Here is a 72,089-nt window from a genome sequence, read left to right as displayed (position 1 = left end):
TGCTCCTTTGAATATTTGTTTACAATTTTTAAAGACTTTTTATTTTATATTGGAGTATAGACAGTTAACAATGTTGTGATAGTTTCCAGTGGACAGCAAAGGGACTGAGTCATACATATACATGTATCCATTCTCCCCCAAACTCCCCTCCTTCCAGGCTCCCACATAACATTGAACAGCATTCCCTGTGCTCTACAGTAGGTCCTTGTTGGTTATCCATTTTAAATACAAAAGTGTGATCGTAAAAATTTTTGTGTAGACATTTGTTTTCAGTTCTCTTGGGTGTATACTTAGGAGTAGAATTGCAGGGTCATATGGTAACTGTATATAATATAATCTTTGAGGAATTGTCAGATTGTTCCTTAAAGCACCTGTACTATTTTACATTTTCAGCAGTGTGTCCCACCCTCCACATCTTCATCAACACATATTATTATCTGTCTTTTGGAGTTAAGCCATTTTACTGGGTGTGAAGTGATCATTCATGTGATTTTGATTGCATTTCCCTGATGACGAATGATGTTGAGCATCCATTCATGGGCTTGTTGTTGTTGTCTAGTCACTGTCTTTTCCAACTATTTAGTGACCCCATGGACTGTAGCCCACTAGGCTCCTCTGTCCATGGGGCCATGTGCTTACTGGTCATTATATATTTTCTTTGGAGAAAGATCTATTCCTATGTATGCCCATTTAAAAATTTGGTTACTTGCCTTTTAATTATTGAGCTGTAAGTATTCTCTCAACAATATAGATATCAGGTATGTAATTTATAAGAAAATGTCTCCCATTCTATGAGTTGTTTTTTGTTTTTTACTTTCTAATAGTGTCACTTGCAGCATAAAGGCTTTTCATTTTGGTGAAGTCCAGTTTATTCACTATGTTTCAAGTTCACTAGGCTTTTCTTCCAAAATGTCTAATCTGCTATTAATTTCTTCCGGTGTATTTTTTTGTTTCAGAGCATGTGTTATTCATCTCTAGAAGTTCAATTTGGGTCTTTTAAAGATAATTTCATGTCCCTTATTGGCATACTTGATTTCACTCTATCTTCTTCAATATGTAGAATAATTTTATAATAGCTGTTTTAATCTCCTTATCAGATAACTTTATCACCTGTATTATTTCTGAGTGTATTTTATTGACTGATTTTTCTCTTCATTATTGGTTACATATCCTGCTTCTGTGCATGTCTAATAACTTTACTGTGACCAGATTGTGAATTTTATCATCTTGGGTTCTGATTTTTATAGCAGTAATAATAATAATTACTTGAAGTGATTTTGAGCTTCATCCTGGGACATAGTTGAATTACTTGGAAATAAGTTTATCCTTTTGAGGCTTACTTTCAAGCATTATTAAGATGAGATCAGAACAGTTTTTAGTCTAGGGTGAATTTTGTTGACCACTGGGAAAATACCTAGCTGAGAAATCTACCTGATACCCTGAATATTTGAGGTTTTGTCACCTCTGGCAGGTGAGAAGATAGACTATTTCCATCCCTTTGAGAGCTCTGAAGTTCTCTACCCACTACTTTTTGGTGGTTATTTTTCCATCCAGAATAGAGCAGGAGACTCCAAATGGAACTCTCTGCAAATCTCCAGAGTGCTCTCTCTATCTCTGCAGTCCTCCCCTCTTCGTGCAGCTCCCCTTTCTCTGGTCCTGTGTTCTAGGAATTCTGGCTGCTTTGGCCTCCCTGAATGCTGTACTCTGTTCCCTCAGATCTGGGAGAGTGCTGGCCTCTGTTTGGCTTCCCTCTCCCTGCTCTGATGCCTGGAAAGCCTCTCTGGAAAGTAAGCTTGGAGAAATTGTAGTTCTCACCTCATTTTTCCCTTCTCTCAGGCATCAGCATCCTGAATGTTGTACTACACATGAAAACCATCATGTACAAACTTTTAGTTACTTAAAGGGGGGAGATAAACCCAAACCTCTTCATTACTCATGGGCAGAACCACTTTCTAAGCCAGTCTTGTTTTTAAAATACTTGTTTATTTATTTGACTGTGTTGGGTCTTCATTGTGGCACTAAGTTGTGGACCTTTCCTTGCGGTGCACGGACCCTCTAGTTGTGGTGCAGGCTCAGTAGTTGCAGCAAACACGCGTGCCCTGAATTGCAAAGTGAATTATTAACCACTGGATGACCAGGGAAGTCTCCCCAAGTCAGTCTTAATTTTTGAATACTGAGTTCAGAGGATCAGTTATCTTTCTCTTACCACATGTGTGTGTCCTGGTATGAAGAGGTTCAGGAAAACTTCCAAGGAGTTCACAGCAGTGTAAAGATGTAACAACTGATGCAGTTCTGACAGTTACCACTATTTATGATGCTGAGGAGGTTGTCAAGAGGGTCTGGGATCTGCACCAGCCCCATTTTCTCTCTTATACCTACACCAGAAGCATATCAGCAGGGAACATTTACCACGCTCATGTGCTGCTCTTCCCTACCCTCACATGAGCTGGGTTCCCTTAAGCACATTAACTGCCTGGCCCTGGACCATGTAAGTTTGAGAACCATGTTCCTGGACATCTTCCAGATGCCCTCACATACAAATGCTCTGTGGTACAGGTATTGTTTTCATCATATGATAGTGCTTTGTATATTAATAGTTACTCAAATATTACCTGAGTACGGGGCTGGCGAAAGATTCCATTAGTATTTCAGTATATGGACTACACAGGTAACCACATCCTTCCACATTCTCTGCTTCCAGGGCCTACCACTAGGGTTAGTTTTCAGTGCCTCCTTGTTCCTTTCCAACACGTTTCTCTATACTTAAACCATACACACACACATGGGGTTTCCCTGGTGGCTCAGATGGTAAAGAATCTGCCTGCAATGTGGGAGACCTGAGTTTGATCCCAGGGTTGGGAAGATCCCCTGAAGGAGGGCATGGCAACCCACTCCAGTGTTCTTGCCTGGAGAATCCCCATGGACAGAGGTGCCTGGAGAGTTACAGTCCATGGGGTTACAAAGAGTCAGACACAGCTGAGTGACTAAGCAGAGCATAGCATAGCACATGCACACACACAGAGCAGGTCCCACTATGAGCATCTCCCATTTGCTTCCCCTCTCCACAACTATTAATAGCATGTCCTGAAGCAGTTCCATCTGATCAGTACACTGGTCCCCTCATTCTGTTCCATGGCCAGTGTGTGCTATATGGTATAACATGAACGCCTCACCATTTGTTTACAATCCAAAGACCATTGATTATTAGTGGACATAAAGAGGTTTTACACAATTGTTTGCTACCACCTTCCTTCTACATACAACTCTGCAAATGTGGGTGTGTTGATTATACATTTTAAAGTGGAGCTGCTGGGACAAAACTCAGTCAGTCACCAATCACTCAATGAGCACCTACTATGTGCCATGCAATGGGGTGACTAGACAAAAAAATGTCCTTCCCTCAAGGACAGGACAAGGATTTTATAAGGATTTTTCACTTTGATAGATGCTGCCACAATGCTGTCCATCTGTGGTTCAGGAGAAGTCAAGCTTTTTTACTATCTCCTCACATCATTCTTGACAGGTGTCCATGAGGCCGCTCCAACCCCATTTTGCCCACGCCCACCCCCTGCAGATTTGAATACACCAGCACCCTGATTGGTTGTGGGGCTTCGGAGGCAAGGAATCCTAGACCACTATGGGCAGCTCAAGTGGAAAATGCAGGCTCAAGCTCTCACGGGTTACAGGGACAGAGCCCACAGATTAGTCCCGGGCTCACTCAGTCAGGCAATGAAGTTGATGGACAGGATCTCGCAGTGGGGGCCTCGGGCCTGAGCACTGGAGGACCAGTGGAACCCAGTCTCCAGGAGTGTTCACTGCCCAGTAAACAGGCTGGAGACGCTTCCCTAGTCAGTGGCTGCTTTAGTGAGGTCACTCTAGGAGTCAGCTGGCACCCGTGGTCGCATCTCTGAGTTTTAGGTAATCAATCTTCTGAGTTGCAGTGTCCTAAGCACTTCTAAGGTGCCATCTCACTTCTTCCTCACTAGGCCCCTTGAAGAAAACCCTGTCACCCCTGTGGGAACTTCAGTCGAGCTCTTACTCTCAGAGACCCTCTCCCTTTCCCCCCAGCCCTGAGGGAAGTACCCTGGACTCCTGGTCTCGGTCTGGATTTTCTCTGGATCCTGGAGAGATTTTCAGTTTGGCTCTCACAGGGACTTTATGAAGACCCCTGTTTGTGGGCAGGAAAGAGGTGTCCTGCAGAATGCATGGAGTAGGCAGGGTCCTGAAGGGATCTTCTGAGGCAGCAGGGGTCCTGGGTGAGAGGCCACAAATGGGATGAGAGTGTAACTGAGGCCCTGTGAGTAGGGCTGTGGGAGGGGCTAAAGAGGCCCCTGGGTGGGACGGGAGGCCTGGTGGAAGGTGAAGGGAGAGGTGGGGATTTGGGGAGAGAGAGGACTTGTGGCAGCTGTCACCAGGAGAGGGACTTTGGAAAATGACAGATGATTAGAGGGATGTAAGGGAGTTGTCATAGGCACAGTGAGGGGAAGACCTCTCCTATCTCCAGAATTCAGGATCCCATAGCGGGTGTTGAGAGATGACAGAGAGGACAAGGTCCCCAGGGCTTGTTCTGTGGATCTGGGATTCACTCTAAACCTCCCGTTGGGCAGGATACCAAGTCACCACGACCAGAGGTGACCAGAGCGTGTTAGGTCCATTCTCAGGACCCAGACATGGGAAATCAATTTCAGAACCCCTCATCTCTAAGACAATCCCCACCCCTGGATTGAACTTGCATTCCTCAGGATGACATGCTAGTGAATGCAGATTGCAGGGACTTCAAGACTGGATGCCTCACTCTCTTGGGGTTGACTGAACAGTAATGCACTGCCACTCCCCACACAGAAGCCCAGAGGTGAAGGATTTGGGGCTCTGTGTCCCAGGGTGCAGCCTGTGGGCTGTGGGGGAGAAGTGTGAAGCCTCAGAGCTAATGGGGTGCTGTTAGCTAGAGTGAAAGTGAAAGTGAAGTCGCTTAGTCGTGTCCGACTCTTTGCGACCCCATGGACTGTAGCCCACCAGGCTTCTCCGACCATGGGATTTTCCAGGCAAGAATATTGGAGTGGGTTGCCATTTCCTTCTCCAGGAGATCTTCCCGACCCAGGGTTTGAACCCGGGTCTCCCACACTGTAGGCAGACGCTTTACCATCTGAGCCACCAGGGAAGTTACACAAAATACATGCCTACCAGGCAAATCATATGTAGATGTCATTTTAGCTAGAGTAGTGTCCACTTAAAGAAAAGCATACAACAGAAGAGTTGTGAGTTTGAATTCAATTCAGGGTTTTCTGGGGGCTATAGCTTGGGACACAGTTACTCTGTTAGCTCTGAGGAAACTGCTCTGAGGAGGTAGCAGAGAAGTCAATATGATTTTTGGCTAGGAAATACATTCAGTCAAGTGTGCATATTAGTAAAAGATTACCGTGAAACACAGAGATCAGATATCACAAGTAAATCATTTTCATGCTTTTCTGTGTGTGGGAAGATGCAAGAATCTGGGGTCACTGAACCTTTACCTGAGGTAGGCATGTAACTAAATAAAGGCCAGCTTCTCCAAAGCACAGAGTGCCTCAACCTGTTTTTCATCCTGAATTCCTTCAGGATGCACTGTCATTCAGCAACCACAGAGGTTACAATTTAACCCTGTAGAACTAGCTGTGAGCAACGCTGTTTGTCTTAGGGATCCTAATTTTTTTGAGTCTACAGTTGGAATTTCTGAGCTGGCTGGGGTCTGTGTCCTCAGGTGTGATCTATTAGAGCTGTTTCGAGTGGGAGTCCAGGATGAGCAGTCTCTGAAGTGATTCCAGATATCTGTCCCAGGGCATGAAGTCTCTGAACTATTTAGGGGTTCTTTGTCAAGAGGGTTGGGCCTCTGAGCTATTCATGTATCTGCATATGACAGTAGTCTTAAGAGGAAGGCTGGATGGACCCCACTCTCATGGGTCTTAGAAGTAGGATCCATTGTCAATGTATGGCAAAACCATTACAATATTGTAAAGTAATTAGCCTCCAATTAAAATAAATAAATTTATATTAAAAAATAAAAACAAAACAAAACAAACAATAACAAAAAAGAAGTATACCTGTGATTTCACATTTGCTATGATTTCTACCATGCCTCCCTACAGAGATAAAAGCTTGGGGTGCCATCCTCAGAAACGGTAAGTCATGTGCAGTTCACAGGAGCCCATGGTAACAATCCTGTTAAGAACAATACTTGCTGACATGAGTACCACCCATGATAGGGGTCCTGTGACAAAAACTGTGTACACACACTCACTCAGTCAATCTGCCCAACCCACAACAAGGAGGGCAGCGTTTGCAGAAGGGAGCCCAAGGCCCAGTGCAGATGGAAGGTCTCAGCTCATGAGGAGAGGAGGAACCAGATGTAAGCTTGGGCTCCTTGGAGGAGGCAGGGAAGACTCAGCATGACCCCGGCCAGGTGGAGGGTAGGGGGGCGTTTGCACAGGGCCACAAGGACCCTGTGACTGACTCAATGTCAGGATATGTCTCTGTGTCTCCCCATCACACACCCAACTTCTTACCTGATGTATAGAATGTAATCTTAATATTCCCTGGAGAGGTAGTGCTGAAAGCCACAGAGGTGACCTCCAAGTAGGTGGGGAGAAACCTCACATTCGCCAATTTGCACAAGGCTCCACCACAGATTCAGAGATCCCTGCCTCTCTTCCCCCATTAAAGCAGTCATTGACACTGAGATCAGCAGGAGGGAAGGCTGGGCTGGACAAGTTGTGAGGGACCCTATATATAGATGAGCCTCGCCATGACTGGTACATGTCCTTATCTTGGTAGGCAGAGGCCCTGGATGTGTATCAAGGGAGCATGATTAAGGCCCAGGCCATGGGCAACTGAGTCATTCTCTAGAGAAAGTCCCTGGGGAGGGGCTTCTTTTCTCCTATAGGGAAAATGTACTGTACAATCATCCAGTAGCAGGGCTGGGAGCCCATAGGTGGGTGCTAACTAAGTGAGGACAGTTTGCTGCCAGAAGTAGTCTCTCCATCCCTGTCTAATGCTCTATCTTTGTCTTTCTCCCTGCCATCTCTGTGCCTGTTATATCGTCCCTCTTTGCCTTTGCAAGCCTCAATGTGACCTCACTCACACCAAGAGGTTCCTTGGCTCTGTCTCTCCTGAGGGTATCATCGGTTGATACGGATGTTCACTGGGAGCAGTAGGGGGGATTCTCCTTGAATGTAGGGGATTCCAGGAAAGGCATGTTCAATTGCAGAGGTCCTGTGGTTTTCCTGGGGTAAATCAAGAGCACCTCAAAAATCATTGTGTGATCTGGGCCTCTGAGAGAAGCCTACAGGATCCTCTGGTAAGAAACCTCCTGTGGCTCAAGTCAAAGTCCTCCCTATGGCCAGAAAGCCCTCATTACCTCTCTCATCGGATTTCCTGGCTCTCCCTCCATCATGCTGTGAGAGTCACATAGCCCTCCTCACTCTTTTCATACACACTACACTGAGTTCCTGGAGAAGGAAATGGCAACCCACTCCAGTATTCTTGCCTAGAGAATCCCGTGGACAGAGGAGCCTGGTGGGCTGCTGTCCATGGGGTCACGCAGAGTCGGACACGACTGAAGCAATTTAGCAGCAGGAGCATCACACTGAGTTCCATGCCCCAATTTTTCAACTGGCCTTAACTCTGTCTGGGATAATTTTCTCCCAGATAGGCATCTCCTCTAGGCTTTTGCTCAAATGTCATGATCTTAGAAAGAACTTCCCTGACCACTCTTTCTAGGTATCATCCCCTCTATTTCACTATCAAAGTTTAATGTTAATCACAGCAGTTATGAACACTTGAAAATTACTTATCTTTTGGGGCTGTATGACCCCAACACAATGTAAGTTCCATGAAGCCAAAGTTGATTTTCTCTTTCCTAACACACATAGTTGTGCTTGACAGAAACTGTGGAGAGGATGAATGAATGTCGGAATGAAGAAGCAAATTTAAACTTGTTGAGAGAGGCATAGCTAGACAGGCTGAGGATTCTGCTAGGGAACGTATTCAGGGATGACAAGATGGTGATAAAGCCGTGGTCTTTATCTCATCTACACGGTATCCTTGGGTCCCCTTGGAAATGACCCCTTTCCTAACAGAACTGAAAGTCCTGTTGTCATTTTCAGTATTACTTGCAGTCAATGACAGAGGCCTTCCCCATGCCAGGCCTTCAGATCCCAGTCGGAAGCTTTCTCTCTCCTGCCCCTGGGGGGACTGTGGCTGGCTTTCCCCATGAAACCGATTCTGTACTAAACAGGAAAACACAAAAAAGCACAGAGAAAATGTTTTCAATGCTTCCAGTTACGATAGTGGCCACTACAAAGAAGCAATCTTCAGTTTATGAAAACTTTTCCCTGGGACCAAGATAGCAGCAATCGGTGGAGTTTTCATCCTAACTTTGTCTTTCCACCCTTGGAGGATCATCCTCTAATGGTCCACCGGCGTCTACATTGGCTGTTCCTCAGTCTAACCACCAAGGGGCGCGCGAGATGAAACACTTTTGTCCCGGGATGTACCACTGAGGGATGGGGGTAAGACCACTCACTCTAGAAGGTACCATTGGGAGAGGGCATGTGACAACACAGAGAGTCCCTTTACACCGCGTCAGGCATCGACCACACTTCCCAGCGGAGGCACTCGTGGCGCCATGGGTCCATACCCATTCGCTCCATTCCGTGTTCCAGTGCCATTCAAGTCTGAATGGACACCGGTATTTAGCTGCAACTTTCTTCATCTCTTTTCCAACTCCATCCCTCCGTTTCTACAAGGTTACATCCGGAGCGGGGGGGGGGGGGCGGGGAACGGCTACGGAGCAAGATTGGTTGCCAGTTGGGAGTATGGCGTCAGGAAGCGTTCTGGGCATTGATTGGTCACCGCGTGATTGCCGGACTTAGCTCTTCCGGGGCGCGAATACTCCCGCGACTCCCGCGCTCCTTGGTCTCTTGCCCAGTTCCATTTGGCTGTCTGTCTGTTACTGGCACTGGGATCGCAGAGCTGGAACTGAGGGCGACAGGCGTGTGTATACGCGTGCGCCTGCGTTGCTGTGCGTGGTTTTCAGAGCATACAATTTTTCTCTGATTTTTATTGCTTTTCCCAAAGGGGTCGAATAGCTGCCCTGGTTAGTGGCGAGGTTTGGCGCTGTCGCTGGAGGAGCATGGTGACGGCGTTTCAGTCTTGTTTAGCTCTCGCTGTCTGGATCGTGTGGCAACGCACGGTCATTTGCACAAATGCATGCAATTCATGTCCAGGGAGAGGTCTCTGAGTTTGCTGTCTCTCCCTGGAGAGTAACCTGTGTTAGGGAGCCTGGGCTTGTGTATCGCTACGTGTGACAACACAGGTGCTGTTTAGGTACATTTGATCTCCTTGAGCCTTTGGGCGGACTTGTGAGGGATGGAATATTTGATCTGAGTGGATTTTGTGAGCCATAGTACAAAGCCTCTAGGATGTGTGTGCCTGTATTCCGGGGTGTGCATTTTTGGAGCTTTCTGGCATTTCAGTCCCTGGGTGTGAGATCTCTGTGTAGGCGCGTGCACCTGAGATTGTAAGAGCTCTGAGTTTTTGATTCAGGATCCCAAGTTGTGATGTCCTTGAGCTGTTTTAAGGATGGGTTTGTCTAAAGGTGTAAACTATCAGCTGCTTGGGGATCTCTGGACAAGGTTCAGGTTTTCCATTTGTCTGGGGACTTTATCTAAAGATTATATGATGTTCTTGAGTTATTAAAAATCCTGTCTTTCCATTTAGGGTTTTTGTATTAGGTTCGTAAGTGTCCGAAGGGTTTGGGAGTCAGTCTCCATGATGTGAAGTATCTGTGCAATTCTCATTTGTTTCTGTCTTGAAGACTTTGGTCTGTTTGGAGGGTCTTTGTCACAGTGTGTATGGTTATGGTCTCAGTTGTGTTTGAGGGTCTGAGACGAGTTGTGTGCTCTCTGTGCATAGATTCAATGAGCTCTTTTTGGTGTCTCTGGGTATCTATCTGAGCTGTTTGGAGTCTTTGTATCAGAAATAAAACCTCTTATGTTCTTGGCTGTGAGGTCTCTGTCCGGGAACTGAGGGTTTGGAAGCTGGCAGATATGATTCCGAGGCCTGGAACCTGACATGCTGACTGTGTGTTGTTGAGCATATCAGTTGTCTCCTGGAATCTCAGTATGTATCATAATTAATACAGTGGGGCCAGTGCGCGTCTTGGAGGGTACCTGTGCATCTTAGCAGTGTGTGTTGTCTGGCTCCAGACTGTCCTTTGGCAAATGTTTTCTGAGCACCTGCCATACACCTGAGCACTATTGGAGGAGTTTGTGACAGGACAGAACAGACCAAGTCTCTCCTTTCATAGACTTGGTGGTCAGTAAATAAATCAAGGGTGGCAGGCACTATGAAGAAAGATAATGCTAAGTCAGGGGAAAGGGTATATGTAGGTATGATGTTATTATTTTATTCAGGGTAATGAGGGAAAGTCTCCCTGAAAGATGGCAATTAAGCAGAGATCTGGAGGAAGTGAGGGAACCAGCTGTGGAGTTATCTAAGGGAAGAGCATTCCAGGCAGAAGGAACAATAAACGCAACAGTCCTGGCATGAAAATCTACTTGGCGTGCTCCTGAATGTCAAGGAGTCCTGTGATGCGCTGGGCTTGGCACGTAGCTCTCATTGAAAGGGGTCTGGTTGCTGCTGTCTCTGTTTTTCCCACAATTTGTGATCATCCGCATTTCACAGATGAAGGACTCAAGGCTCCAACATGCACCCTGTACCTTCTCTCCTATCTATCCCTGAAATTAGGAGTGAAACCTTCTGCTCCATCATGAGAGACAGAGAGTTCGAGTGACCCAGCTGCAGGGATGTCACGCTGAATGTCAGCCAAGCAGCAGAGATCAGTTATAATGTGGGAATCATGCCTCATAACATTGGTATTCTTGATGCAGGGTAGGACTTAAGGAAAAAGGAACTGGGGCAAAGGACAGAGGCGGGGAGGGGAAGGTGGAGGACAATTAGAAGAAAAAAAATGACTGGCTTCATCACATTGCTTGGGTTTGGCCCATTTCACGTGGTTTGGCCCATTTCACGTTGTTTGGCTGGCTGTATTAGGATATGTTCACCTTTTCCTGTCCCTACCCTTTCTTTCCCTTCCTTTTTTTGTGCCTGAGCAAGTCAGTCCTAAAGCCATTAGGTGTTGCCAGACAAGGCACGTGTATGTGTAAAGGGGCATCCCTGCCTGGGGAGTCAGAGCCCAAGGTGGAAAGAAGGATATCCCTGGGGATTGGGTGGGAAGGAGGCTAACTGCTTCATGGATTCAAGCTTGAGTGAGGTGTGGAAGTCAAGGGCAAGGGATGATTCAGCATAGCTTCTGAGGAGGACCTTGTTGTGGAGGAGGGATCACTTCTATGCATTGGGATTCATCAACTCAGCAAATACGTAAGAATGCTGAGAGCCACGTCTGTCATTTTTGGAAAAGGGAATTTCCAATATGGAAAGGAAGTAAACTAGAACAAATTCTGAGGAATTCTACTGGAATTAAAGGGTCTCCATGCAAACTTCTTGTATTCGATAGGTGTGCATATGTGGCTAGACTGATATATAACTATAGATGTGTGTCTATGTGTTTGTGTGTGTGATTGTGTGCACACGTATATTCCCAAGTTACTGGAAACAGCAACATTCCAATGGCAATAATTACACCAGTCCCCAGATCCTAGCTTCTGAACACCTTTCTCCACTAAATGATGGGTTCCCAGGCTGAGGAAGGAAAGGATAAATGAACCTGGTTCACCTTGTCATGTCAGTAATAAGGGAAAGTTCAAGAATGATGGGGAGATTGTCAGAGGGACACAGAATGTAGCTTGAGGGCGCTCCCACTGGAAACACTCAGGACTCTCTTATTTTTTCCACCTTTTTTGAGGTATAATTGACATATAGCCTGTAGGTTTAAGATGCCAATGTGATGATATGATGCACACATATTTGGCAAAACAATTACCACAGCAGGGTTGGCACTCTATCCCCTCACATAATCCTTTTTAAAAATTGAGGAAATAACATCTCAGACCTACCCTCTTCGCTTTCACTGTATTATACAGTTTTGTTAATTATACTCACCATGCTATACATTGGATCCGCGTAACTTATTCATCTCATACCTGGAAGTTTGTACCCTGTATTCAACACTTTCCCCAGGCCCTGGAAACCGCCATCTAAACTCTTACTTCTGTAAGTTTGACTTTTTCAGATTCTGCATATAAGTGAGAACATACAATATATGTCTTTCTCCTTTTCACTTTTTCCGCTTAGCATAAAGCCTTTGAAGTCCATTCATGTTGTTGCAAAAGGCAGAATTTTCTTCTTTGTGACTGAATAATATTCCATTGTACATACCATCACATGTTCTCTTTTAAAATTAATTTATTTTAATTGGAGGATAATTACCTTACAATATTGTGATGTTTTTGTCATACATCAACATGAATCGGCCATGGGGATTCACGTGTCCCCCATCCTGAACCCCCCACCCACCTCCCTCCCCACCCTATCCCTCTGGGTTGTCCCAGAGTACCGGCTTTGGGTGCCCTGCTTCATGCATGGAACTTAACACTGGTCATCTATTTTACATACGGTAATGTACATGTTTCAATGCTGTTCTCTCAAATCATCCCACCCACTCCTCCCACTGAGTCTCACAGTCTGTTCTTTACGTCTGTGTCTCCTTTGCTGCCCTGCATGTAGGGTCATTGGTACCGTCTTTCTAGATTCCGTACATATGCGTTAGCATACAGTGTTTCTCTTTCTCTTTCTGACTCACTTCACTCTGTATAATAGGCTCCAGGTTCATCCACCTCATTAGAACTGACTCAAGTGCATTCCTTTTTATACTCAAGTAATATTGCGTTGTATAAGTACCACAACTTCCTTATCCATTCGTCTGCCGATGGACATCAGGTTGCTTCCATGTCCTAGCTATTGTAAACAGTGCTGCAGTGAACATTGGGGTACACATGTCTGTTTCACTTCTGGTTTCCTCGGGGTGTATGCCCAGCAGTGGGATTCCTGGGTCGTATGGCAGTTCTATTACCAGTTTTTAAAGGAATCCCACACTGTTCTCCGTAGTGGCTGTACCAGTTTGCATTCCCATCAGCTGTGTAAGAGGGTTCCCCTTCCTCCACACCCTCTCCAGCATTTGTTGTTTGTAGACTTTTTGATGGTGGCCATTCTGACCAGTGTCACCACGTTTTCTATATCCATTCATCCCTTCCTAGACACTTAGTTGCTTACAACTTTTGGTTGAAACTGCAAAGTAAATTTCAGGTTAGTGTTAATCCTCCAACGTTGTTTTTCAGAATCATTTGGCTATTCTAGTTCATTTGCCTTACCACAGAAATTTTATCATCAATTAGTCTATATGTACAAAAAAGTTCTGCTGGAATTTCTGACTGGAATTGTATCAAATTGATGGATCTGTCTGGGGACTACTGACATCCTAATTATATTGAATTTCTCAACCCGTGAACACACCGTGTGCCCCCATTTTGTTAGGTCTTACTTAAGGAACCACATTGCATTACCTTTTCTGCCATTGTATTATCAAGTCTAATTCTCACATATCAAACTCTGAAGATCTGAATCTGATGAAGATATGAAAATATTAGTAGTCAGACTTTCATCAGTAATGCTTTATTTCTGATGTAGTTTTAAAATTGCCGGTTTGTTGTGTTTCTTATTTTTTCCGCTAATATTCATGATTGTTTAATCCAAGGGTGATGGTATGGGTATTTTCTGAGGTAAATCGTGAGGAGATGCTCAGCTGTGTTTTGGGATGGAGAGTCTGAGGACAGGGGCACAGGGGAGAGAGAGCAGAGTGGGGCTGGGGGAGGTGAAAGCGTGGGGGCAGGGACGGGGATACCAGTACAAACGGAAACAGAAGTGAAGAGACATGAGAAGAAGAGCTCCCCCTTCTGGACCGTGCTTAGCTCTCTGTATCTACATGTATAATGAAGTCTTTGAGTACTCATAGCAGCACCGTGAGGTAAGCATTTTTAATGCTATCATCCCTTTCGGCAGCTGAGGAGCAGAGACACGTAGATGTTAATGGGTAGATGAATTTGCACAAAGTCACCTAGCTGGCAGAGCTGAGTCAGATTGGTGCCCAGGCCAGAGAGAAACAGACAAGTGTGGTATCTGACCCCCAATCTGGAATACAGTGCACTGTCTGGTGTACTCGGGATCAAAAGGCAGATCAACCTGTCCATCCACGTGAAACATTGCTATGGATCTGTGTATGGATTGAACGCAGTGTCTCCTAGTGCGTGAAAGACCATGGGGTGTCATGTCAACATGCACACATCACAGAGAACAGTTCCTGGTCCATACCGAGGTCTAAACAGTGTTTCCTCTGACCAGTGTTAGTGGAGCACCCTCATCATTATGGAAAGTTACATAACCATAGTATAATATAATGATAAACAGACAGAACAACAGATACAATATCATGAAGACATTACCTCCCCATCTCATAATTTTCTTAAATGCAGAGAACAAAACCTGGAAGGCAATAGACTGCATACTAAGTTTTTTTCTCTTAAGTGTGACATTCTAGATAATTTCCAAATAACATTTTATTAGTATTTTAATTTGTTGTATCTTCATTGTTACGTAGGCAGTTTTTCTCTTATAATTGAAAAAGGGACTTTCTGAGGACTCGTTCTCCTCAGGTATCTTGAGGTTTCTGCATAAAAAAGCTGTGTTGGTATCCCTGCAGGTGAAAACCCAATCGGCACACTGAAGTCAGAAGTAATATCTTTGGTACAGTAGGTGGGGGCTGTGGGGAGTAGAGAGGTCCTGATGGGAGGCTAGCTAAGCCTGCAAGCGTAGTGAAAAAGGTCACTGACACTATAGGCCCAAACCAAACAACAGCTCTCAGGTCCCAAGGAAGACACTGGTGTTCTATCCACATAAGTGTCTGTGTTAGGACTTTCAGACCATTGCTCTTTTGGCTCCCATGATGCAGTGGGGCAGCTTGTGGTGCTTATAACACAGTCCTGCTTTGACCTAGGCTGTGGATGAGAGTCACAGTCTCCCCTGCAGCACCGCCCCCTTTGTGGGCGATCTGGAGCCCTTTTTGTGATGTCTGGGAGTCGACAGATTCCGAAGAGAAAGGAGAAAGAAGGTGCATAGTGCAGGGGGTACATGCACCCGCCCTGTGCATGTGCTGCTAGAGATGCAGGTGCAGGAGCCAGTTGGGGATGAGCAGAGTTGGATTCGGTGACTCAAGGAAGAAATGTGGAAGTGATTGTAAAGGGAGAAATCACATTGAGAGGGGTAAACACCTACAACTCCCAGTTCTGTAGCAGGGTAGGGGGCTCCATTACTGTTGTGAGAAGGCTCCCTGGTCTGAGCTCTGGGAGGGAGTGATGAGCGTTCTAAGGACCCGGCATCAACCCTGAGCAGGGGGCACTGACAGTGTGAAGACATTAAGTCTCAGCCTTTACCACTGACAGACGCAGAATGCTTCTTAGCCCTGGTGAGAGTGGGGCTGTGGCACCTTAGGGAAGCTCAAAGGTAGGGTGGAGGTGGTGGTTGTTCAGTCGCTCAGTCGTGTCTGACTATGAACGAGCCCATGGACTGCAGCACGCCAGGCTCCTCTGTCCTACACTATCTCCCTGAGTTTGATCAAATTAATGTCCATTGTGTTGGTGATGCTATGTAACCATCTCACCCTCTGTCTCCCCCTTCTCCTGCCTTCGATCTTTTCCAGCATTAGGGTCTTTTCCAATGAGCCAGCTATTCACATCAGGTGGCCAAAGTATTGCAGCTTCAGCATCAGTCCTTCCAGTGAGTATTCAGAGTTCATTTCCTTTAGGATTGGCCAGGTTGTTCTTACTGTCCTAGGGATTCTAAAGGGTCATCTCTCTCGCACCACAATTCGAAAGCATTGCTCAGCCTTCTTAATGATCCAGCTCACACATCTGTAGACGACTACTGGAAAAACCATAGTTTTGACTCTGCAGACCTTTGTCCATAAAGTGATGTCTCTGCTTTTTAATATGCTGTCTAGGTTCGTCATGGGCTTCCCCGGGGGCTCAGCGGTAGAGAATCTGTCTGCAGTGCAGGGGAATTAGGACACCTGGGGTCAATCCCTGGGTCGGGAAGGTTCCCTGGAGGAGGGCATGGCAACCCACTCCAGTATTCTCGCCTGGAGAATCCCCTGGACAGAGGAGCCTGGCGGGCCTTGGTCCATGCGGTCGTAAAGAGTACACTGAGAGACATCACCTCCCAACCAGAATCTCTGGCCAATGGGCTGTCTCTCTAGCTTTACTCATCTCAAGTAAAATCTGTTTCCTGGCCTCAGAAGCCACGTGAGATAATGAAGGAAACTTGAGGCAGTCGTGATTTAAGCAGCGATTTGGTGCGAGATCTTTACTCGTTTGGGCCAAGTGACTGCAGGGAATGAAATGGAGTGGGGTGATGAAGGAAATGAGATGATGAATTTATTGCCCCAGCCACCTCCCTGCCCCCAGGTAGCCGACTTCAGTAGGGCTGGCTGGTGTCAGTGCCTTGTGCATAGACTCAGTTGTAACAACACCCTGTGTGTGGTATGAGTAACTTGGTGGGCAAATCAGATAGCATGGCCAAATATTCATTTCTCAGAGTGGATGGAGGGAGAAGAGAGAAAAGAATGATGAACCATGGGTTAGCTGTGAGTCAGTGTCTAAAATCTCAGTATTTCTTCACAAGGTGTGTGTGTGTGTATGTGAATTCTTTTCTTTGAGAATTGGCTTTCTAGGTGAGAAAATATCGTGAGAGACTCCTTGTGACATGTGAAAAGAGGTTGAGAGTGAATTGGGTTAAGGTCATTTTCCCAATGTTTCACACTAAGTGTTTGTCTAAAGGGACAGCAGTGGCCTGAAAGAACTGAACTAAGTGGTTGAAATACAGGTTTCAGTTACTGAAATGTGAAGAGACTCTGGGATGTGTGTTCATCCTAGCCTGTGGTCACAGGCAACTCATAAACTCATAGGATTTGAACCGTGTCTTCCTAATGTCTTTTGCTTTCTGCCCTTGAATGTGGTGGAGGCCTCAGTTCCAGTGACTAAAGTTCCTAAGTAGCAGTTCTCTGAGAAAAGTAGCTCTCTAGAAAAGAGCAGTGCCTGGGAAGCTGATCTAAAATTTAATATAGCCTGTGATGTAATTTTTGTTAGCTTCACCCAAGATATGCTTATTCAAAGAATATAGAGATATGCACCTACTTTGGTATCTACCATTGGATTTTTCAAATGAACATACAGTAAGATTGGCCCGATTTTCTTTCTTATTATTTATTTCTTTATTGTTGGCTGCACTGAGTCTTTGTTGCTGCATGGGGGTTTTCTCTAGTTGTGGACAAGGAGGACTACTCTCTAGTGGCGGTGCATGTGCTTCTCATTTCAGACTTCTCTTGTTGCGGAGCGTGTACTCTAGGCTCTAGGGCTTCAGTAGTCAGAGCAGGTGGGTCCACCAGTTGTGACACACAGTCTTAGTTGCCCTGTGGCACGTGGAGTCTTTCTGGACTAGGGACCGAATGCCTGCCCTGTTGCATTGGCAGGTGGGTTCTGTTTTATTTTTTTAATCATTAATTTATTTTAATTGGAGAATAATTACTATACGATATTGTGATGGTTTTTGCCATATATCAACATGAATCGGCCGCAGGTATACATGTGTCCTCCCCTCCTGAACCGCCATCCCACCTCCCTCCCCACCCTATCTCTCTGGGTTGTCCCAGATCACCGGCTTTGGGTGCCCTGCTTCATGCATTGAACTTGCACTGGTCATCTGTTTTACATATGGTAATGTATATGTTTCACTGCTATTCTCTCAAATCATCCCACCCTCGCCTTCTTTCACCGAGTTGAAAAGTATGTTCCGTATGTCTCTGTCTCCTTTGCTTCCCTGCAAGTAGAATCGTTGCTACCATCTTTCTAAATTCCATATATATGCATTAATATAAGTATTTGTCTTTCTCTCTCTGACTTACTTCTCTCTGTATAACAGGCTCCGGGTTCATCCACCTCATTAGCACTGATTCAAATGCATTCCTTTTTATAGCTGAGTAATATTCCATTGGGTATATGCACCACAACTTCTTTATCCATTCATCTGCCGATGGACATCTAGGTTCCTTCCGTGTCCTAGCTATTGTAAATAGTGTCACTGTGAACATTGGGGTACATGTGTCTGTTTCACTTCTGGTTTCCTCAGGGTGTATGCCCAGCAGTGGGATTGCTGGGTTGTGTGGCAGTTCTATTCTCAGTTTTTTAAGGAATCTCCACTCTGTTCTCCATAGTGGCTGTACCAGTTTGCATTCCCACCAACTGTGGAAAAAGGTTCCCTTTTCTCCACACCATCTCAAGCATTTATTGTTTGTAGACTTTTTGATGGTGGCCATTATGACCTGTGTGAGATGATACCTCCTTGTGGTTTTGATTTGCAGTTTTCTAATAATGAGTGATGTTGAGCATCTCTTCATGTGTTTGGTAGCCATCTGTATGTCTTTGGAGAAATGTCTGTTTAGGTCTCTTGCCCACTTTTTATGGGGTTGTTCGTTTTTCTGGTATTGAGCTGCATGAGCTGCTTGTATATTTTGGAGATTCATTCTTTGTCAGTTGTTTCATTTGCTGTTATTTTCTCCCGTTCTGAGGGCTGTCTTTTCACCTTGCTTATAGTTTCCTTCATTGTGCAAAAGCATTTAAGTTAAATTTGGTCCCTTTTGTTATTGTTTTTTTTCATTTCCATTACTCTGGGAGGCGGGTCATAGAGGATCTTGCTGTGATTTATGTCAGAGAGTGTTCTGCCTATAGTTTCCTCTTAAGGGTTTTATAGTTTTTGGTCTTACATTTAGATCTTTAATCCATTTTGAGTTTATTTTTGTGTATGATGTTAGAAGGTGTTCCAGTTTCATTCTTTTACACATAGTTGAGCATTTTCCCAAGCATCACGTGTTGAAGAGACTTTGTTTACGCCATTGTATATTTGTGCCTCCTTTGTCAAAGGTAACCTGTGCATAGGTGTGCTGATTTGTCTCTGGGTTCTCTATTTTGTTCCACTGATCTATATTTCTGTCTTGGTGCCAGTACTATACTGTCCTGATGACTGTAGCTTTGTAGTATAGTCTGAAGTCAGGAAGGTTGATTCCTCCCGTTCCATTCTTCTTTCTCAAGATTGCTTTGGGTATTCGGGGTCTTTAGTGTTTCTATACAAACTGTGAAATTATTTGTTCTAGTTCTGTGAAAAATACCTTTGGTAGTTCGATCGGGATTGTGATGAATCTATAGATTGCTTTGGGTAGTTGAGTCATTTTCACTATACTGATTCTTCCAGTCCAAGAACATGGTACATTTCTCCATCTATTTGTGTCATCTTTGATTTCTTTCATCAGTTTTTTTTTTTTAAATATAGTTTTCTGTATACAGGTCTTTTGTTTCTTTATGTAAATTTGTTCCTAAGTATTTTATTCTTTTCATTGCAATGGTGAATGGGATTGTTTCCTTAATTACTCTTCCTGATTTTTCTTTATTAGTTTATAGGAATGCAAGGGATTTCCGTGAATTAATTTTATATGGCAGGCACATTCTTAACCACTGGACCACCAGGGAATTCCTGGCCTGCTTGTCTTTGGGTGTGCAGCTCTCTGAGCTCTGACACACGGAGAGATTCCAGTGATCACCACCACGACCAGGACACAGGCCACGTCCATCAGCCTAAAAGCGCCCAGCTGCTGCCCCTTTCTGGTTTCCCCTCCCACACCCTAATCCCTGGCTCAAGGATCTGTCCTCCTTCACTACATTTTGTCCTTTGCAATTTTAAAATTCCTTACGTGTTCTGAATATAAGACCTTTCTCAGATTTGTGATTCACAAACATCTTTGCCCTAATAACAGATAGCTTCCCTTTTCATTACAGGAGACATGAGTGATGAAATGTACTTTTCCTCCCCACACTCAGAGCCCAATGTTGTGTAGCCAGCAAGTGCCCGTGAGATTCTTCAGAAGTGAAAAAGAATTCTTCTGCTGTCAGTCTGAGCTCTCAGCTAGTCCCCAGAGCTGTATTTCTGCAGAAATCCATGAGTCTTCTGCAGACAGAGGCGCTTGAGAACAGGTATATTTATTGGAGTCTGAACTTGTGATCTCATCAGAGAGCTTCAGAGCTCAACCCATCTTGCAGGGCTTGTCTCCCAGCTCCAAGGGAGCTTTTCTTCTTGAAACTCAGAAGTGTGAATTTAGTCAGTGTGGGCACGTTTAGCAGGGCTAACATGGCATTTCAAGGTTGTTCATCTTCTACCAGGTATCAGACCACATTCGATATATTTCTTTCTGTCACCTTATTTACTCCTCCTTCAAAGACCCATCATTTTGGAAGATTTCAATGATAATTGATGAGGTGAGAAAGCAGAGGACAGAGAAGTTAGGGGGATTGCTCAGAGTCATATAGGCCACCAGAGGAAAACTGACCCACAAGCCTCAGCATCCTGCATTCAGAGCCCCCACTCTTTATTTCTTCAGTAAAGCTGCCATGCGTGCATGCATGCTAAGTCACCTCAGTCATGTCCAACTCTTTGTGACCACATGACTGTAGCCCGCCAGGCTCCTCTGTCCATGGGATTCTCCAGACAAGACTACTGGAGTGGGTTGCCATGCCCTCCTCCAGGGGACCTTCCCGACCCAGGAATCCAACCCACACTTCCTGCAGCTCCAGCATTGCAGGAGAATTTTTTACCACTGAGCCCCTGGGGAAGCCCAAAGTTGACATATGATGTTATAATTGTTTCAAGTGCACAAAAAAGTGATTCCATATTTTTAAACATTATGAAATGAATTGCTACGATAAGTTTGGTTACCATGTGTCACCACAGAGATTTATTACAAGATTATTGGCTATATTCCCTGTATGTACATTCCATTCCCATGACTTATTTTATAACTGGAAGTTTGTATCTCCTAATCCCTTCCCTGTTTTACACATCTCCCTACTCCTTCCTCCTCTGGTAACCACCAGTTTGTTCTCTGTGTCTCTGACTCTATTTCTGTCTTGTTTCCCGTGTTCTCTTATTGTATTTCTGAGGTCCCACATATAAATAAAATGGTGTGGTATTTGTATTTCTCTGTGTGCCTAGTTTCACTTGGTATCACACCCTCTAGGTCCATCCATGTTGTCGACAATGACAAGATTTCATTCTTTTTTTATTGCTGAGTAATATTCCACTGTGATTTATGGGGTCACAGAGTCAGACACGACTGAGCGACTGAACTGAACTGAACTGAACATTCCACTGTGTGTGTGTGTGTGTGTGTATACCATTTCTTCCTTTTTGATTCATCTATCGACGGGCACTTAGGTTCCTTCCATATCTTGGCTCCCCTTGGCTGTAAATAACGCTGCAGTGAACAGAGGAGCACATATAACTTTTGTGACTAGTGTTTCTTCTATTCTTGAGAAAAATACTGAGAAGTGGAACTGCTGGATCATTTGGTAGTTCTAGTTTTCAGTTTTTGAGGAAACCCTCATTGTCTCCATAGTGGCTGCACCAATATACATTTCCACCAACCCCGCACGAGGATTTCCTTTTCTCTACATCCTCGCCAACGTTTTCTTACTTGTTGTCTTTTTGATGATAGCTACTTGACCGGTATGAGGAAGTACTTCACTGTGGTCTTGATTTTCTAATCCCTGATGAGGAGACGTTGAGCATCTTTTCATATGTCCATTCAGTTAAGTTCAGTCGCTCAGTCGTGTCCGACTCTTTGCGACCCCATGAACTGCAGCATGCCAGGCCTCCCTGTCCATCACCAACTCCTGGAGTCCACCCAAACCCATGTCCATTGAGTCGGTGATACCGTCCAACCATCTCATGCTCTGTCGTCCCCTTCTTCTCCTGCCCTCAGTCTTTCCCAGCATCAGGGACTTTTCCAGTGAGTCAGCTCTTTGCATCAGGTGGCCAAAGTATTGGAGTTTCAGCTTCAACATCAGTCCTTCCGATGAACACCCGAGACTGATCTCCTTTAGGATGGACTGGTTGGATCTCCTTGCAGTCCAAGGGACTCTCAAGAGTCTTCTCCAACACCACAGTTCAAAAGCATCAATTCTTCAGCGTTCAGCTTTCTTTATAGTCCAACTCTCACATCCATACATGACTACTGGAAAAACCATAGCCTTGACTAGATGGACCTTTGTTGGCAAAATAATGTCTCTGCTTTTCAATATGCTGGCTAGGTTGGTCATAACTTTCCTTCCACGGAGGAAGCGTCTTTTAATTTCATGGCTGCAGTCACCATCTGCAGTGATTTTGGAGCCTAGAAAAATAAAGTCAGCCACTGTTTCCACTGTTTCCCCATCTATCTGCCATGAAGTGACGGGACCGGATGCCATGACCTTAGTTTTCTGAATGTTGAGCTTTAAGCCAACTTTTTCACTCTCCTCTTTCACTTTCATCAAGAGGCTCTTTAGTTCTTCTTCACTTTCTGCCATAAGGGTGGTGTCATCTGCATATCTGAGGTTTTTGATATTTCTCCCGGCAATCTTGATTCCAGCTTGTGCTTCTTCCAGCCCAGCGTTTCTCATGATGTACTCTGCATATAAGTTAAGTAAGCAGGGTGACAATATACAGCCTTGATGTACTCCTTTTCCTATTTGGAACCAGTCTGTTGTTCCATGTCCAGTTCTAACTGTTGCTTCCCGACCTGCGAAATCTTGAGAAATATGTCCATTAGCCATCTGTATCTCTTCTTTGCAGAAATGTCTATTCAGTGTTTTGCCCCATTTTAAAATCAGGTTTTGGGTGTTTTTCCCAATACATTCTATGAGTCCTTTAGCTATTTTGGATATCTACCTCTTTTCGGATGTATATCACTTGCTCATATCTTCTCCCACTCAGCAGGTTGCCTTTTTCTTTTGTTGACGGTTTCCCTTGCTGTGTAAAAGCCTTTTAGTTTGATGAAGTCTCATTTGTTTATTTTTGCTTTTCTTGCTCTTGCCTGAGGAGACATATCAAAAAAAACTACTGCTAAGACCTATGTCAAAGAGCATACTGGCTGTGTCTTCTTCTAGGAGCTTTATGGTTTAAGGTCTAACAATGTTGTCTTTAATCTTCTGTTGTTGTTGTTTATTTTTGAATGTTGTGTAAGAAAGGGGTCCAGTTTTCCCATAACCATTTATTGAAGAGACGGCATTTTCCCTGATGGATGTTCTTGGCTCCTTTGTCATAGACTAATAGGCCATATGAGCGCAGGCTTATTTCTGACAGAGCATCCCCAACTGTACCTTCCATAAAGGCTGGGGTGAAGTGAGAAGGCCCGGTGACTTCAGTGTCCGTCCACAGCTGGTGGCACCCCAAGTCTGGATAAGGTACGTCACTGATGCTAGCCACAATGCACTGGGGCAGGGATGGTCATCCCCACCCGGCACAAGTTCCCCAGGGTGGGATGGAATGGGCTCACTCCAGCAGCCAACCCAGGTCAATCCCGCCATCCACAGTCCCTCATTTAGCCAATCATGAAGGTTTTCACTGTATATGTTACATCCCCTCCATGCCATGCCAGGCTGGCTGTTGAGATGGGGAGGTGAGGAGGAATTGCATGGCCAGTCCCTGCCCTCGAGAGTTGAGTCATGAAGCAGAGAGGAGATCTGACACCCTTAGATGTGGTGGCGAATGTGTCACTGATCCCCTGTGAGGCTGCATTCCTAGGAGACGAGAGGAGTGACAAGGATCAGGGTAGGGTGAAGTGGACATGGCGGAGGAAGGGACAGGGTACTCTGGGTCCTTGCTGTGCCAGTCCCAACTGCAGAATTACCCACAGCCTGCATGAGGATGCCCGGAGGATGGATGGGCGGCTGTAAATGAGGATATCAGCAGTGCCACCCCTTCCCCACCTCAGAGTCTGTCTCCCCAATCTGCCTATTGGGTGTTGGTGATCTGGGGGTCACTTGTGAGACAGCATACTCTCCCCAGTTACAGAGTAGGAGGCAGAATCCTGTGATGTGCAGAGATGTCCAGCACGTCAAATTCTAGGCCAGAGACCAAGCCATAGGAGCCAACAGGCCAGAGAATACTGGATAGGAGTTGGCTTAAATGCAGTGGCCAAATAACAAATCTGAATGTACCTGTAGCAAGCAACAATACTGAACCATTCATTTAAAGACCTTCCCACAAAGGGAAGTCCTGGGCCCCTTGGTTTCATCAGTGAAATCTATCAAATGTTTAAAGAAGAAACAGCACCCATCCTTCACAGATTCTTCCTGAATAGACAGGAGGGAGGAGGGAACATTTCCTAATTCATCCTGTAAGCACAGTATTACCCCAGTACCAAAGCCAGACTTGACATCAACCAGAAAGCTACAGATCCATATCTATCATGAATAGTGACACATACACCCTCAACACAGTATGAGCAAACCAAATCGAGGAACATTTTGCAAAGGGCTGTGCAAGATTTTTCCCAGGATTGCAGTATTGGACTGACACTCAACTTCAGTTATGGGAAACAGCGTATTGATATAATGAAGGACGGAAACCACCTGTCATCTTGACAGACAAAGAAAAAGCATTTGACACACCTCAAGACCCGTTCATGACAAATAAGTAAATAACTAAATCAATAAACACGGTCAACCATCTCGGGATGGAAGGGATCGTCGTCGTCGTGCTGAAGAACACCCCCGAGAAACATCCAGCTCTCGTCACATCACGTCTAGTAGTGTCTGAGTGACTGCTTGCCTCTTGAGATCCAGATCAAGGATAGGAGGTTTGCTTCAACCACCTCTATTCCACACTGGCTGAAGGGTCTAGCCTGTGCACCGTGCAAAAGAAGAAATGAAATCACGGAGAAATGAGAAATGAAACCTACATCCACACAAATACTTGTCCTTACAAGTCTTTCACAGCAGCACTGTTTGTAATCTCCAAATAGTGGAGCAGCCTAAAAGTCTGTCAGCTGGAGAGTGGTAAACAAAGTATTCTGTAGCCATACAGTGGAATAGCACAGATGGATGAAAAGTGGTGACCTTCAGCTTTCTGCTGCCACATGGGTGAGCCTCCAAAGCATTATGCTAAGAGAAAGAACCCAGACACAAAAGGCCTCTTCCTGCAGGAGTCCGTTGATATGAAATGCCCAGAAAGGGCACATCTACAGAGACAGAAATTAGATGAGAGGGTGCCTGGGCCTGCAGGTCCTATTGGGGATTGACTGCTGATGGGTTACGTGGAACCTTTCTGTGGCGCTGGCAGTGTTGCACGACTGCACTGTGGTGGTGGTTGCACCACTGTGTGAAGTTACTAAACGTCACTGAACTGGATGCATCGAATGGGTGTGATTTGTGGTATGTAATTATATCTCAGTAAAGCAGTTTAGGAAGGCAATGCAGATGTCCAAGTGAGATATGTGGGAAAAGGTATGCCATTGCATTTGTAACAACGAGGAGTGCCCCTGCTCCTTCCACGTTCTGGGTCCGGCCTCCTCCACATGTGCTAGATGCTCCCTCCAGAAGCAGTCACTGTGCACGTCAGGACAGATCCCCTGTGAGCACACACGACCAGTGTGTCTCTGTGTTTACGCCCAGGCGCCCATTGTGTGACCACAAGTCAATGGCTCTGGACAGGCTCCCAGAACCCACCCTGCATCTGAAATTCTAATTAGTTGTTTTCCCATTCTTCTCAGATCATGTGGACCCAGCTTCCATTTCCCTGGTAACGGATCTCCGCCCTTGGCTCCAACCTGTGGTCACAGGAATACCTGTAGCCTGGTGTGAGGCCCCCTGCCTGAGCTCAGCAACCCAGGAGGGATGCTCAGCAGAGCAGTAACCAAGACAACGGAGCTCCGTCCATCCTCCTGCTGCCAGGACTGAGGTGCGTTCCCTCCCCTCCATCTGCCTGAGTGTCTGGTAAGGAAGGGGACCTGGGGGCATAACACACCACCGAGTCATTGAAATTGTTCTAAACATGGCTGTGAATAAATACGTCAAAATACCTCTCAGAAGGGAAGACACATAATTTAAAAAATTTTTAACATCTTTAGTAGCAAACATGGCTCTTCAGTTGAGGATTCTGTTTAAAACCAGGATGGGTGAATCATCATGCGATATGCTTCTCAACCTAAACTCTGCATCAAATCTCCCCTGAGGAGGCTTTAGAAGAGCCGATGCTGGCAGGACATCCCCAGAGAGTCTGAATTAGTAGGTCTGGAAGGTGGCCCTGGCGTGAGCATTATCTGAAAAAGTTCTCTTATGAAAGCCGAGCTTGCAGCTGTGGAAACAGAGCCCATTCTTACAGGAGGAAATGGAAGACCGAAAATTTGTGACTCCTCTCTACAGCGAAAGCAGGTTTTCATCATGACCCGCGATGCTTGACAGATATCTGAGGCTGAGGAAAGGGACAACTTGCCCAAATTAACACTTGTTTGAAAACTGACCTTGTGCTTGCCCTGCTGCGTGTTTCTGAATCCAAAGTTTTACAGTTAAAACCCTGCTGTTGTTAGTGAAACTCAGTACGTTTCAGTTCTTGTCAGGATCCCTTGTGCCTGGTTAGTTGAATACATTTCTAAAACACTGCGGCGATAACTTCATTCGACAGGTCAGAATAGTGCTTCCAAGATTAAAGGTGGCCAAGAATTGTAGCTGTTGATGTTGATGTAGAAGGATCAGCTGTCAGCGTATCTGCTGCCTGTGCTCAGTTGCAGTTTTAAACTGTTTCCTGTGTTATCAAATTAACTCCCGTGCTCAGATGAAGACCAAATAGGAACAGGATGCCTATTGGGAAAAATACAGTTAAGCAATCCCTTGTTTGGTGCACACCCATGAAGACCTACCTCCCTAACCGTTCTTTAGGGATCTCTTCTGGATATTCTTTGGCACATTCCTGAACGATGGGCTCGCACTGCTGTGTCCTGACTCATCGTCTTGTTAAAGACAGGGCTTTCAACCTCTCAGGTGCATTACAGTGCCCGGGTTCTCTCGGAGACCCAAAAGAGGGTGACGGCCCGTGCTCAGGACACCTTCTGAGCGTGTCTGCAGGAACAGGGCCTCTCAGAGGAACGGATCCCCACCTGCGGCAACAGGAAGATCTCGGGTCAGCCTTTTCCAGAGCAGCTCCAGGGGAGACACGGCACAGTGAAGATCACACCCAGCAGCATGCCCGGGATTGTGGTTTAAGGAACTGGGTGGATGGCAGTGCCCATCCATGAGACAGGGAACGTTGGCCTGGGGCTACTAGCAGGCCTGCAGGGCTTATGGGACATCTGAGTGCCGATGGCCCATACGTCTCAGCCTGTGAGGGATCTGGGGCCCAGTTGAGATGTCCTAGGTAGATTTAGTGATAGGAAAAGCCATCAGCATACAGGGGGATACTGATGAAAACAAGTCAGATGGGTAAACAAGTCAGATGGGGGTGACGTGGTCACCCAAGGATCATGTATGGAGTGGAAGAGCACAGGGCAGAGGTTGGAAACCAGAGGAAAACAAAGCCCAAGATTTAGGAGGGGATCAAAGTAAATGGGACAGACAAGGAGTCTTAGAAGTAATGGACTGAGAGGTAGGGGGAAAGCCAGGGTGGGCTGCTGTCACAGACTCTGACCAAGGCAAAGTGTTTTTGAAAATGGAATGTGTCCGTGGCCAATACAGCACTGGGTACTATGGTTTGGCCCACGGAGCCCTTGGGAGACGTTAGCAAAGGGATGTTCCTGTGGATGGGCACATGGAGGAGGAATCGAGAGGTAACCAGATAAGGATGCTCCTGGTGTCTATACTTTCAAGAAGCATGGCTTGAAAGGAATCAAAGACGCATGGTATAGGAAGTAGTGGGCTGTTTGCTCGCAGGGTGTGCTCTCCTCTCCTGGCTCCAGCTGGTGACGCTGACCTGCACCGCCCCTGGATGGGAGTGGTGAAACTTGCATTTTTGTCTCCCTCCTCTTGCTGTGGACCCGGTCCTCCCTGGCTGGTGGCTGGTGAACCTCAGCCACCCTGCTGACATCTGCAGACCCCTCTGAATCTTAGTCTGATCATCCAGCCCATCCCCGGGCAGGGGCGTCCACTCCTCAGCCTCAGCCTCAGCCGCAAGGTCCCCTAGCCCATTGCCTGCTTAGGCTTCGTCGGGATTCAGTCCCTTTCCACATTTCTCCCTCAGGCGATGCAGAGCCCTCCCTTGGATCTCACCTGCAGCAAAGCAGGAACCAAGATCAGCTCCAGAAAATGAAATTCCTAAACTGCAGCCACCCTTCTGCCCAAAGACTCCGTTGGGTCATTGCACAGTGTGCCCCTGGAGTCCCAAGTGTGAATGGGGTGGAATCCTCCTGTCCCTGGTGTTCATTTCTTGTCACACCTCCCTTGTCTGAGCTCTCTCACCTCTGCCTGCCACTGCCTCTCTGGGCCGTTCCCCCGCTGTGACTGGGACGCTCTTTGCTTTGGCTTGTCTTTCATTTGACCCAAGACTTCCCATACAATATCCAAGTTAAAGGGGGCATAGTGTAGAATGTGTACCTTGTTGAGTACATCTAGGAGACGCTGTTGTCACATAAGCCCCACCCCCCTGAAATATAAAAAACAGAGGGAGAAAGAACACAAGAGTCAAATATGCCAAAGGGGCCTGAGATGTTGGCTAAGATGAGCACTGAAGAGTGTCTGTGGGATCAGGAAGTATGGATATTAGTGATGGCCTTGACGAGACCAATTACAGTGGAGTGACTGGGACAAAAGCTCCATGGAAGGGGGCTGAGGAGAGAATATCTCAGCAGAGTCTGAAGCAGTTTTGCTTTGAAGGGCAACCGGTAATGTGCCAGTAGCTGCAGAATAGGGTGGTGGAAGACGGTGGGTTTCCCCCTTTGCTGTGGAGTGCTCCGATACAGAGGGAGCAGGTGCTGGTTCAGGAGAGAGGAGTGATAACTGCAGGTGCAAAGTCCCTGAGAAGGTGCAAGGCATGGGATCCGGGGGCAGAGGTGAGGGGCCGGGTGCAGTTAGGAGCACGCGTGGAGAGGGGCAGCAGAGTGCCAGGGCAGAAATATGCAGATTGGGACTGGGAAACGAGAAATCCCACGGGACTGCTTCTGTATTTTCCAGGAATTCTTGGCGGGTGGGGCTGGTGGTTATTAGCATGGGGGAAGGTTACTAGTGTGTAGTGTAGGAGTGTGGGTAGGTGACCGTGAAAATGAACAGCGGCCTACTCCGGCCATGGATTTAAGATAAAACACTTCTCTAAAGTTGTCAAGTTTTCTCCTCGGTGCTCAGGTGCTCAGACACAGGCAGGGAGTGGGTAGGCAGGAGGGTGCAAGGAGCACAAGAGGTGTGTTTGCGGGGGACAGCGTACAGCCCTGGCTCAGCCGATCGAGGAGGGGCCTGGCGCACGGTGGGAGAGGACGCGTGGTCGGTGAGCTGGGGTCTCCAGGAGGTTGTGGTATCAGCGCACTGGCACTAGAGCGAGGGGGCTGGAGGACAGGACGTCATGCTGAGGGCGCTGAGAGGGAGGCAGGCTAGAATCAGGACACCACGAGGGGCGCGGTCTTTCCTGATGCCCGGGGAGGGACCGTGGGCAGAGGGATGCTCGGGTGGGGTGGAGGGGAGCATCGCCAAGGACGGAGAGTCTCCGGGATGACCGGGTGAGCCTCGTGGGCACTCAGGACGGATCAGAAGCGTGAGGGCTGACAGGAGAACAGTGAGTGAACCACGGGAGGAGCGCGTTCACAGGCCGGGGGTGCGCGGGAGGAGAATGGACAGGGGACATCTACCGGTCCCGCTCGTGGGGGGCTTCGGCAGTGGGCGACGGGACCCGGACGTCACCGGCCAGGTACTTCAGTGGACAGTTCGAAACTGGGTCCCGGAGAAACCTCCCAGCCGACCAGGGCCAGGAGACTGGCACGGGCCTCACTGGGTTGCTGCGCACAGGCCCAGAGCCAGCCAATCGGAGTGCAGCCCCGCCCACCAAGCCCCGGATCTTCCCAGACTCCCTGACTTCCTGCCCGTGTTGCTGTGGTTCCCCGGACGGCCCGCGGGGCGGCTCGCTGTCCAGGGGTGGTTTGGCCGGACCCCTTCGAGAGATTCCCTTCCTTTCTCTGGTCCTTACGGGCATCCCCCTTAACTTTCGCATCCACGGTGTCCAGTCCTTTGCGCGAAAACCCAGCAGAAACGATGAATTTTCTCCCGGCCTTGCGGCGGTTTGGTTTCTGTGGCCTGCAGGTGGCGGTGTTGCCCCACAGTGTCGCCCCGCCGGTTTTTTTTTTTTTTTTTTTTTGTCCCTCCGCCCTTCGCGCTTTAAAAAACTGACAGGAAGCCTGTTGCCACAAGAAGAGGCTGATTTTTTTTTTTTTTTCCTCCGCGTGTGCCGGTTGGCCCATTCAAACTGCAGCTGAGCCCTTTGTGAGAACTTTCACCGGATCCATTGATACTTAAAATTACAATAAAATAATATAAGCCGATATAGTAAATAATAGTGGACGGAGTGGTCAACCTTGTCTTGCTTCCGATCGTTGAGGAATTCCTGTATGTTTAAAGAGAACTCTATTATGACAGTTTTGACTCGAAAATCATTACGTGAAGTGAAAGTGGCTCGGTCGTGTCCGATTCTTTAAGACGCTTTGGACTGTAGCCTGCCAGGCTCCTCTGCCCATGGGATTCTCCAGGCAAGAATAATGGAGTGGGTTGCCATTTCCTTCTCCAGAGGATCTTCCCAACCCAGCGATTGAATCTGGCTATCCTGCACTGCAGGCTGACTCCTTACCATCTGAGCCACCTACAATAATAACATGACAGGGACAAGCGCCAAGCTAAGAGCCTGCTGGGTAATTGATGCTGGACACCACCCAAGAAGCAGATGCTATTACTGCCCTCATTTTATGCCTTTGGGACCTGTGGCACACAGAGGAAGAGTCAGCTGTCCAGGTTCTCAGGGTTCCTCAGAGAGTGTCCCTATGTTCAGGTCTCAAGTCTGTCAGATTGTAGTTTGCACACTGGTTTGCAGGATACATTCCCCTCCCCAGTAGAAGAGAGAAATAAAACGCTCACTGGGGTCGAGGGTAAAACAGCCTGCAATGCGGCGAAAGATGGACGGCAGGAGGAGAAGGGGATGACAGAGGACAAGATGGTTGGATGGCATCACTGACTCAATGGACATGAGTTTGAGCAAGCTCCTCCGGGAGATGGTGAAGGCCAGGGAAGCCTCCTGACGTGCTGCATGCAGTCCATGGGGTCGCAAAGAGTCGGACACGACCGACGGACTGAAAAACAACAGTAACATTTATTACAAATGAGATACTAAATGAAAGGGGGCGGGGAGGGAACCTACATAGAAGACGACTCATCCACTCTATCAAGATTATGACATGATAACACATTTATAAAGCAAAGCACCTGGAAGTAATCAGCTGTTACGGAGTACAAGTCGCTCAGCTCACTGCAAGGTGAGTCAGGAAGGGACTTGAATCCAGAGTCGACTGACAGAGAAGAGGGCAGGGTAGTGACTCAAAATAACCATCTTGTTGGGGCCAGGTTGGACAGGACGCGGACATCACGGATCAGGTCCCTCAGTGGAGAGTTCCAAACAGTTTCGGGGAGAAATCTCCCAGCGGACGCAGGCTGGGAGGCTGGCACTGACCTCACTGCTCCCCGGGGCAGGCCCAGAACCAGCCCTCAGCAACTCCGGATCTTCCTGGACACCCTGACTTCCTGCCCGCCTCGCTGTGGTTCTGTGGGCGGGTCGAGCGGAACTCGCGCCGTCCAGGGGTGCTTTGCCCGGGCCCCTTCGAGAGGTTCCCTTTCTTTGGTTCTCGGGGGCATCCCGCATAATTTCCCATCTACGTTGTCCAGTCCTCTGCCCGAAAACCGAGCAGGAAGGATCGATTTACTTCCGGGCTTGGTGGCATTTTGGTTTCTATGGTCTGCAGGGGGCAGTGTTGCTCCGCGGAGCCGCTAGCCCGTTTCTCCCGCGCCCGTCCGGGTTGAAAAAAGGCCTGAAAGCCTTTTGCGGTAATAAGCGACGGATTTTTTTCTGCGCGTGCGCCGGTTGGCTGCTTGGAAGTGCTCAGTAACACGTAAAAGAATGAAATTAGAACACTTCCTACACCAAAGGGAAAAAAAAACACAACTGAAAATGAATTAAAGACCGAATGTAAGGCCAGATACTATAAAACTCTTCGAGGAAAACATAGGCAGAACACTCTAACAAAAAATTTAGCAATATCCTCTTTATTTTTTTTTTTTTGACCTTTTTTTTAATTTTTTTATTTTTTATAAATTTATTTATTTTAGTTGGGGGCTAATTACTTTACAATATTGTAATAGTTTTTGCCATACATTGACATGAATCAGCCGCAATATCCTCTTTAAATGAAAAATAAAGGAATGGGACCTAATTATACTTACAGTATTTTACACAGCAAGTTCAGTTCAGTTCAGTCACTTAGTCGAGTCTGACTCTTTCACACAGCAAAGGAAACTATAAACAAGGTGAAAAGACAACCTTCAGAATGCCAGAAAACAGTTGCAAATGAAGCAACTGAAAAAGAATTAATCTCAAAAATATACAAGCATTTCATGCAGCTGAATATCAGAAATATAAACAACGCAACGAAGAAATGGGCAGAAGACCTAAAACAGACATTTTCCATAGAAGACATACAGATGGTCAAAGACTACGTGAAAAGATGTGCAACATTGCTGTTTATTAGTGAAATGCAATTCAAAAGTACAAGGAGGTATCATCTCGTCAGAATGGCCACCATCAACAAATCTACAAACCATAAATGCCGAAGAGAATGTGCAGAAAAGGGAATCCTCTTGCACTGTTGGTGGGAATGTAAATTGGTACATCCACTATGGAGAATGGTATGGAGATTCCTAAAGAAACTAGGAATAAAACTACCACGTGAAACAGCAATCCCATGACTGGGCATATACTCTAATAAAATCTCAAGTCAAAAAGACACATGTACTCCACCGTTCATTGCAGCATCATGTATAAAATCCTAAGATATGGAAGCAACCTAGATGTCCACCCACAGATGAATGGATGAAGAAGCTTGGGTACATATGTGCAACGGAATACTACTCAGCCATAGAAAGGAACACTTTTGAGTCAGTTCTAATTAGGTGGATGTACCTAGAGCCTATTATACAGAGTGAAGTAAGTAAGAAAGAGAATAACAAATACCGTATATTAACGCATATATATGGGATCTAAAACAATGATACTGATAAACCTATTTGCAAGGCAACAATAGAGACACAGACGTAGAGAACAGACTTGGGGACTTAGCAGAGGAAGAACTGGGTGCAGGAAGAACTAGCACAAAATTGTAAAGCAACTATCCTAAAAATTTATGACAGTTTTGCATCTACTTTTCCCATTGGGGTTCCTTTTATTTCTATTTCTTCCCTCTTCCATGGCTAGGACTTTCAAAATTATGTTGAATAAAGGTGGCAAACGTGGTTACCTTGTCTTGTTCCTCTTTTTAGAGGAAATGCCTTCATTTTTTCACCATTGAGAATGTTTGCTGTGAATTTGTCATATATGTCCATTAGTAGGTTGAGGTATGTTCCCTCCATGCCCACTTTCTGGACAGTTTTAATCATAAATGGGTGTTGAGTTTTGTCAAAAGCTTTTTCCGCATCTATTGAGATGATCACATGGTTTTTATTCTTCAGTGTCTTAATGTAGTGTGCCCATTGATTGATTTGTGTATATTGAAGAGCCCTTGCTTTCCTGGGATAAATCTCACTTTATCACAGTGTATGATCCTATCAATATATCGTGGTGTTTGGTTAGCTATTATTTTACTGAGATTTTTTTGCATCCATGTTCATCAGTGATATTAGCCTGTAATTTGTTTTTGTTTTTTTTGTTGTATTTTTGCCTGTTTATGTATCAAGGTGGTGGTGGCTTCATAAAAGGCGTGTGGGACTGTTTTTTTCTTCTTCAGTTTTTTGGCATAATTTCAGAAGTAAAATTGATCTCTGAACAATAGAATTCTCCTGTGATGGTACCTATTCTTGGACTTTTGTTTGTTGGGAGTTTTTTTTTTTCTCCACAAATAAATAACACAGATATTTATTAGAGAATTATCTAGTTTACTTTCAATATACTAACATTAAAAGAAAAGAGAAATAGAAAGAGCAAACCCACCAAACTGGGTTTTGACCAATATCCAGATTTAAAGTCATGTGTCACAGCACATCTGGGGAACCAATTGGGAAAGGGTGCCAGGCAGCACATCCTCTCCATGGGTGAGACTTCAAAGATTGCAGTTCTGGGATCCCACTTACAATCCCAGGAAGGGTGCAAACTGATACCTTCATCAATCTGTGATCAAATTGCAAGACTGGTTTTATGTTAATGCTGTTTGTTTTGTCTTGTAAAAAACTCAGAATGTTGCTAAGCCTGGGACTTGGTTGGCCAAGCCGCCTCCAGGGTCTCAACAATCTCAAGATTTCTCTGTTGGGAGACTTTAAATCACAGTTTTAATCTCAGTACTTGTGATTAGTCTGTTCTTTTTCACCTATTTACTCCTAATTCAATCTCGGGAGATTGTAGCTTTCTATGAATGTGTCCATTTCTTCCAGGTTGTCCACTTTATTGGCATATAGTTCCTTGTAGTAGTCTCTTATGGTCCTTTGTATTTCTATGGTGTCCATTGTAGCTTCTTTTTCATTTCTGATTTTATTGATTTGAGTCCTCTCCTTTTGTCTCTTGATGACTCTAGTTAATGTTTTATCAATGTTGTTTATCTTTTCAAAGGAACAGCTTTTAGTTCCACTGATATTTTTCCTATCGTTTCTTTGTCTCTATTTTATTTATTTCTGCTCTGAGTTTTATGATTTCTTTTCTTCAAGTAAACAGGGGTGTTGTTTGTTCTTCTTCCTCTAGTTACTCTAGGTGTAAGGTTGTTTATTTGAGATTTTCTTGTTTCCTGAGGTAAGATTTTATTTCTATAAACTTCCCTCTTAGGACTGCTTTTCCTGCATCCCATGAGTTTTGGATTGTCGTGGTTTCATTTTCATTTGTCTCTAGGTATTTTTCATTTCCTCTTTGACTTCTTCAACGATCCATTGATTGTTTAGTAGCATATTGTTTATCCTCCCCATGGGTTTTGTGGGGTTTTTTTTTTTTGCAGTTGTTTCTTATAGTTTATTTCACAGCAAGTTCAGTTCAGTTCAGTCACTTAGTCGAGTCTCTTTTACACAGCAAAGGAAACTATAAACAAGGTGAAAAGACAACCCTCAGAATGCCAGAAAACAGTTGCAAATGAAGCAACTGAAAAAGAATTAATGTCAAAAATATACAAGCATTTCACGCAGCTTGCGCCAGTTGGCTGGTTTGAAGTGCTGAGGAAAACGCTGTGACACACATTAAGCAAACTGAAAAATTAACAACAAAGAGAAAATATTAAGCAGGTCAAGGGAAAAGTAGCAAATAACATAAGAGGGAATCCCCATAAGGTTATCAGCTGATTTCTCAGCAGAAACTCTGCAGGCCAGAAGGGAGTGGCATGATATATTTAAAGTGGTGGAAGGGAAAAACCTACAACCAAAAATACTCTACCAAGCAAGGCTCTTCTTTCAGATTCAACAGAGTAATCAAAAGACAAGCAAAGACTCAGAGAATTTAACAGTATCACACCAGCTTTACAACAAAGACTAATGTAACATCTCTAGGCAGAAACAAAAAGGCCACGACTAGAAACAAGAAAATTATGATTAGGAAAGCTCACCAGTAAAGACAAACACACAGTAAACACAGGAAATCATCCACACACAAATATGATATCAAAACCAGCAGTTGTGAGGGGATGGAAGGATACTGAAAATGTATTTGAAATTAAGAGACCAGTAAACAAGTGTATACATACATATATATATACACGTATATATATATATATACGTGTATATATATACTCTTTTACTCAGGCATGTCTGACTCTTTGTAACTCCATGGACTATAGCTCTTCAGGCTCCTCTGTCCATGGAATTTTTCCAAGCAAGAATACTGGAGTGGTTTCCATTTCCTCCTCCAGGGGATCTTCCCAACCCAGGAATCAAACCAAAATCTGCATCTCCTGCACTGGCAGTGGATTTCTTTAGCACTGAACCACCTTGGAAGATATATGTGTGTGTGTGTGTGTGTGTGTGTGTGTGTGTGTGTGTGTGTATACGTGTGTATGTGGTGTGTGTATAGACAGCTATAACAAAAAACTCATGATAACCAAACATCTACAATAGACACAAATAGAAAAAGGGATCCAAACACAACACTAAAGATATTCATCAAATCACAAAAGGAAGTTTAGAATAAACACCTTGAAAAACAACCGCAAAACAATTTTTAAAATGGCAATAAGAACATACATGTCAGTAATTAACTTAAATGTAAATGGATGAAATGCTGCATCCTAAAGAAAAAGAAAAAGATAATGGATTTTTTAAAAAATGAAAACCCATGTATAATACTGTCTGGGCTTCCCTGGTAGTTCAGCTGGTAAAGGATCTGCCTACAATGCATGAGACCCCAGTTTGATTTCTGCATTGGGAAGATCCCCTGAAGAAGGGATAGGCTACCCATTACAGTATTCTTGGGCTTCCCTGGTGGCTCAGTCGGTGAAGAATCTGCCTGCAATGCAGGAGACCTGGATTTGATCCCTGGGTTGGGAAGGTCACCTGGAGGAGGGCATGGCAAGCCACTTCAGTATTCTTACCTGGAGAATCCCCATAGACAGAGGAGAGCCTGGCGGGGTGCAATCCATGGGGTCGCAAAGAGGCAGACACGACTGAGCGACAAAGCACAGCCCAGCACACATAATACTGTCTACGAGAGACCCATTTCAAATCTAGGTACACATACAGACTGAAAGTGAAGGGATGGAAAAAGATATTCAATGCAAATGGAAATCTAAAGAAACCTGGATTAGCAATACTCACATCAGACAAAATAGACTTTAAAGACTGTTGCAAGATTCAAGGACACCACATAATGATCAACGGATTATCCCAAGAAGAAGACAGAACAATTGTAAATAAATATGCACCCAACATAGGAGCACCTCGATATAGAAACAGCCATAAAAGGAGGAAGCATCAGCAACACAATAATAGTGGGGGACCTTAGCACTCCACTTTCATCCATGAAGAGCTCATCCAGACAGAAAATCAAGAAGGAAGCACAGCCCCTAAATGACACATTACACCAGATGTACTTAATTGCTATTTCTAGGCCATTCCATCCAAAAGCAGCAGAATACACTTTCTTCTCATGTGCACATAGAACATTCTTCAGGATAGATAGTATCTTGAGTCACAAATCAAGCCACATAAATTTAAGAAAACTGAAATCATAACAAGAGTCTTTTCCGATCACGATACTGTGGGATTAGAAATAAACTATAAGAAACAACTGCAAAAAAAAAAAACCCCACAAAACCCATGGGGAGGATAAACAATATGCTACTAAACAATCAATGGATCGTTGAAGAAGTCAAAGAGGAAATGAAAAATACCTAGAGACAAATGAAAATGAAACCACGACAATCCAAAACTCATGGGATGCAGGAAAAGCAGTCCTAAGAGGGAAGTTTATAGAAATAAAATCTTACCTCAGGAAACAAGAAAATCTCAAATAAACAACCTTACACCTAGAGTAACTAGAGGAAGAAGAACAAACAACACCCCTGTTTACTTGAAGAAAAGAAATCATAAAACTCAGAGCAGAAATAAATAAAATAGAGACAAAGAAACGATAGGAAAAATATCAGTGGAACTAAAAGCTGTTCCTTTGAAAAGATAAACAACATTGATAAAACATTAACTAGAGTCATCAAGAGACAAAAGGAGAGGACTCAAATCAATAAAATCAGAAATGAAAAAGAAGCTACAATGGACACCATAGAAATACAAAGGACCATAAGAGACTACTACAAGGAACTATATGCCAATAAAGTGGACAACCTGGAAGAAATGGACACATTCATAGAAAGCTACAATCTCCCGAGATTGAATTAGGAGTAAATAGGTGAAAAAGAACAGACTAATCACAAGTACTGAGATTAAAACTGTGATTTAAAGTCTCCCAACAGAGAAATCTTGAGATTGTTGAGACCCTGGAGGCGGCTTGGCCAACCAAGTCCCAGGCTTAGCAACATTCTGAGTTTTTTACAAGACAAAACAAACAGCATTAACATAAAACCAGTCTTGCAATTTGATCACAGATTGATGAAGGTATCAGTTTGCACCCTTCCTGGGATTGTAAGTGGGATCCCAGAACTGCAATCTTTGAAGTCTCACCCATGGAGAGGATGTGCTGCCTGGCACCCTTTCCCAATTGGTTCCCCAGATGTGCTGTGACACATGACTTTAAATCTGGATATTGGTCAAAACCCAGTTTGGTGGGTTTGCTCTTTCTATTTCTCTTTTCTTTTAATGTTAGTATATTGAAAGTAAACTAGATAATTCTCTAATAAATATCTGTGTTATTTATTTGTGGAGAAAAAAAAAAACTCCCAACAAACAAAAGTCCAAGAATAGGTACCATCACAGGAGAATTCTATTGTTCAGAGATCAATTTTACTTCTGAAATTATGCCAAAAAACTGAAGAAGAAAAAAACAGTCCCACACGCCTTTTATGAAGCCACCACCACCTTGATACATAAACAGGCAAAAATACAACAAAAAAAACAAAAACAAATTACAGGCTAATATCACTGATGAACATGGATGCAAAAAAATCTCAGTAAAATAATAGCTAACCAAACACCACGATATATTGATAGGATCATACACTGTGATAAAGTGAGATTTATCCCAGGAAAGCAAGGGCTCTTCAATATACACAAATCAATCAATGGGCACACTACATTAAGACACTGAAGAATAAAAACCATGTGATCATCTCAATAGATGCGGAAAAAGCTTTTGACAAAACTCAACACCCATTTATGATTAAAACTGTCCAGAAAGTGGGCATGGAGGGAACATACCTCAACCTACTAATGGACATATATGACAAATTCACAGCAAACATTCTCAATGGTGAAAAAATGAAGGCATTTCCTCTAAAAAGAGGAACAAGACAAGGTAACCACGTTTGCCACCTTTATTCAACATAATTTTGAAAGTCCTAGCCATGGAAGAGGGAAGAAATAGAAATAAAAGGAACCCCAATGGGAAAAGTAGATGCAAAACTGTCATAAATTTTTAGGATAGTTGCTTTACAATTTTGTGCTAGTTCTTCCTGCACCCAGTTCTTCCTCTGCTAAGTCCCCAAGTCTGTTCTCTACGTCTGTGTCTCTATTGTTGCCTTGCAAATAGGTTTATCAGTATCATTGTTTTAGATCCCATATATATGCGTTAATATACGGTATTTGTTATTCTCTTTCTTACTTACTTCACTCTGTATAATAGGCTCTAGGTACATCCACCTAATTAGAACTGACTCAAAAGTGTTCCTTTCTATGGCTGAGTAGTATTCCGTTGCACATATGTACCCAAGCTTCTTCATCCATTCATCTGTGGGTGGACATCTAGGTTGCTTCCATATCTTAGGATTTTATACATGATGCTGCAATGAACGGTGGAGTACATGTGTCTTTTTGACTTGAGATTTTATTAGAGTATATGCCCAGTCATGGGATTGCTGTTTCACGTGGTAGTTTTATTCCTAGTTTCTTTAGGAATCTCCATACCATTCTCCATAGTGGATGTACCAATTTACATTCCCACCAACAGTGCAAGAGGATTCCCTTTTCTGCACATTCTCTTCGGCATTTATGGTTTGTAGATTTGTTGATGGTGGCCATTCTGACGAGATGATACCTCCTTGTACTTTTGAATTGCATTTCACTAATAAACAGCAATGTTGCACATCTTTTCACGTAGTCTTTGACCATCTGTATGTCTTCTATGGAAAATGTCTGTTTTAGGTCTTCTGCCCATTTCTTCGTTGCGTTGTTTATATTTCTGATATTCAGCTGCATGAAATGCTTGTATATTTTTGAGATTAATTCTTTTTCAGTTGCTTCATTTGCAACTGTTTTCTGGCATTCTGAAGGTTGTCTTTTCACCTTGTTTATAGTTTCCTTTGCTGTGTGAAAGAGTCAGACTCGACTAAGTGACTGAACTGAACTGAACTTGCTGTGTAAAATACTGTAAGTATAATTAGGTCCCATTCCTTTATTTTTCATTTAAAGAGGATATTGCGGCTGATTCATGTCAATGTATGGCAAAAACTATTACAATATTGTAAAGTAATTAGCCCCCAACTAAAATAAATAAATTTATAAAAAATAAAAAAATTAAAAAAAAGGTCAAAAAAAAAAAAATAAAGAGGATATTGCTAAATTTTTTGTTAGAGTGTTCTGCCTATGTTTTCCTCGAAGAGTTTTATAGTATCTGGCCTTACATTCGGTCTTTAATTCATTTTCAGTTGTGTTTTTTTTTCCCTTTGGTGTAGGAAGTGTTCTAATTTCATTCTTTTACGTGTTACTGAGCACTTCCAAGCAGCCAACCGGCGCACGCGCAGAAAAAAATCCGTCGCTTATTACCGCAAAAGGCTTTCAGGCCTTTTTTCAACCCGGACGGGCGCGGGAGAAACGGGCTAGCGGCTCCGCGGAGCAACACTGCCCCCTGCAGACCATAGAAACCAAAATGCCACCAAGCCCGGAAGTAAATCGATCCTTCCTGCTCGGTTTTCGGGCAGAGGACTGGACAACGTAGATGGGAAATTATGCGGGATGCCCCCGAGAACCAAAGAAAGGGAACCTCTCGAAGGGGCCCGGGCAAAGCACCCCTGGACGGCGCGAGTTCCGCTCGACCCGCCCACAGAACCACAGCGAGGCGGGCAGGAAGTCAGGGTGTCCAGGAAGATCCGGAGTTGCTGAGGGCTGGTTCTGGGCCTGCCCCGGGGAGCAGTGAGGTCAGTGCCAGCCTCCCAGCCTGCGTCCGCTGGGAGATTTCTCCCCGAAACTGTTTGGAACTCTCCACTGAGGGACCTGATCCGTGATGTCCGCGTCCTGTCCAACCTGGCCCCAACAAGATGGTTATTTTGAGTCACTACCCTGCCCTCTTCTCTGTCAGTCGACTCTGGATTCAAGTCCCTTCCTGACTCACCTTGCAGTGAGCTGAGCGACTTGTACTCCGTAACAGCTGATTACTTCCAGGTGCTTTGCTTTATAAATGTGTTATCATGTCATAATCTTGATAGAGTGGATGAGTCGTCTTCTATGTAGGTTCCCTCCCCGCCCCCTTTCATTTAGTATCTCATTTGTAATAAATGTTACTGTTGTTTTTCAGTCCGTCGGTCGTGTCCGACTCTTTGCGACCCCATGGACTGCATGCAGCACGTCAGGAGGCTTCCCTGGCCTTCACCATCTCCCGGAGGAGCTTGCTCAAACTCATGTCCATTGAGTCAGTGATGCCATCCAACCATCTTGTCCTCTGTCATCCCCTTCTCCTCCTGCCGTCCATCTTTCGCCGCATTGCAGGCTGTTTTACCCTCGACCCCAGTGAGCGTTTTATTTCTCTCTTCTACTGGGGAGGGGAATGTATCCTGCAAACCAGTGTGCAAACTACAATCTGACAGACTTGAGACCTGAACATAGGGACACTCTCTGAGGAACCCTGAGAACCTGGACAGCTGACTCTTCCTCTGTGTGCCACAGGTCCCAAAGGCATAAAATGAGGGCAGTAATAGCATCTGCTTCTTGGGTGGTGTCCAGCATCAATTACCCAGCAGGCTCTTAGCTTGGCGCTTGTCCCTGTCATGTTATTATTGTAGGTGGCTCAGATGGTAAGGAGTCAGCCTGCAGTGCAGGATAGCCAGATTCAATCGCTGGGTTGGGAAGATCCTCTGGAGAAGGAAATGGCAACCCACTCCATTATTCTTGCCTGGAGAATCCCATGGGCAGAGGAGCCTGGCAGGCTACAGTCCAAAGCGTCTTAAAGAATCGGACACGACCGAGCCACTTTCACTTCACGTAATGATTTTCGAGTCAAAACTGTCATAATAGAGTTCTCTTTAAACATACAGGAATTCCTCAACGATCGGAAGCAAGACAAGGTTGACCACTCCGTCCACTATTATTTACTATATCGGCTTATATTATTTTATTGTAATTTTAAGTATCAATGGATCCGGTGAAAGTTCTCACAAAGGGCTCAGCTGCAGTTTGAATGGGCCAACCGGCACACGCGGAGGAAAAAAAAAAAAAAATCAGCCTCTTCTTGTGGCAACAGGCTTCCTGTCAGTTTTTTAAAGCGCGAAGGGCGGAGGGACAAAAAAAAAAAAAAAAAAAAACCGGCGGGGCGACACTGTGGGGCAACACCGCCACCTGCAGGCCACAGAAACCAAACCGCCGCAAGGCCGGGAGAAAATTCATCGTTTCTGCTGGGTTTTCGCGCAAAGGACTGGACACCGTGGATGCGAAAGTTAAGGGGGATGCCCGTAAGGACCAGAGAAAGGAAGGGAATCTCTCGAAGGGGTCCGGCCAAACCACCCCTGGACAGCGAGCCGCCCCGCGGGCCGTCCGGGGAACCACAGCAACACGGGCAGGAAGTCAGGGAGTCTGGGAAGATCCGGGGCTTGGTGGGCGGGGCTGCACTCCGATTGGCTGGCTCTGGGCCTGTGCGCAGCAACCCAGTGAGGCCCGTGCCAGTCTCCTGGCCCTGGTCGGCTGGGAGGTTTCTCCGGGACCCAGTTTCGAACTGTCCACTGAAGTACCTGGCCGGTGACGTCCGGGTCCCGTCGCCCACTGCCGAAGCCCCCCACGAGCGGGACCGGTAGATGTCCCCTGTCCATTCTCCTCCCGCGCACCCCCGGCCTGTGAACGCGCTCCTCCCGTGGTTCACTCACTGTTCTCCTGTCAGCCCTCACGCTTCTGATCCGTCCTGAGTGCCCACGAGGCTCACCCGGTCATCCCGGAGACTCTCCGTCCTTGGCGATGCTCCCCTCCACCCCACCCGAGCATCCCTCTGCCCACGGTCCCTCCCCGGGCATCAGGAAAGACCGCGCCCCTCGTGGTGTCCTGATTCTAGCCTGCCTCCCTCTCAGCGCCCTCAGCATGACGTCCTGTCCTCCAGCCCCCTCGCTCTAGTGCCAGTGCGCTGATACCACAACCTCCTGGAGACCCCAGCTCACCGACCACGCGTCCTCTCCCACCGTGCGCCAGGCCCCTCCTCGATCGGCTGAGCCAGGGCTGTACGCTGTCCCCCGCAAACACACCTCTTGTGCTCCTTGCACCCTCCTGCCTACCCACTCCCTGCCTGTGTCTGAGCACCTGAGCACCGAGGAGAAAACTTGACAACTTTAGAGAAGTGTTTTATCTTAAATCCATGGCCGGAGTAGGCCGCTGTTCATTTTCACGGTCACCTACCCACACTCCTACACTACACACTAGTAACCTTCCCCCATGCTAATAACCACCAGCCCCACCCGCCAAGAATTCCTGGAAAATACAGAAGCAGTCCCGTGGGATTTCTCGTTTCCCAGTCCCAATCTGCATATTTCTGCCCTGGCACTCTGCTGCCCCTCTCCACGCGTGCTCCTAACTGCACCCGGCCCCTCACCTCTGCCCCCGGATCCCATGCCTTGCACCTTCTCAGGGACTTTGCACCTGCAGTTATCACTCCTCTCTCCTGAACCAGCACCTGCTCCCTCTGTATCGGAGCACTCCACAGCAAAGGGGGAAACCCACCGTCTTCCACCACCCTATTCTGCAGCTACTGGCACATTACCGGTTGCCCTTCAAAGCAAAACTGCTTCAGACTCTGCTGAGATATTCTCTCCTCAGCCCCCTTCCATGGAGCTTTTGTCCCAGTCACTCCACTGTAATTGGTCTCGTCAAGGCCATCACTAATATCCATACTTCCTGATCCCACAGACACTCTTCAGTGCTCATCTTAGCCAACATCTCAGGCCCCTTTGGCATATTTGACTCTTGTGTTCTTTCTCCCTCTGTTTTTTATATTTCAGGGGGGTGGGGCTTATGTGACAACAGCGTCTCCTAGATGTACTCAACAAGGTACACATTCTACACTATGCCCCCTTTAACTTGGATATTGTATGGGAAGTCTTGGGTCAAATGAAAGACAAGCCAAAGCAAAGAGCGTCCCAGTCACAGCGGGGGAACGGCCCAGAGAGGCAGTGGCAGGCAGAGGTGAGAGAGCTCAGACAAGGGAGGTGTGACAAGAAATGAACACCAGGGACAGGAGGATTCCACCCCATTCACACTTGGGACTCCAGGGGCACACTGTGCAATGACCCAACGGAGTCTTTGGGCAGAAGGGTGGCTGCAGTTTAGGAATTTCATTTTCTGGAGCTGATCTTGGTTCCTGCTTTGCTGCAGGTGAGATCCAAGGGAGGGCTCTGCATCGCCTGAGGGAGAAATGTGGAAAGGGACTGAATCCCGACGAAGCCTAAGCAGGCAATGGGCTAGGGGACCTTGCGGCTGAGGCTGAGGCTGAGGAGTGGACGCCCCTGCCCGGGGATGGGCTGGATGATCAGACTAAGATTCAGAGGGGTCTGCAGATGTCAGCAGGGTGGCTGAGGTTCACCAGCCACCAGCCAGGGAGGACCGGGTCCACAGCAAGAGGAGGGAGACAAAAATGCAAGTTTCACCACTCCCATCCAGGGGCGGTGCAGGTCAGCGTCACCAGCTGGAGCCAGGAGAGGAGAGCACACCCTGCGAGCAAACAGCCCACTACTTCCTATACCATGCGTCTTTGATTCCTTTCAAGCCATGCTTCTTGAAAGTATAGACACCAGGAGCATCCTTATCTGGTTACCTCTCGATTCCTCCTCCATGTGCCCATCCACAGGAACATCCCTTTGCTAACGTCTCCCAAGGGCTCCGTGGGCCAAACCATAGTACCCAGTGCTGTATTGGCCACGGACACATTCCATTTTCAAAAACACTTTGCCTTGGTCAGAGTCTGTGACAGCAGCCCACCCTGGCTTTCCCCCTACCTCTCAGTCCATTACTTCTAAGACTCCTTGTCTGTCCCATTTACTTTGATCCCCTCCTAAATCTTGGGCTTTGTTTTCCTCTGGTTTCCAACCTCTGCCCTGTGCTCTTCCACTCCATACATGATCCTTGGGTGACCACGTCACCCCCATCTGACTTGTTTACCCATCTGACTTGTTTTCATCAGTATCCCCCTGTATGCTGATGGCTTTTCCTATCACTAAATCTACCTAGGACATCTCAACTGGGCCCCAGATCCCTCACAGGCTGAGACGTATGGGCCATCGGCACTCAGATGTCCCATAAGCCCTGCAGGCCTGCTAGTAGCCCCAGGCCAACGTTCCCTGTCTCATGGATGGGCACTGCCATCCACCCAGTTCCTTAAACCACAATCCCGGGCATGCTGCTGGGTGTGATCTTCACTGTGCCGTGTCTCCCCTGGAGCTGCTCTGGAAAAGGCTGACCCGAGATCTTCCTGTTGCCGCAGGTGGGGATCCGTTCCTCTGAGAGGCCCTGTTCCTGCAGACACGCTCAGAAGGTGTCCTGAGCACGGGCCGTCACCCTCTTTTGGGTCTCCGAGAGAACCCGGGCACTGTAATGCACCTGAGAGGTTGAAAGCCCTGTCTTTAACAAGACGATGAGTCAGGACACAGCAGTGTAAGCCCATCATTGGGGAACGTGCCAAAGAATATCCAGAAGAGATCCCTAAAGTAGAACGTTTTGAGAGGTGGGTTTTCATGGGTGTGCACCAAACAAGGGATTGCTTAACTGTATTTTTCCCAATAGGCATCCTGTTCCTATTTGGTCTTCATCTGAGCACGGGAGTTAATTTGATAACACAGGAAACAGTTTAAAACTGCAACTGAGCACAGGCAGCAGATACGCTGACAGCCGATCCTTCTACATCAACATCAACAGCTACAATTCTCGGCCATCTTTAATCTTGGAAGCACTATTCTTATCTGTCGAATGAAGTTATCGCCGCAGTGTTTTAGAAATGTATTCAACTAACCAGGCACAAGGGATCCTGACAAGAACTGAAACGTACTGAGTTTCACTAACAACAGCAGTGTTTTAACTGTAAAACTTTGGGTTCAGGAACACGCAGCAGGGCAAGCACAAGGTCAGTTTTCAAACAAGTGTTAATTTGGGCAAGTTGTCCCTTTCCTCAGCCTCAGATATCTGTCAAGCATCGCGGATCATGATGAAAGCTTGCTTTGCTTGTCGAGAGGAGTCGCAAATTTTCGATCTTCCATTTCTTCCTGTAAGAATGGGCTCTGTTTCCAAGGTGCAAGCCTGGCTTTCATAAGAGAACATTTTCAGATAATACTCACGCTAGGGCCACACTCCAGCCCTACTACTTCAGAGTCTCCTGGGATGTCTTACCAGCATCCGCTCTTCTAAAGCCTCTCCAGGGGAGATTTGATGCACAGTTAAGATTGAGAAGCACAATCGCAGGATGCTTCACCCGTGGTGATTTTAAATGGAATCCTGAACTGAAGATTGTTGTTTGCTACTTGTCAGGATACATCTAAAAGGAGGCTTCCTGTGTGCTGTTTTCAGTCTTGCATGAATTCTATGTTCCTTAACAGCACCTGAATACAGGTGCCAGAGAGCTGGCAAGCCGGCTTTCGGGGGATAATAGAAATTCATGTATCTCATTCATATGGAAATTCCATATGGTGAACAGCAGCCATTTACAAGTCTCCTCCTTTCTGATATGTAAATTTACTCTTACAACCCCCTCTCTAGAGAATAATTCTAGCGTCCGGCTTTCTAGATGACTTGTTAGATCTTTGATCCCTATCTCTGCTAAAAAGGGCTACCTGGTAAGAGAGTATATATATGCCCACAATATGTTGAATAAACGCCTTTCTTCCACCAGAGCACTCGTCCCCGCGTCTTTCCTCAGTCTCTCTCACTCTCTCGCTCTCTCTCTCCTCTCCCTCGCTCCCTGTCTCCCTTTCAGGCTGCTTCCACGGAGCACAGGTGTCCACCGTGTCTACTTATTTGCCCGGGCTTTCAAGACCTCTTCGAGAGGGCGCCCTGAGCCTACGTAGACGGTGCTAGCTCTTTGTCCTAGAGTTATATTGGCATACTGTGTAAACCAGGGAATATCAGCCTCTTTTCTTCCCTCTCTTACTTTCTTATCGGTCGACTCTGTACCCCCAAGTTCCGGTCCATTAAAGGACCACAACAATTGGCGCGCCAGAACAGGGCCTTGCGATACGGCAAGTCGGGCAGAGTGACCCCAGAAAGCTTATTAAAGCTGGTAAGTACTAAAGACATGGGTATAACCGCGAGCCTATTGAGGCTGGTAAATATTAAGGACGTAAATATAACGACGGGAAATCCCAATCACTTTTTTACTTTACTTTATCACTTATTTAAAGCTCAGGGATTTTTAGTTTTACGCCAGAAAATAGAGACTGGCCTTCAAACAGTGGTTGAATGTAACCCTTGGTTCCCTGAGGAAAGCGATATTAATTTACAAATTTGCACCAGGTCAAAAAGAATGCTAAATGAGCCACCAAAAAGGGAAAAAACATTCCTACAGATTTCTGGCCTTTAAGGGCTCCTATTGAAACTATGATTCTGCCTCTTCAAGGTCATCCTGGCCCTCCAGATATTCAACAACAGGCAGAACACTTATTACATAAATATAAACTAAATGATAAAACCTTACAAAAGGCCCATTTGGAACAACATAATATATTTACAAACCCTCCCCTGGTTGTTCCAAGCGTTCCTCATCTGCCAGCAGATGCAAATTTAAAAGCAGCTCCTTTGCTAAAACTTAATGATTCTAGCAAGAACTCATCTAGTACACCTTTTAACATTAAAATTAACACCTTTGTAAATAACAATGATGAGTTTTTACCGCATACTCTTAATTGTAAAAATTTGCTACCTGCTCACTCTCCTTGGCAACAGAGGCTTTCTAAATTCCTGACTTGACAATCACAGGTCTCTGAAGCTGATGGTTTTTCTGCTTTTCCAGTTTTAAGAAATCCTGATGCTCAAGGGCACGTAATACCTCAATATGAGGCTATTAACTTTTATCATATGCAACAAATAAAAAAGGCTATAACTATGTATGGCCCACATTCACCTTTTACTAAAGTACTTCTAAATTCTATTACATCCACTCTGGGAAATTTTGTTCCCCATGATTGGCGTAGTTTAATAAAAGCTCTCCTTAAACCAGGAAAATAACTTCAATGGACAGTGTGGTTTCATGACATAGCCAGAGATCATGCTAACAGAAATGCTCGAGCTGGTGCTCCCCAAAATCAAATTACTTTTGAGATATTAACTGGTACAGGACCATTTGACGCTTTAGAAGCTCAAGTACAGTGCCCTCCTTTGTTGCATGAACACAAGTTAAAACAGTGGCCCTTAAGGCTTGGGAGTGAATTACTCCTCAAGGGGAGCCTACAGGTAGCTACACTAAAATATTGCAAGGACCTAATGAAACGGATGCTGATTTTTTAGCTAGATTACAAACTGCTATTTCCTGTACTGTAATTGGAAAAGAAGCTAAAAGACAAATAGAGAAACTACTTGCTTATGAGATTGCAAATCAGGAATGCCAAAAGACCATAGCTCCTATTCAGGAGGCAGAGACTATTATAGATTATTTAAAGACTTGTTACAATCTAGGATCAGAAACTCAAAAGATGCAAATGCTAGCTAAAACAATGGTTGCTGCCCTTAAAAGGAGAAATGAAAGAGGTTTTACATGTAGAGATAAAAGCCATTTAAAAAGGGATTGCTCTAAGAAGGTTAATAATAACTCCCCCAAAATCTGCCCTTGCTGCCATAGAGGAATGCATTGGGCCAAAGATTGTAAATCTAGATTTGACATTGAAGGAAAACCTATTCTGAAAAACTCCAAGCAGGGGACCCCGCAGGTCGCCTCCAACAATAACCAGGGAAAAATTCCATCTTTTCTCTCAAACCCTCAAACAGTCCCCTCTCCAATACCTACCAGACTGTTTGAAGCTCTGCCCCCACAAACTTTCGGTCTTTTACTTGGCCGCCCTAGTTTGACTTCTAAAGGAATTACTGTGCATCCTGGAGTAATTGATTCAGACTATAGAAGAGAAATTCAAGTTGTGATGTCATCCCAGATTTTATGGCAATTTAAAAAGGGAGACAAAATGGCTCAATTATTTCTTTTACCTTACATTTCTATTAACTCCTCTAAAGATGTATGGATGGGCAGATTCGGCAGTACAGATCAAAAACAATCCTTGTGGACTTCATTAATATCTGAATTTGCCCGACCAAATATAAATATCAAAATTAATGGTAAAAATTTTTCTGGTCTCCTCGACACTGGATCTGATATTACTATCATTTCCAAACATTTATGGCCCAAATCTTGGCCTATACAACAAATTTCTTGCCAAATTGCAGGAATTTCTCAAAATAAGTACAGGAGGTTTATCATAGTACTCAAATATATCCATGTGTGGGACCAGAAGGCCAACCTACAACACTAAAACCTTATGTGGTAGATGCCCCCCTTAATTTAATAGGGAGAGACTTACTTATGCAATGGCAGACACAAATTTACATTCCACATTTTTCCTAGGGGCCACTGCTCATTTAAGACACGATGCATTTATTAAAATAACTTGGAAAAATGACAAACCTATTTAGACAGAGCAATGGCCCCTCACAAAAAAGAAATTACAGGCAGCTAAAAAATGTATAGATACACAACTGGAATTAAAACATATTAAAAAAATCTTGTTCCACGTGTCAATACTAGGTAGCTAAAGCCCTGAGGTGATATAAATTAGATTAGACCTTCTTTAGGCATTACTAATTACCAATTAAATAACCTATTTAATACTTTAAAAGGAGATCCTGATTTAAATAGCCCTCGTTCACTTTCTCAAGAGGCACGAGAGGAACTCTATTTAGTACAAAATAAATTACAACAACAGTTTCTTACTCGCATCAGACTAGATTTACCTCTAGATTTATTTATACTCCCCTCTCTCCATTCTCCCACAGGGCTTCTTGCTCAGCAAGAGCATCCAATAGAATGGATCTATACCCATTTTAGGGGAATAAAGTCACTTACATCCTATCTTGATTTAATTGCTCTAATTATCAATGGTAGAAATAGGACTAAAACTGTAATTGGCTCTGAGCCTTATAAAATTGTAATACCTATCAATAAATCTCAATTTGAGAATGCATTACAAACTTCTACCGATTTCCAAGTAGCTTTTCTGGAATATTTTGGAGAAATTTCATTTCATTATCCTTCTGGTAAGCTATGGAATTTCTTCAAAAATACTGAATTTATTGTTTCCCATGTTATCAGCTCACAGCCTATACCACAAGCCGAGGTCTTTTATATAGATGGGACTAAAAATGCCAAAGCTTCATTCTGGTCTCTTAAGGAATATAAAGTCTTTTATACTAAATTTCATTCTGCTCAACAAAATGAATTGTATGCTCTTATTCAAGTCATTTACCTGTATCCTTACCCCATTAATATAGTCTCTGATTCCTTATATTCAGTTTTTATATTAAAAAATATCGAAACCTCCACCATAAACTCCAATCAACCTATTATTCAACAACTTTTTTTCAAATTGCAATCCTTAATCAGAAACCGCACTTATCCCATTTATATTACCCATATTCGAGCACACTATGACTTATGGTAATGTACAAGCTGACAAAACTTGTTTCTTTTGCTACTCTGGAGGAACAGCATGCTCTGTTACATAACGCTGGCTCCCTACACCAGCTATGGAAAATCCCATACAGCCAGGCTAAAGAAATTATTAATAAATGCTCCACTTGTAGACCATTACATCTTCGACCCATCGCACAAGGAATTAATCCTCGCGGTTTGCAACCTAATGAATTATGGCAAATGGATGTCACCCATTGCCCTGAGCTTTCTCCTTCTTTCTTACATGTCTGTATTGATACCAATTCTTCTTTTATTTGGGCCACACCTCTTCGCGGTGAAACTGCACAACATGTTATTACTCACTTACTAGCTTGTTTTGCAGTAATGGGAACTCCTAGTTCTATTAAAACAGACAATGGCCCTGCCTATACTTCTAGACACTTTAAACAATTTTTACAATCATTCTCTGTTAAACATATTACAGGTATTTCTTATAATCCACAGGCACAAGGTATAGTTGAACGAGCACATCACATTAAAATTGCAAATAAAAAAATTAAAAAAAGGGAATACAGGAACACTACTTTCGTCCTTATCTAAAGCAGACTTTACTAGATTCCAACATAAGATATTTTCTAAACCTATAACTATTGTTAACATAGCTTTATTTGTTTTAAATTTTTTAAACTTACCACAGGGAGAGATTTTAACATGAGCAGAAAAACATTTCGAGGAATTGAAGGACACTTCTCTTCCTCTGCCCATTTGGTATCAAGACAGGTTAACAAAACAATGGAAATCCGGGAAACTAATTTTACAGAGAAAGGGGTATTCTTGTGTCTCCCCAGATGGATCCAAAGAGCTCACATGGCTCCCCCCTCGGAAAACTCGACCCAAGGGGGCCCCCAGCCTTCAAAACAGAGACGGAACAACAAAAACCCCAGGAACAACAAAAACCCCAGGAGGAAGAAATTCCTATACAGGCCATGGCAGCTCTAAAGATCTCCAAGAAGCGCCACCCTCGGCGACATCAACCTTATAACCTCCCCACTTGGGGACAGATAAAAACCCTTACTAATCGAGCTGAATATTTGGTCTCTCAACAGGGAATGCCGCAGAATCCAGAAAACATTTTCCTAGCTATGCTTAGCCTGATTGCTTGTGCCACTCCTTCGCCCGAGGCAAATTAATCATTCATACACAACCCCTTTTTTACCCCAGGTGATAAAATGGATGGAGAGAAGATTAATTGTTTCTACTAATGACTCTATACATATGCCTTCTTCCTAGAGCATTAAAGGGCCCTCACACCTTGAAGTAGAAGAAAAAACTAATTAACATTTCTCTAGGTTATGAAGTCCTTCCTTCCCGCATGGTACCAACAGAATTCCTACAAACTTGGGCTTTCCCTTGCCTCCCAAAAAAGACTTTCAGACTTTGCTTAAATTGTAAACCATGGTTACACTACAAAAACCTTAGGGAAAGAATTCATTACCATGACAAAGGACTTCTTGAGTGACTTAACAGAAAAATCTCCCCACCTCGCCTTCAGATCAATAAACAGATTGAGCCTAAACTACGAGACACCTGGAAACCTGTTTTGCGAGCACCTAAAAACTTGAAACTTGGAACGGACATTTTACAAGGACATGCTAATAAGACTTTACTTTCTGTAACCTGTATTAATTGCTACTATATGCTTGTTAAGAAATGATTCCCTTTTGATTGTGACTGAGATTCTACTCAATACTGTGTTACTCCTGGTCAATCTAATTATAGTACCTACAACTGGGTACAAGTCAAAATTCATTTATGAAACATACATAATAATGCCTCGCTGTTTGTACAAAAAGAACTCCTTGTTAAAACGTCTGCCTTCTTCCACTAACCTAGAGACTTTAGCTGAGCAACTAGCAGTTTAATTATCTGGGCTATACCCACGAGGTTGATTTCAAAATATTATTCACAGCATCAGATCTGAAACTGTAACTTTGGTGTTTGTCTTGGTGACTTTATTTGTTGTTTACCCTTGCCTTTCTATGAGATTGGTTTATACTAAGCAAACTCATGGTCAGCACCTTTTTTTACAAATATAATAAAACAGGGGGAGTTGACAGGATACATCTAAAAGGAGGCTTCCTGTGTGCTGTTTTCAGTCTTGCATGAATTCTATGTTCCTTAACAGCACCTGAATACAGGTGCCAGAGAGCTGGCAAGCCGGCTTTCGGGGATAATAGAAATTCATGTATCTCATTCATATGGAAATTCCATATGGTGAACAGCAGCCATTTACAAGTCTCCTCCTTTCTGATATGTAAATTTACTCTTACAACCCCCTCTCTAGAGAATAATTCTAGCGTCCGGCTTTCTAGATGACTTGTTAGATCTTTGATCCCTATCTCTGCTAAAAAGGGCTACCTGGTAAGAGAGTATATATATGCCCACAATATGTTGAATAAACGCCTTTCTTCCACCAGCGCACTGGTCCCTGTGTCTTTCCTCATTTTCGCTCGCGCTCTCGCTCGCGCTCTCGCTCGCGCTCTCGCTCGCGCTCTCGCTCGCGCTCTCGCTCGCGCTCTCGCTCGCGCTCTCGCTCGCGCTCTCGCTCGCGCTCTCGCTCGCGCTCTCGCTCGCGCTCTCGCTCGCGCTCTCGCTCGCGCTCTCGCTCGCGCTCTCGCTCGCGCTCTCGCTCCCTCTCCCTTTCAGGCTGCTTCCACGGAGCACAGGTGTCCACCGTGTCTACTTATTTGCCCGGGCTTTCAAGACCTCTTCAAGAGGGCGCCCTGAGCCTACGTAGACGGTGCTAGCTCTTTGTCCTAGAGTTATATTGGCATGCTGTGTAAACCAGGGAATATCAGCCTCTTTTCTTCCCTCTCTTACTTTCTTATCGGTCGACTCTGTACCCCCAAGTTCCGGTCCATTAAAGGACCACAACAGGTACTAATGAAATTTTAAAAAATCTGTAATTACATGTCTTCCCTTCTGAGGGATTTTTGACATATTTATTCACAGCCATGTTTAGAACAATTTCAATGACTCAATGGTGTGTTATGCCCCCAGGTCCCCTTCCTTGCCACTCAGGCAGATGGAGGGGAGGGATCATACCTCACTCCTGGCGGCAGAAGGAGGATGGATGGAGTTCTGCTGTCTTGGTTACTGCTCTGCTGAGCATCCCTCCTGGGTTGCCGAGCTCAGCCAGGGGGCCTCACACCAGGCTACAGGTATTCCTGTGACCAGAGGTTGGAGCTAAGGGCTGAGATCCGTTACCAGGGAAATGGAACCTGGGTTGATGTGATTTGAGAAGAATGGAAAAACAGCTAGGGAGAATTTCAGATGCAGGGTGGGTTCTGGGAGCCTGTCCAGAGCCATTGACTTGTGGTCACACAACGGTCACCTGGGCATGAACACAGACACACTGGTCGTGTGTGCTCACTGGGGATTCTGTCCTGACGTGCACAGCAACTGTCTCTGGAGGAAGCATCTAGCACATGTGGAGGAGGCCGGACCCAGAACGTGGAAGGAGCAGGGGCACTCCTCATTGTTACAAATGCAATGGCATATCTTTTCCCACATGTCTCACTTGGACATCTGCATTACCTTCCTAAACTGCTTTACTGAGATATAATTGCATACCACAAATCACACCCATTCGATGCATCCAGTGCAGTGACGTTTAGTAACTTCACACAGTGGTGCAACCACCACCACAGTGCAGTTGTGGAACACTGCCAGCACCACAGAAAGGTTCCGTGTAACCCATCAGCAGTCAATACCCAATAGGACCTGCAGACTCAGGCATCCTCTTATCTAATTTCTGTCTCTGTAGGTTTGCCCTCTGTGGGCATTTCATATAAAAGGACTCCTGCAGGAAATGGCCTTTTGTGTCTGGGTTCTTTCTCTTAGCATAATGCTTTGGAGGCTCACCCATGTGGCAGCAGAAAGCAGAAGGTCATCACTTTTCATCCATCTATGTTATTCCACTGTATGGCTACAGAATACTTTGTTTACTCCTCTCCAGCTGACAAACTTTTCGGCTGCTCCACTATTTGGAGATTACAAACAGTGCTGCTGTGAAAGACTTGTAAGGACAAGTATTTGTGTGGACATAGGTTTCATTTCTTTATTTATTTCTTTAATTTCTTTCTTTCTTATTATTCCACAATTTCTTTTTCTTTAAATAAATTTATTTATTTTAGTTGGGGGCTAATTACTTTACAATATTGTAGTGGTTTTTGCCATACATTGACATGAATCAGCCATGGGTTTACATGTGTTCCCCATCCTGAACCCACCTCCCTCCCCCTCCCATCCCTCTGGGTCATCCCATTGCCCCAGCCCTGAGCATTTGTCTCATGCATCGAACCTGGAATGGTGCTCTGTTTCGCATATGATAATATACATGTTTCAATGCTATTCTCTCAGAACATCCCACCCTCACCTTCTCCCTCAGAGTCCATAAGACTGTTCCATGCATCTGTGTCTCTTATTCTGTCTCTCATATAGGGTTATCATTACCAACTTTCAAATTCCATATATATGCATTAGTGTACTGTATTGGTGTTTTTCTTTCTGGCTTACTTCACGCTGTATAATGGGCTCCAGTTTCATCCATCTCAATAGAACTGATTCAAATGTATTCTTTTTAATGGCTGAGTAATATTCCATTGTGTCCACAATTTCGTTTCTTGTTTTGCCCCTTGCACAGGCTAGATCCTTAAGTCCAAAGACACTGAGTCACAGTATTATCCCACACCAGATGCTGTGCATTAAAGAAGCTAATAGATAGAGGACACAGTCACTTATTTAGTGCCTTCGACCTGTCTCTTGAGAAACCTGTATGCAGGTCAGGAAGCAACAGTTAGAACTGGACCTGGAACAACAGACTGGTTCCAAATAGGAAAAGGAGTACATCAAGGCTGTATATTGTCACCCTACTTATTTAACTTATATGCAGAGTACATCATGAGAAACGCTGGGCTGGATGAAGCACAAGCTGGAATCAAGATTTCCTGGAGAAATATCAACAACCTCAGATATGCAGGTGACACCACCCTTATGGCAGAAAGTGAAGAAGAACTAAAGAGCCTCTTGATGAAAGTGAAAGAGGAGAGTGCAAAAGTTGGCTTAAAGCTCAACATTCAGAAAACTAAAGATCATGGCATCCGGGGTCCCATTATTTCATGGCAATTAGATGGGGAAACAGTGGAAACAGTGGCTGACTTTATTTTTCTGGGCTCCAAAATCACTGCAGATGGTGACTGCACCCTTGAAATTAAAAGATACTTACTGCTTGGAAGGAAAGTTATGACCAACCTAGACAGCATATTAAAAAGCAGAGACATTACTTTGCCAACAAAGGTCCATCTAGTCAAGACTATGGTTTTTCCAGTGGTCATGTATGGATGTGAGAGTTGGACTACAAAGAAAGCTGAGCACCAAGAATTGATGCTTTTGAACTGTGGTGTTAGAGAAGACTCTTGAGAGTCCCTTAGACTACAAGGAGATCCAACCAGTCCATCCTGGGGCAGATCAGTCCTGGATGTTCATTGGATGGACTGATGTTGAAGCTGAAACTCCAATACTTTGGCCACCGGATGCGAAGAGCTGACTCCTTTGAAAAGACCCTGGTGTTGGGAAAGATTGAGGGCAGGAGGAGAAGGGGATGATAGAGGATGAGATGGTTGAATGGCATGACCAACTCAATGGACATGAGTTTGGGGAGGGTCCCGGAGTTGGTGATGGACAGGGAGGCCTGGTGTGCTGCAGTTCATGGGGTCACAAAGACTAGGCGACTGAACTGAAACTGCCAGGTCATGCCCGCTAGGTGTTTTACATCTGTTATCTCCACTAGGTCTCCCAATAAACCTCACCAACAGGTAGAGTTATTGCCATTTTACAGATACGGAATTTGAGGCTGAGGGAGAGTGACTGGGCTGGTAGGGCTTGCACTGGAACCCAGCTTGAGTGTAAACTGTGAGCTGTGGGATGGAGGGAGACGACATGGGGAGACGAGTTTGGACACAGGCCCAGAGAGTTTCCGTGCCATGGGGGAGCAGGGAAACATCACATCCTTGTTATCAGTCCTGGGCATGCCCTTGCAATAGGAGCAGCCCCAATCCATCTGAGGACAAAACTGCCAGGAACTGAATCATGCACGCAACAGAAGATGAAGTCTGTGAGTGGTTCCCAGGTGGGAGACATGTAACAGAAAAGCCAGCCTCCTGTGAGGGTTCGTCTAGCTGTGAGGGAGAAGCTTGAGGACTGTGGCTGAGAAGGAAGGAGATTCTAGGGCTGAACACAGATGTCTAATGTGACCTTGAAGTGCTTCTTGAAGCTTGAGGGTAAAGCCTGACCTGCAGTCTGCCCCGTGGCAGCTCAGTATTTGTTACAACAGGGAACATGCCAGCACATCTACGAACCTCATTCAATACTCACAAAAACAACCTGCTCAGTTCATGTTGTTATTAAGAATAATTCACCCATATTAAGGTGAGGCTGGTATGGCACACTGGGCCAATTTAATTTCTCAGGATGATGTGATAACAAGTGGCAGAACTAGGTGGAAAGGAAGATTATCTGAATCAGAGCTAGTCTCCTTACCCACAATACCATATTGATTCCTCAAAAAAGGGAAAAAGGGGGGAAAATGGGTAAAGCAAAGGAAAAAGAATAAAAGGAGACCCATGATACTTACTGTATTGGGGCATCCACCATGGACTGTGAGCGAAGAGAAAACTCAAAGAGGCCTAATCAGAAAGGTAACTGACAATCACACAACGTGAAGTCAGGAGACCGGGCGGGCTCGGGCACAGTGCACATGTACATGGAGAGCAGTGGGAGCACACAGGAGGGCACGGGGGAGGGTAAAGAGTAGAAGCAGCTAAGGAAGCAAGAGGAAGAGAGGAGAGCAGCGGGACAGAGCTCCTGTGGACTTGCCCAAGGACACTGACCAGCAGGTTCAAACCGTCCATCCTGCTCATGGCAGTCTGAGAGGAAGCTACACGTCTCACCTGTGAAATAAAGTAGTCCAGCTCTCTGAGCTGTATTCATCCAACCAGTATCCCCCCAGCGCCCACCTGGTCATCAATGCCCTCAGCACAGTGCTGAAAGCAGCCATAACCTAGGACAGACCTCAGTCTCAGGAGGTAAAGGAGTGTCCAAGATACAGGATAAAGGGGAAGCCAAGAGGGAAGAGACGGACACTAGACACTCCTGCCAGAGTGGGAATAGAAGACAGGATGCCCCTCACCCGCTCAAAGGAACAGAAATTTGAACCGCGGATTTTCAGGGTTCACTCACTGACAATTCAGTTGAGAAATGGCTGCTATAATGATTACGCACTAGGAAGGGGAAAGGAGGGTGTTTTTCTCGTACAATAAGCTTCTGGACAATGTGGGGATAAAAATACAAACAGCCCTGGAGCAACAGAAAACTGAGTGGAGAGGTTTGCTCTAGCCACTCGTTTCCTATATGTTGTTTGCAGCAAATTGACAGCAAAAGAACAGCTGCACTGCTCTGTGTACCTCACTTTATCATCACTCATAAGACGGTAAACGTGTTCGGAGCCCCTGTGGTAAAAGGGTTCTAAAGGAGCTCACGGTGGGTGGGCAGGAAGCCAGACTGAAGACCATGGTGAAACAAGTGTGATGAGAGCCTTGGCCTCAAGAGCCGGCAGAGGCTGGGGTCAGGTTGTAAGGAATGGCTTCACCTGGGGGTGGGATAACATATAATATTATTGTCCGCATTTGCAGACAAGGGAACCGAGGATCAGAGAGGGTGAGCATCTTACTCAAGGTCACACTGTTTGGTAGTGGTCCTGACAATTTTTCATCTGTGTGGGTTAAAATGTGAAGGTCTCTGCACTATTCATTACACCACTCTCTGTCTCTCTCAATATTGTCACCTATTTTCACTCACAATCACCACCTTATACATTCCCTTGGCTCTATGTCATCTTTTATTAGATAAATAATCTGCTGAACAAAGTATAGATTTCCTGTTAGCACACACAGTCTCTCCACTTTATAAGCCAAATTTCCTTGCAGGGCACATTGTACTCACCCAAACTGATGGTTTACACTGAGTTTGTACTGCACCCATATGCAGGGTAAAGAAAATAGATCACTGGGACCTGTAGTTTTACTTACATATTTCACACAATCTCAAGCATAATTTTAGATGTAGCCAATATTCAAGTAAAAACAGTAGAACCATTGCTTTCCTATAATGAGCACTCACGAAAGATTTCATTGAATATCAATACGTTCTAGGCAGGAGACTAAACCCCTTTCATAGGGAGTTGTGGAAATTCTTTTCCTTAAGTTAAGGAAACCCTTTCTCTTTATACATTTTCTCTGTTGCTGGTTCCCTGAGAGACTTAAGCAAGCAAAGCCACTTCACTTTTCTGTTTCTGACAAAAGACACATGTAAAGCAAGCCTAACACACAGGCACAGACGTATGTAATATACCCACTAGAGGTATGTCAAGTATAAGGCAATGGTATTGGAAATACAAGGGCTTCCCTGGTGGCTCAGTGGTAAAAAAATCACCTGCAATGCAGGAGACTGGGGTTTGATCCCTGGTTGATGAAGATCCCCTGAAAAAGGAAATGGCAACCCACTCCACTATTCTGGCCTGGGAAATCCCATGGACAGAGAAGCCTGGTGGGTACAGTCCATGGGGTCACAAAAGAATGGGACACGACTTAGGGACTAATGAACAACAATTGAAATACAAATGGAAACTCCTAACTAATCATATACCCAAATTTCTGACCACAGCAGAGGTCTACTCTCCAGGATCAGCTGTACTTCAGAAAACCAGACAACCAAAGATACCTTCCTTTTAAAATTACTATACACTGCCTCTTGTCAATTCAGGAGATAAAAGTTTTCAAAAGCATTGCACACCAAGGCAGGACTCAAGGAGCCTATTAAAAGTATGTACTTATTCCTGTGTCGCATCAGGGTCTAACTCACACACTCTTGAGAAAGAACACTTGCGATGATTTTAATACGGGAAACACATTTCCCCTGAAAATACTTCATTATTTTGTCTCATTTTGTGAAGTGGGACAGGAAGTATGGCGGTAGGTGATGCCAAGGAAAGAGCCTACTTCTGAACCTGGTGAACACCGATTTGAGCCCAATTATCCTGGATCGACCAATGTCCATAGGAAGATTCAGTATCGGCTTAAAAATGTCAATCCCCATCAAGAGAAAGAGAAAAAGTCATATACAGACTGTCCAACTGCCATCTGATACTGAAGAGGTGGGGGCGTTTGTGGAAAATAACAGTTCTGAGAGAGCTCGGATCCCACTTGGCTAAAGAGGATTGTGATCCTGTGACACTGTAATGCACTGTGATGCACACCTGGTCGGTCCTAGAGAGATAGATGTCTCCCTCTGTCTGCATGTCTGTCCCTCTCTTTACCCCTCGCTCTCACACGTTCTTTCTCAGGATCAGATTCTCACCAGCAAGACTCCAATGCAGTGCTTCCCATCCTCAGCTATGCCGAGGAGCCCACAGTGGGGGGTTGGCCTCCCATCCTCAGTGTGTGTGGAAGAGAAGGGTAAAGACCACAGAGAGGAGGAGTCGTCCAGGGTCCTATAACAGCTCCCTGCCCTTCACATGGGAGGAGCCTGTGGGCCTGGCTTTGATGTCACAAAGATGGGACATTTACCCCTCCCCTCCTTATACCAGAACTTTCCTGCATATTCCCTTGGTTGTGGTGGATTGAGAGGGAGACCAGAGTGGCCAGAAGACAAGTAGGTTGTCCCCGGGGACGGTGGCAGTAGGGTGGGCGTGATTCAGAGGTGAGAAGGTAGTGCTGGGCCCTCTAGACCTCGTGCCCGGAGGGCCTCACCCAGCAGCTTGGAGGCTAGGAGGGATGATCGCTTCTGGAGTGGCAAGAAGAGTTGTCGGGTACTGGCGATGCCCTCACAGATGACACCTGGTGATGGTCGGCTCTTGGGGCTGGAGGTTGGGGGCTTCTCCCTGATTGCCTGGTAATTTGTACTGTTGTCTGTCTATGTGAGGAGCAACTCCTGTTACTTGACATTTTTTTAATTAATTAATTTAATTGGAGACTAATTACTTAACAATGTTGTGGTGGTTTTTGTCACACATTGACATGAATCAGCCACAGGTGATTATGTGTCCCCCATCCTACACCCCCTCCCACCTCCCTCCCCATCCCATCCCTCTGGGTTGTACCATTTCACCGGCTTTGAGTGCCCTGTTTCATGCATGGAACTTGGACTGGTGATCTATTTCACGTATGGTAATATACATATTTCAATGCTGTTCTCTCAAATCACCCTACCCTCGCCTTCTCCCACAGAGTCCAAAAGTCTGTTCTTTATATCTGTGTCTCTTTTGCTGTCTCGCATATAGGGTTGTCATTACCATCTTTCTAAATCCCATGTATGTGTGTTAGTATACTGTATTGGTGTTTTTCTGTCTGACTTACTTCACTCTGTATAAAAGGCTCCAGTTTCATCCACCTCATTAGAACTGATTTAAATGCATTCTTTTTAATAGATGAGTAATATTCCATTGTGTACATGTACCGCAACTGTCTTATCCATTCGTCTGCCAATGGACATCTAGGTTGCTTCCATGTCCTAGGTATTGTGAACCGTGCTGCAATGAACATTGGGGTACACGTGTTTCCTCCAATTCTGTTTTTTTTTGGTGTGTATACCCAGCAGTGGGATTGCTGGGTTGTATGGCAGTTTTATTTCCAGTTTTTTAAGAAATCTCCACACTGTTCTCTAGTGGCTGTACTAGTTTGCATTCCCACCAACAGTGTAAGAGGATTCCCTTTTCTTCACAGCCTCTCCAGGTTTTATGTTTGTAGACTTTCTGACAGCAGCCATTCTGACCAGCGTGAGATACCTCATTGTGGTTTTGATTTGCATTTCTCTGATAATGAGAGATATCGAGCATTTTTTCATGTGTTTGTTAGGAATCTATATGTCTTTGGAGAAATATCTGTTTAGTTCTTTGTCCTATTTTTTGATTAGGTCATTTATTGTTTTGTTATTGAGCTGCATGAGCTGTTTGTATATTTTTGAGATTTATACTTTGTGATTTTTTCCTACCAATTGTTACCAGTAAGACACTGGGAAAGAGTAAAAGCAAACTAATAAAGACACTGACTTTATTCTACCAATTGCAACTGGGAGAGCACCACAGACCTGAAGATCAGACTGTCAGCAAGGTGGTTTTGCATTGTACTTCATTCCACAGAGAGTAGTAGAGAAGTTACAGTGGGGACATTTGCAGGTGGGAAAACATTTAGGGGGAAATCTCATTGACAGAAGAGGAAATGATTATCTTTGTGACTAGCTAGTGTCAGGCAAGTGTATTCTCCTCAGTTCTATCTCGTCTGAACAAAAATTTGAAGCGACGTACGTCAGAGCCCTCAGCGTGTCATAGCTCTCGGACAGACCGTGTTATAGATCTTGGGTCTTGGACAGACTACGTTATAGCTCTCAGACAGATCAGTGTTACAGCTCCATGTTACAGCTCTATTTTACTTAGAAAATAGCAGGAAAATCCATCCTCGAGGCGTGAGGGCATGCCAACCCAAAGACGAGAAAAGAAGAGAGTGGGGGAGCATACCAGCACATGGGAGGGAGAGAGAGAGAGAGAGAGAGAGACCCCTGGCCCTTTGGCTCCTCTTTTTATATGTTTTTTTCTCCCACCTGGGCCTGCACCATGTGAATTGGGCTAGCCAGGAGTGCTGTTTGTTCTACCTGAGGTCCTCACTCAGCTCCTCGGACCTTTCTTTGTTCTATTTTCCCGGGCTTTTCCCTTCCTTATTTTTAGCCACCACCATTCTGGACTCCTGTTTTCTATTCTAACTACCTAACATTAGTTTCAGGAGAACTGACTTTTAATCTCCTTTCCTAGTCACGAGACAAAAAACAAGGATTTGGATGTTCTGTGTGTGCCCTTTAATGACAAGGAGGAAAGTCTGTACTTGACCTTGTAGTAGGTAAACCCAGGAGTCCCTAGAGACCTATGACAAGTCTTACCGAAGTCAGAAGTGGAAGGGTAGTGCTTTGCATTAAGTCATTTTGGGAACACGAAAGTCTGCAGAGATTTCTGTACTGTGGCTTTTTTTTTTTTTTTTTAACAGCTCAGGTGAAGTTGAACTTTGTCAGCACGGTAAATATGAGCATCTTTCATGCCTGTCCCAGTAGATAAGTCTATAGGCAGAGAAGTTCAAACACCACCCCTCTCGCCCATTTTAAAATTGGATTGTAATTGCTTTCCAATGTGCTAATTTCTGTTGTAGGACAAGGGTGAATCAGCTATAAGTATATACATATATCCTCTCCCTCTTGAACCTCTCTTCCACCCCTCAACCCCACCCCTCTAGGTCATTACACAGCGCCAAACTAAGCTTCCTGTGCTATACAAAAACTTGCCACTAGCTAGCTATTTTACACATGGTAATCTGTATATTTCAGTGCTACTCTCTCAATTCAATCCGTCCTCTCCTTGCCTGCTGTGTCCATAATTCTCTTGTCCATGTCTGAGACTCTAATCTTGCCCTGCAAATAGGTTCATCAGTACCGTTTTTCTAAGTTTCACATGTACGTGTTGATGTATAATATTTGTATTTCTCTTTCTGATTTATTTCACTCTGTATAACAGGCTCTAGCTTCACTCAATTCACTAGAATGACTCAATTCGTTCCCTTTTAAATTAATATTAATTAATTTAAAAGGGAATGGATTAATGGATTAATATTCCATTGTATCTATGTACCACAACATCTTTATCCATTCATTGACAGACATCTACGTTTCTTCCATATCGTGGACATTGTAGATAGTGCTGCAAGGAACACTTGGGTACATGTGTCTTTCTGAATTATAGTTTCCTCAGGGCGTATGCCCAATAGTGTGATTTCTGGGTCATATGGTAGTTTTATAGGTTTCCCTGGTAGCTCAGCTGGTAAAGAATCCATTGTGCAATGTGGGAGAACCTGGTTCAAATCCTGGGTCGGGAAGACCCCCTGGAGAAGGGATAGGCTAGCCACTCCAGTATTTATGGGCTTCCCTGGTAGCTCAGAGAATAACGGATCTGCCTGCAATGCAGGAGACCAGATTCGATCGCTGGGTTGGGAAGATCCCCTGGAGGAGGGCATGATAACCCACCTCGGTATTCTTGCCTGGGGAATCCCGATGGGCAGGGTAGCCTGGTGGGCTACAGTCCATGGGGTTGCCAAGAGTCGGACACAACTGAGCAACGAAGCACAGCACAGCACGTGGTAATTTTATTCCCAGTTTTTAAAGAAATCTCCATACTGTTCTCCGTAGTGGCTGTGTCAGTTTTCATTTTCACAAACTCTATAGGAGGATTCCCTTTTCTCCACATCCACTCCAGCATTTATTGTGTGTCGATTTCTGATGATGACCATTCTGACCACTGTGACAAGATACCTAATTGTGGTTCTGATTTGCATTTCTCTCATGATGAGCGAGGTTGAGCATCTTTTCATGTCTTTGTTGACAGGCTCCGTTTTTACTCTGGAAGTAACCGACACTTGAACATCACTGTACAGTGCTCAAAAGGTTTGTTTTTTTGGTAATCTAAATGAAGGCAGCAAAAAGGAGTCATTATCGCAGAACAGGATCATCATCCTCTTCAGTTGAGGAAACTGAATCACAGAGAGTGTAAGTCACTTGCCCAAGGTCACCGAAGGAATAAGTGGTGGGACCTTGATTCAAATCTAGGCATCTGTGGCTTCATCACCTCCCAGCTCGGCACCACACAGGGATGGTTTCCAGATCCACACATCAGGCTCAGCACTCTCTTCCTAACTACAGACTTGCCTAGTCAACTGACAGGTCTGCAGGGAGCCTACACTCAACTAGTGCTGGGCAACTCCTGGGACACGAGAGATGCCTTCACAGGGAAGAGAAGTGTAAGACACACTGGGTCCCACAGGCCTCTACCCACCCCTGGAGGGAGTGAGGAGCTACAGGAGGAAGATTGGAGGGTCTAAAAGGGGCTGATTCTCTGAGAGACAGGTTGATGGACTGCCGGTCTGCATGCATGTGACAAGAAACACTTATTCCTTTGAGTTTATTTTTCTTTACGGTTGACAATACATACCACATGGTGAAAATACACAAAGCCGATACGTAAAACCGAGCGGATATATGGATAAGCAGATACATTCCCATTTTGTCAGGAGTACCTGACAGTAAGACAGCACTTCTTTGTAAAAGGAGAGCATTCTCCTAGATTAAAGCAATGAAACAGGAAATTATTAGTCTTTTATTTAATTATTAGTCTCATTCCCCCTATCACAGAAGGCATAGAGAAGTTAGGTCAGCTCCCCCAAGTCATTCTGATAGTACGTGTTTGAGTCCCACAGGCAAGGAATATTCAACATGTCCAAACTGTGCCCATCCCCCCCACCCCCGCGCCCCATGCAACTGAACCTCCTTTACTGTTACCTGACTCAGTGCAAGGCAGCCTTCTCCCCAGCTGCTTATGCCAGAGATGCTTAAAGCCATCCTTGCCTGCTGCCTCTCTCTCACCACACTCTCAATCATCAAGCCCACCTCTCTGCCTCCTAAGTCTAAGTAAGATTCTGTTCCTTCTCTCCATCAGCACAGTGAGTTCCCTAGGCCAGGTCACCCTCGTCTCTCTCCTTGACAAGCACCAGCAATCCTGATGCTTTCCAACACACGGTCTGTCCTGCTGCCTGAGGAAGGGAAGGAAGCTTTCTTCAGTGCAATCTGGGAATGACACCCCTGCTTAACACTCTGCACAGGCTGTCTGCTACTCTTAGGATACTGTCCAGCCTCCTGGATTAGGCCCAGCAGGTCTTGTCTGCCCCCAAATGCCCGACTTTCACCAGACACCCTCCTTCTGCTCCATGCCCCACTTGATATTCCAGCCCACCCAGACCTCTCTCTGTTCATCAGATGGCCAGTGGGCTCACAGTCATACTCCCTAGCACCCCCCCCGCCCCCTCCCAACCCACCAATTTCACAATCTCACTCCTACCTTAGCCTCCATCTTACATGCCCTTCCTCCCTCCCCACCTGTCTGATTCCTTCTTAGGTTCAGCTGTCAGGCTGGGTAGAGGAATTTCCATTTTTCCTGGGGAGTACCTGGGTGAAAAGTCACAGTTAACAGATATGATATTTATACCAAATGGAAGGTGGTGGAGATTTCACTATGAATCCCTGGTGCACGATGAGCTGATGCAAAATGCAATCTGATGGCAGAGTTTGTCTGGGAAAGGCTTCCATGCTAATAGGATACAGACAGAAAAGCTCTCCTCCTGTTTTATATGGGCCCATTGTTGTGTTTGAATATGGCCTTTTGAATTTGGTCACAGTGTTGGAAGCATAAAGAGATCCAGGGTGACCACCTGCTTCACAGTGAGGAGGGATAAGCCGAAGCATGGAAATTTCAAAAGGTCACTTTCCGGTGTCTGTGACCCAGTACAAGGAAGAGGACTTGAACTGCCCTACGCACGCACCATGTTTTGCTGATATTTTGACTATTTTTCACTCTATAGTCTGAGTTCCTGTTAGGACAAGATGAAGTATATTAACACATCCTCCCTCTCTATGCAGGGGTTTGATTTACTAGTCCCTGTGGTCATCAGGGAGGCAAGGATGAGCTGCCAGCTCAATATGGGGACCCTCCTAGGGAATGTCACAGCACCTTCTTGCAACTCCTCAGGTGTCTCCACCCAGTGCCATCAACCCATGGAGGGAACTGCCAGTTCCTCTGATGGCCAGTGGAGGGAGTGACCCCACTGCTGCTTCTACCTGCTACAGATTCAACTGTGATGACTGACTTCATTCTCTACAACTCCTCTGAGCAGAGCACACCTAAATATGAAATGAAGTGTGTGCCTGTGGTATGTAAAGCCAATTAAATAGTTGGACACAGCACCAGTTCCACCACCCCCACCCCAACCCCCACGCCAGCCAGAGGATGGAGTAGACTCTCAGGGCCTCTGGCATGCCTCCCTCCCCACTGACGTGTCCGGAACATGGGGCGCAGTGTAAATGACTCACCTGGAGCCTACTTATGGAGCTTGTGGGAGCCGGGCATGTGGGGGTTTTATTCCCCACACACCCAGAGGGGTAAGGATGAACGCCAGCCTTCTCACAGACAAGGAAACGAGCTGAAAGAGCTTAGATGGCTGATGCAGTAAAAGCTGGATCTGGGAGTCATGCCCTAGTTTCTCTTGAGTGCAAAGCCAGTCTTCTCTGCAGTCACAGCACGCGTGGCTTGTGTTTCAGTTACTGAGATGCAGATGTTGTTCCATGAGAGGAGAGCCATCACTGTCCCAATCCCCTGTCCACTTGTGAAACGCAGGTACCCAGGAGGGCAAAGCCACCCTGAAAGGTTCGAAGCCTCTTTGTGTGTGCTCCTTAGGAGGAGCTGCCTTGCAGCCAAGAAACCGGAGTCCCCTGGTAGGAAAGGGTTGCTCCAGAGGCAACACCAAGCAGGACTTTAACTTCCCCTGCGGGGAGGCACTCTGCGATATCAGAGAGGGTTTGCAATGAGCCCCCGCCCCAGTTATGGCTCCACCAGTCTCACTCTCTTTATCAGATATTAGGAATTGGGAGGCACGCCAAAGCACAGGAAGTGTCTTTAGTGGCTGTAAGACAGCTCTGGAGATGACCCAGCTGCCATGATGGTCTGGAGGCAACTGGGAATGAAAGTCTGTCTGGCTCCACGTGCGTTCAGGTCTGTGCTCTTCTGCTCGGGTGTGTGTAAACTGTGGATGGTCAAAGTGCCACCTCCAGAAACCCCCCCTCCCCGAGAATGTGTCCTGACCAGGGGCGTACACCACATCCCACCCCCGGACATATGGCAGGGGTCAGATCCCCTGTTCTGTGTTCCCAGAGTTCTATAATTTAAATCCTGCCGTCGCTTTTCCCACACAGCACGTGGCAGTCATCCGCTTGCAGGTGACAGTCCCCATCATCCCTAACCAATCCAGCCACAGTAGGAGGAGACACAGTGTCTGGTCCCCGCTTAGAACGACTTCCTCAGTGAATGAAGGACCGGGACTCAAGGTAAATACTTGGTCAATAAAGCGTAGCTCTTCGTGGACCTGTTACTTTTCTGTTGATAATGACACAGGAGAATGGAGTAAGCAGGGAATCTGTGGAATCAGATTCTTTTCCCTTTGGGGGCAGGAGGAGGACCGCATGTTTCATATGACCACTAATTCTGGAAACTCCTGATCAAAGAGGCTGCAAGGTTCATTACACACGTGTGGGTCACTCTGTTGCCCCATCAGCCACAGTTGTAGCCTCAGAGCAGAACTGGGGTGAAGATCCTGAGAGCACCGGTCAGGTCACTGAACGTTTCCCAAGGACCAAGGAGCAATGTAGGCCCTGCAACTTTGTGTCCAGACGATGGACTGTTGAATGAACTCAGGCTGCCAGGGGGGTCTGTGACACTGCGCCCGGAGCACAGGCGTCTATGGAGTCGGGGACACAAGCACAGGTAGGAAGGGCGTGTCGAGTCCAGGGGAGGCCGTCAGCCTCACTCGGAGCGGCCCCTCGTGCATCCTCCTCACTCTTTGCTTCTCCCACCTTAGACGTCTCTGCTCTTCCCCCTGTCCTGCCTCTGCCTCCCTCACAGGCCTGGCACAGGCATGTTCATCAGCACCTATGCTTGTCCCTGTCGGTTCGCTGACAGAGCAGACGCTTACCCAGTGCCGCGGGATCTAGTCCCCACTTTCTGTTCAACTCTCACTCCCTGCTCCCAGCTGCCCTGGTCTCCTGGCTGTGTCTGCCCCCAGCATTTATCCCCACTGTTCCCTCTTCAGCAATATCCTGACCTCAGATGTCTGCTGTGCTGACTCCTTTCCCCTTTAAAGTCTTTGTTAAAATAACAGCTCCTCAATGAAGCCCACCCTCGTTGCTCTGTTCAATACTGTGACTTGAAGCTTTCCCCCTTGCTGCCCACAGTGCCAGTCCCTTACGGGACTTACATTTATCTGATCACAGTAGCACCACCTTCTAACACAGTGTAGAATGTCCTGGGTTGTTATGAGCAGGGTGTACTGGGTGCCTCCTACCCCTACTCCTTCCCCTTCGGGGAGAGTCAAGTCCAGCGCAGGGATTTCTGTGGGCTGGTCACTTGTATCCAGCACGAGGAGCCAAGAAAAGCCTCGATAAATATTTGCTGCTTGAAGCAATGTGCCTGCCTCCCTGCTAGACTGTGAGACCCCTGAGGGTCCTGTTCTTCTCGTCCTTGGGGCAGGCCCTCCCTCCACGCAGGCAGAGGGCCTCAAGTTGTGGCTGCCTCAGTTTCAGCCACACCTCCAGCCCAGCAGCTCCGTGACCTGGGACTCAGGAGTCACCTGGCTTAACTTCAAACTGTAAATGCCTGCCTTTAAAGGAATGTAGGTATTTTCAATGTTTAGACTTTACTTTGGGCCTCAAGGTTTTTGGCATCCACACTGAGTACAAATTGTTGCAGCTTCTGAAACACAAGTTCACAAGTTTTGATGAATTTGGTTGTGCCAATGTGAAACAATATGAAACATACTGGAGTGTGAAGTCAAGTGGGCCTTAGGAAGCATTACTACGAACACAGCTAGTGCAGTTGATGGAATCCTGGCTATTTCAAATGCTAAAAGATGATGTTGTTTAAGTGGTGCGGTCAATATGCCAGGAAACCTGGAAAACTCCGCAGTGGCCACAGGACTGGAAAAGGTCAGGTTTCATTCCAATCCCAGAGAATGCAACGCCAAGGAATGTTCAAACTACTGCACAACTGAACCCATTTCAGATGCTAGCAAGGTCATTCTCAAAATCCATCAAGCTAGGATTCAACAGCATGTGAACGGAGAAGTGCCAGATGTACAATGTGGATTTAGAAAAGGCTGAGGAACCAAAGATCCAATTGCCAACATCCCTTGGATCATAGAAAAAGCCAGGGAATTCCAGACATATATCTACTTCTGCTTCATTGACTATGCTGCACGACCCAGATAATCGAGATGGTGTGATCCCTCACCTAGAGCAATACATCCTGGAATGTGAAGTCAAGTGGGCCTTAGGAAGCATCACTATGAAGAAAGCTAGTGGAGATGATGGAATTCTAGTTGAGCTATTTCAAATCCTAAAAGATGATGCTGTGAAAGTGCTGCACTCAATATGTCAGCAAATTTGGAAAATTCAACAGTGGCCACAGGACTGGAAGAGATCAGTTTTCATTCCAATCCCAAACAAAGGCAATGTGAAAGAATGCGCAAACTACTGCACAATTGTACTCATCTCACACGCTAGTAAAGTAACGCTTAAAATTCTCCAAGCCAGGCTTCAGCAATACGTGAACCGTGAACTTCCAGAGGTTCAAGCTGTTTTTAGAAAAGGCAGAGGAACCAGAGATCAAATTGCCAACATCCTCTGGATCATCGAAAAAGCAAGTGAGTTCCAGAAAAACATCTATTTCTGCTTTATTGACTATGCCAAAGCCTTTGACTGTGTGGATCACAATAAACTGTGGAAAATTCTTAAAGAGATGAGAATACCAGACCATCTGACCTGCCTCTTGAGGAACCTGTATGCAGGTCAGGAAGCAAGAGTTAGAACTGGACATGGAACAACAGACTGGTTCCAAATAGGAAAAGGAGTATGTCAAGGCTGTGTATATTATCACTGTGCTTATTTAACTTATATGCAGAGTACATCATGAGAAACGCTGGGCTGGATGAAGCACAAGCTGAAATCAAGATTGCCGGGAGAAATATCAATAACCTCAGATATGCAGACGACACCACCCTTATGGCAGAAAGTGAAGAAGAACCAAAGAGCCTCTTGATGAACGTGAAAGAAGAGAGTGAAAAAGTTGGCTTAAAACTCAACATTCAGAAAACTAAGATCATGGTATCCGGTCCCATCACTTCATGGCAATTAGATGGGTAACAGTGGAAACGGTGGCTGACATTATTTTTCTGGGCTCCAAAATCACTTCAGGTGGTGATTGCAGCCATGAAATTAAATGACGCTTACTCCGTGGAAGGAAAGTTATGACCAATCTATACAGCATATTAAAACGCAGAGACATTACTTTGTCAACAAAGGTCTGCCTAGTCAAGGCTATGGTTTTCCCAGTGGTCATGTATGGATGTGAGAGTTGGAGTATAAAGAAAGCTGAGCACCAAAGAATTGAGGCTTTTGAACTGTGGTCTTGGAGAAGACTCTTGAGAGTCCCTTAGACTGAAAGGAGATCCAACCAGTCCATCCTGGGGGAGATCAGTCCTGGGTGTTCACTGGAAGGACTGATGTTGAAGGTGAAACTACAATACTTAGGCCACCGGATGCGAAGAGCTGACTTATTTGAAAAGACACTGCTGTTGGGAAAGATTGAAGGCAGGAAGAGAACGGGATGACAGGGGATGAGATGGTTTGATGGCATGACCGATTCAATGGACATGAGTTGTGGTAAACTCTGGGAGTTGGTGATGGACAGGGAGGCTTGGCATGCTGTGGTTCATGGGATCGCAAAGAGTCGGACACGACTGAGGGACTGAACTGAACTGAACTGAAAGCCTTTCACTGTGTGGATCAGAACAAACTGTGGAAAATTCTTCAAGAGATGGGACTTCCAGACCACCTTGCCTGCTTCCTGAGAAAGCTGTAAGCAGTTCAAGAAGCATCAGCTAGAACCGGACATGAAACAACAGACTGATTTAAGCTTCAGAAAAGAGTGCTTCATAGCTGTATATTGTCACCTTGCTTATTTAAATTGTATGCAGAGTACATCATGCAAAATGCTGGGCTGGATGAAACTCAATATGGAATCAAGAACGCTTTTAGAAATATCAATAACCTCAGATACACAGTTGACACCACCCGTATGGCAGAAATCGAAGAGGATCTAAAGAGCCTCTCGATGCAGGTGAAAGAGGAGAGTAAAAAAGCTGTCTTAAAACTCGGCATTCAAAAAGTAAGATCATGATATCTGGTTCCATCACTTCATGGCAAATAGATGGAGAAAAAATGGAAACGCTGACAGACTTTATTTTCTTGGGCTCTAAAACCACTGCAGATTGTGACTGCAGCCATGAAATTGATAGACACTTGCTCCTTGGAAGAAAAGCTATGACAAACTTAGACAGCATGTTAAAAAGCAGAGAGATTACATTGCCGACAAAGGTCCCTATTGTCAAAGCTACGGTTTTTCCAGTAGTCCTCTATGGATGGGAGAGTTGGACCTAAAGAAGGCTGAGCGCCAAAGAATTGAACCTTTGAAACCATGATGCTGGAGAAGACTCTTCAGACTCCCTTGGACAGCAAGGACATCAAATAAGTCAATCCTGCAGAAAATCAACCCTCAATATTCATTGGAAGGACTGATGCTGAAGCTGAAGCTCCAATATTTTGGCTACTTGATGTGAAGAGCCGACTCATTGGAAAAGACCCTGATGCTGGGGAAGATTGAGAGCAGGAGGAGAAGGGGGTGA

At 45.4% G+C, this 72,089-nt stretch overlaps 1 long non-coding RNA gene across 1 annotated transcript; it reads right to left on the bottom strand.

Annotated features, from left to right (window-relative positions):
- Positions 1 to 30,274: 30,274 nt before the first annotated feature.
- LOC145536243 (uncharacterized) lies at positions 30,275 to 31,646 on the bottom strand. The gene is made up of 2 exons (XR_014075713.1): positions 31,347 to 31,646; positions 30,275 to 31,213 (listed from the first exon to the last, which is right to left on the bottom strand). It is a non-coding gene; the product is annotated as an uncharacterized LOC145536243 (long non-coding RNA).
- Positions 31,647 to 72,089: the final 40,443 nt, after the last annotated feature.

Source organism: Giraffa tippelskirchi, chromosome X, assembly GCF_054371585.1.
Source record: "Giraffa tippelskirchi isolate mGirTip1 chromosome X, T2T-mGirTip1v1.2.pri, whole genome shotgun sequence".
Taxonomy (NCBI): Eukaryota; Metazoa; Chordata; class Mammalia; order Artiodactyla; family Giraffidae; genus Giraffa; species Giraffa tippelskirchi.
The sequence above is the reverse complement of the archived record's forward strand: the minus strand, read 5'-3'. Positions and strand labels throughout refer to the sequence as shown.